Genomic DNA, 69,346 nt, shown 5'->3' with positions numbered 1-69,346 from the left:
TAATCATCATATCCATATGGACTTTGGTGTTCCTGTATCAGTTCACTCTGTCTTTGTTTACTAAATGTTGACTTTGTAATAGATATGACCATCACAGAGAGAGACTGGAGATGGGTTCTATCTCTCCTAACTTTACACCTCTATAATATATAGAAAGATACATTACAGTTATAGTGAAAAATGGGTACTTCTATGACACAGTTTATCTCAGATGACCACTCCAAGATGAGATGAATCACTTGAACTCTTTTAGGATTGTTTTATACTATTGAGCAGAGTATCATCTCATCCCCTTCTAGCAATTCAAAACTTTACAAATCTGAGCTGAGCAGCAAGGCCCCTTAATAGTCAGTGGGGAAAGATAGGCATCTTCAAAGAGTGATCATCTCATCCTGAAATAAACATCTAAGACAGGAGCAGTGAATCACCTATGGAAGTAACTATCTCCCTGCACTCAGTTTAGAAAGAGCTTAGATAGTTATATTTGGCAAAACACCTAATTTTCAGATATCAAAAGCCATCTTTTGGTATAGAGTATAAAATGAGCAATCAGAGAGAACCTGAGCCTCAGTCAAACAGAGAAGGGAAAATCCACTCAAAAGGTCCTTTTGTGTTTTTTTTTTCCTGAGCTTTTGAAAAGGAGAAAGGAAAAAAAGAAACACAAAATATTCTTTTCCTCACAAAATATACCAGAGCTCTAGATAGGCAGTGAAATATTAAATACACCTTTGTATTTATGAACTTTTTCCAAATACCCAATAACTTTTCCAAACATCAATGACAGATATCAATGACACCATTTCCGTAAGTGTCATGATGTAACACGGCAGGCCCTGAAACAAAGACATCACATAATTTTACAGCTTCAGCATGGCAGCCTGGAGGGGGAACACTTTCTGATAATTGCACATGATGGTTAGAACAAAAAGCAAATTATCCCACCACTAATATCAAAGCTTAGCAGGTCTTTTAAGGGCTTTTCTCTAAAACTAAGGGACACTGAAAGCAGAAATAAAGATGAAGAAACAATTATTTTATATAAGCAGTAAAAGAAAACAAGAACCACATTCTGTTGACAGGCTGAAAAGACTGATTTCTTCTTTTATTTTTTTTTTAACACTATACTGGGTACTAGTACACAGCACTGCTGAGCAATCCACAGTAGCAATGTTCATAAAGCGCTAGCTCCACTGACAGGCACACCACTCCTGCAGGTGCTGTCAGCTTCCTCTAAAACCTCTCAGTCCCAGAAATACAAATGGAGCAGAAGCTTCGACACACCACGGTTTCCACAAAAGGTTCGGTAACTTGTTCTACTTTTCACACGAGAATCTGAGGCTGATGACAAAGAATCTATGAGATAACAAGGGCTCTTATACCTTGAAAATAGATATTATAATTCAAATGTATGTCTCTTGTTTGACTGATATAAACTAATATATTATTAGTATATCTCAGTGCCTGGAGAAATATCAATAGGTGGATGAAAACCAGCTGCCTTGAGTATAAACCTGGGAAAAGAGGTCTGATGGTGATATAAAGAGCAGTACTACTTCCAGTACTTTGTGACCCCCCCCCCCCATTCCCCCGGTCTCAGCATCAGTCACGGACATGTACATGTACTTCCCTATAAGCAAGGCAGTGGGAAATTCCAAACTCATGCTGTTCCTCACTACTACACAATCTATAGAGACGATGAAGATCTTTCTTTTTCTTCTGAGGGTCATCAAGGCAATTCAGCTAGTCACATACAAGAAATCTATGACACAGTGATTCATTTCGCAACTCTGCTTTTGCCTTATGCGTCTGCAAGTTATTGAATCTACAGCTACTGTGTAGCCGCTGTGTGAACAGCCCATTCAACCTGCTATAATCAGCTTAATAAATGATGAAGCTAAGCATCAATATACCACCTCCATGCAGACAGCTCTCCTACACTCCTGTCTCTTCCTGCCTCAAACCTTAAGTAGTAAGTCTAATTTAAGACCCAAGAATGCTGGAAACTAAAGGATTTAGACTGTTTATCATCTGCCCAGATAATCTGCAGAAACACTGCCAGCAGATAAATGCTAGACTGTGAGGATTCAGAATTCTCAGTAATAAACCAAGCCTCAGTTTTCTAATGCTTAGATAAAAATGCAAAATACTAAAACTTTCTGCAGAATGAAAAAAAAGGAGAGTGAAAGAACTTATACACTAAAATGGAAAGATTAAAATGGAAGAGAGAATGTACCATTTGTGTAAATTAGTAACACCTCCCTCCATTCAAGAGGCCAGGCTCACTTCCATCAACACAAAAATTGGCCGCTATTTTAAACCTCCACTTTTATTAATTACTAGCATAACTACTATTATTCTAATAGTGCAGCAGTATGCTAAGAGTCATCCTCAGGAACATAAAGATATCTGTCTTGATATGCTTATGCTGACTGATTACATTCTTTTATTTAATTTAGCAGAGTTATGTGAGCAGAGTATTTTAGCCTGAAGATAAGCAACTATGAAGAATATGAGAGCAGAGGAAAACCACCAAAAGACTGTTTTTTTTCTCTGAGTACAATCATATTTTCCTTAATGCATTCCATATTTTTATGTAAAGTTTTTTTTAGAAGACATTTATCTCAAAAACACACATTTTTCCATCCAGATTTTGGTTGTTGGATTTATTGCAGGTAGTATTCCAGATATAGTGGTTGGAGAGTTATGAGCAGGTGTACTAGCTCATTTCCCTCTCTGTAAACCAACATGGTGAGCATGAAGATCTTCTCTGCCCAAATGACAGCCTACAGATTGACTTTTGCAGCCAGTTGCTGTCAACTGCTACAACAAGGTGTGCTTTCACAAGCACCAACATTAGCTTACAGTTTTACCTTCATTTTTTAATTAATGCTTTGTTTCATTCAAAAAAAAAAAAAGAAAGAAAGAAAAAAGAAAGAAAGAAAGAAAGAAAAAGCTTTCCTGTGATCTTCCCTTGGCTGATTTTCTCAGTTTTTCACATCATCTCTGTTTCTGCACAATACGTAATACATGGAAATACAGAAAGAATTGCCTGAACCAAATTAACTGCATCCAAAAACAACTCCCACTCCAACATGACAAGGCAGTGAGAAAACCATATATTGACTCAGCAGGAAACGTAAGAGACACAGATGGAAGTGAATTAGAGACACAAAGGGATTATTTACAGTAAACTTCTGCTTTTATCTGGGACAAATATGTAAAAGGATGGGCTGTAGACCATTTTAATTTCAAACTGAAAATGTAAAATGAAGAATTATGTTTCATCATGCATGGATTTGAAAAGAAAAGTATAATGTTAGTTAAAGCAGGTACTAACAAATAATATATTGTAATTAAAAGTGAGGATAATGTATGAACCTAAGAACACAAGAATTGACATCCTGGGTACCAGACGAGGTTCATTTAACCTTCTAATCTTTTTTCAGCAGTGGCCATTAACAACTGATTTAGGGAAAAGGGCAAGAAAGGGTAAGTATAGAGGGATCCTTTAGCCAGACTATCTTCTTTGTTCCCACAACCATCAGTTCAGGGGCATGCTGAGCCAGAGTGTGAGTCTAGACCACCGTTTCTAACAGCCATGCAGACCAACTTTCATCCACCTAATTCATTAAGAAGGCCCATTTTGGGTCTTCTTCTATTATGAGAAACTGCACGATGCCATTTTTTAGTCACCTGCTCTACAAAAAGATATTCAGAGAGCATGAAAATTAAGGATTGGAAATGCCATAAACATCTTCCTCTTTTCACCACTGGATACAAATGAATTAGTAAAGTTCAGAAGTTTCCCCATATACAGACATACTCTTTCTTCTTTTTTGATGTTTTATCATTTTTCAGTGAGGAGATTCTAAAACTTACAGAAGAACAGAAAGAAGAGAAAAAAATGAAAGAAAAAGAGAACCTAACGAAAACAAAACTAACGCTAGATGTCACATTCTAAGACCAAAAAAAATAAAGGAAAACATAGTGGTGGAAATTTTTTTTAAAAAAAAAAAAAAGGAGAAGAAGAAGTGGAAAAGCCTAAACCATTCAGTCTAACTCATGCTGGGTTTGCAAGCTCATTCCAGCTGGAAAACCTAGCTAGATTATATTCCAAAAAATGCAATTTTATCATTTATCTGTCTAAAGTTTGTCTACTGTATTTGCTATACAAGCCACGTGTTATTTGCTGCACAACTTCCTACGCAGGCAGATTCCCTCCTGGGGCGCTTAGCTCTCTTGCCTTAGCGCCCTGCTTTGTTTGGAGGCTGTTTGCGGACAGCAGAACGCACAGCGAGAAGCGTCCTGCTTGTCCGCCTCTAAGTCTCGGCAGATAGAAACGCAAGTGAGGGACGTGATCTCGGTTTGTTCCGGGCATGGGAAGCAGCACGCTGCGTGCCCAGAAGACATCCCGCTGTATCCTGCCCGCCACGGGGCTGCTTCTGAGCACGGAGGCACACCTACAAGCAAGCTGAGATGGGCTTTGCCTAAGAGTGAGGGAAGTGGAGAGCGGAACAAGGCATGTGCTGCACATCTTCCCTCGCAGGCAGATTCCCTCCTGGGGTGCTTAGTTCTCTCGCCTTAGCGCCCTGCTTTGTTTGGAGGCTGTTTGCGGACAGCAGCACGCACAGCGCGAAGCTGTGCGCTGATCGGCTCCAAGTCTCGGCAGATAGAAGCGCAAGCGAGGCACCTGCTCGCAGTTTGTTCCGGGCATGGGAAGCAGCACGCTGCGTGCCCAGAAGACATCCCGCTGTATCCTGCTGCCACGGGGCTGCTTCTGAGCACAGAGGCACGCCTACAAGCCAGCTGAGATGGGCTTTGCCTAAGAGTGAGGGAAGTGGCGAGCGGAACAAGGCATGTGCTGCACAGCTTCCCTCGCAGGCAGATTCCCTCCTGGGCTCTTAGTTCTCTCGCCTTAGCGCCCTGCTTTGTTTGGAGGCTGTTTGCAGACAGCAGCATGTACAGCGGGAAGCGTCCTGCTTGTCCGCCTCTAAGTCTCGGCAGATAGAAGCGCAAGTGAGGGACGTGCTCGCAGTTTGTTCCGGGCATGGGAAGCAGCATGCTGCGTGCCCAGAATACATCCCACTGTATCCTGCCTGCCACGGGGCTGCTTCTGAGCACGGAAGCACACCTACAAGCCAGTTGAGATGGGCTTTGCCTAAGACTGAGGGAAGTGGCGAGCGGAACAAAGCATGTGCTGCACATCTTCCCTCGCAGGCAGATTCCCTCCTGGGGCACTTAGTTCTCTCGCCTTAGCGCCCTGCTTTGTTTGGAGGCTTTTTGCAGACAGCAGCACGCACAGCGGGAAGGTGCGCGCTGGCCAGCTCCAAGTCTCGGCAGATAGAAGCTCAAGCGGGGCACCTGATCACAGTTTGTTCCGGGCAAGGGAAGCAGCACGGTGCATGCCCAGAAGACATCCCACTGTATCCTGCCTGCCACGGGGCTGCTTCTGAGCACGGAGTCACGCCTACAAGCCAGCTGAGATGGGCTTTGCCTAAGAGTGAGGGAAGTGGCGAGCGGAACAAGGCATGTGCTGCACAGCTTCCCTCGCAGGCAGATTCCCTCCTGGGGCGCTTAGTTCTCTCACCTTAGCGCCCTGCTTTGTTTGGAGGCTGTTTGCGGACAGCAGCATGTACAGCGGGAAGCGTCCTGCTTGTCCGCCTCTAAGTCTTGGCAGATAGAAGCGCAAGTGAGGGACGTGCTCGCAGTTTGTTCCGGGCATGGGAAGCAGCATGCTGCGTGCCCAGAATACATCCCGCTGTATCCTGCCTGCCACGGGGCTGCTTCTGAGCACGGAGGCACGCCTACAAGCCAGCTGAGATGGGCTTTGCCTAAGAGTCAGACAAGTGGCGAGCGGAACAGAGCATGTGCTGCACATCTTCCCTCACAGGCAGATTCCCTCCTGGGGCACTTAGTTCTCTCGCCTTAGCGCCCTGCTTTGTTTGGAGGCTGTTTGCAGACAGCAGCACGCACAGCGGGAAACTGTGCGCTGGCCAGCTCAAAGTCTCGGCAGATAGAAGCTCAAGCGGGGCACCTGATCGCAGTTTGTTCCGGGCAAGGGAAGCAACACGGTGCATGCCCAGAAGACATCCCGCTGTATCCTGCCTGCCACGGGGCTGCTTCTGAGCACGGAAGCACGCCTACAAGCAAGTTGAGATGGGCTTTGCCTAAGAGTGAGGGAAGTGGCGAGCGGAACAAGGCATGTGCTGCACATCTTCCCTCGCAGGCAGATTCCCTCCTGGGGCGCTTACTTCTCTCGCCTTAGCGCCCTCCTTTGTGTGGAGGATGTTTGCGGACAGCAGCGCACACAGCGGGCAGCTGTGCGCTGGCCAGCTCCAAGTCTCGGCAGATAGAAACGCAAGTGTGGGACGTGCTCTTGGCTTGTTCCAGGCATGGGAAGCAGCATGCTGCGTGCCCAGAAGACATCCCGCTGTATCCTGCCTGCCACGGGGCTGCTTCTGAGCACGGAGGCACGCCTACAAGCCAGCTAAGATGGGCTTTGCCTAAGAGTGAGGGAAGTGGCGAGCGGAACAAGGCATGTGCTGAACATGCCTCGCAGGCAGATTCCCTCCTGGGGCACTTAGTTTTCTCGCCTTAGCACACTGCTTTGTTTGGAGGCTGTTTGCAGACAGCAGCACACACAGCGGGAAGCTTCCTCCTTGTCCGCCTCTAAGTCTTGGCAGATAGAAGCGCAAGCGAGGGACATGCTCGCTGTTTGCTCTGGGAAAGGGAAGCAGCATGCTGCGTACTCAGAAGACATCCCGCTGTATCCTGCCTGCCACAGGGCTGCTTCTGAGCACGGAAGCACACCTACAAGCAAGCTGAGATGGGCTTTGCCTAAGACTGAGGGAAGTGGCGAGCGGAACAAGGCATGTGCTGCACAGCTTCCCTCGCAGGCAGATTCCCTCCTGGGGTGCTTAGTTCTCTTGCCTTAGCGCCCTGCTTTGTTTGGAGGCTGGTTGCGGACAGCAGCACACACAGCGGGAAGGTGCGCGCTGATCGGCTCCAAGTCTCGGCAGATAGAAGCGCAAGCGAGGCACCGGCTCGCAGTTTGTCCCGGGCATGGGAGGCATCATGCTGCGTGCCCAGAACACATCTCGCACAGTCCTGCCTGCCTCGGGGCTGCTTCTGAGCACGGAGACATGCCTACAAGCCAGCTGAGATGGGCTTTGCCTAAGAGTCAGGGAAGTGGCGAGCGGAACAAGGCATGTGCTGCACAGCTTCCCTGGCAGGCAGATTCCCTCCTGGGGTGCTTAGTTCTCTTGCCTTAGCGCCCTGCTTTGTTTGGAGGCTGGTTGCGGACAGCAGCACACACAGTGGGAAGGTGCGCGCTGATCGGCTCCAAGTCTCGGCAGATAGAAGCGCAAGCGAGGCACCGGCTCGCAGTTTGTCCCGGGCATGGGAAGCAGCATGCTGCGTGCCCAGAACACATCTCGCTCTGTCCTGCCTGCCACGGGGCTGTTTCCTAGCTTGTAGGCACGCCTACAAGCAAGTTGAGATGGGCTTTGCCTAAGAGTCAGGGAAGTGGCGAGCGGAACAAGGCATGTGCTGCACAGCTTCCCTGGCAGGCAGATTCCCTCCTGGGCTCTTAGTTCTCTTGCCTTAGCGCCCTGCTGTGTTTGGAGGCTGTTTGCGGACAGCAGCACACACAGCGGGAAGGTGCGCGCTGATCGGCTCCAAGTCTCGGCAGATAGAAGCGCAAGCGAGGCACCGGCTCGCAGTTTGTCCCGGGCATGGGAAGCAGCATGCTGCGTGCCCAGAACACATCTCGCACTGTCCTGTCTGCCTCGGGGCTGCTTCTGAGCACGGAGACATGCCTACAAGCCAGCTGAGATGGGCTTTGCCTAAGAGTGAGGGAAGTGGCGAGCGGAACAAGGCATGTGCTGCACAGCTTCCCTGGCAGGCAGATTCCCTGCTGGGGTGCTTAGTTCTCTTGCCTTAGCGCCCTGCTTTGTTTGGAGGCTGTTTGCGGACAGCAGCACACACAGCGGGAAGGTGCGCGCTGATCGGCTCCAAGTCTCGGCAGATAGAAGCGCAAGCGAGGCACCGGCTCGCAGTTTGTCCTGGGCATGGGAAGCAGCATGCTGCGTGCCCAGAACACATCTCGCTCTGTCCTGCCTGCCACGGGGCTGTTTCCTAGCTTGTAGGCACGCCTACAAGCCAGCTGAGATGGGCTTTGCCTAAGAGTCAGGGAAGTGGCGAGCGGAACAAGGCATGTGCTGCACAGCTTCCCTGGCAGGCAGATTCCCTCCTGGGCTCTTAGTTCTCTTGCCTTGGCGCCCTGCTTTGTTTGGAGGCTGGTTGCGGATCGCAGCACACACAGCGGGAAGGTGCACGCTGATCGGCTCCAAGTCTCGGCAGATAGAAGCGCAAGCGAGGCGCCGGCTCGCAGTTTGTCCCGGGCATGGGAAGCAGCATGCTGCGTGCCCAGAACACATCTCGCTCTGTCCTGCCTGCGTCGGGGCTGTTTCCTAGCTTGTAGGCACGCCTACAAGCAAGTTGAGATGGGCTTTGCCTAAGAGTGAGGGAAGTGGCGAGCGGAACAAGGCATGTGCTGCACAGCTTCCCTGGCAGGCAGATTCCCTGCTGGGGTGCTTAGTTCTCTTGCCTTAGCGCCCTGCTTTGTTTGGAGGCTGGTTGCGGATCGCAGCACACACAGCGGGAAGGTGCGCGCTGATCGGCTCCAAGTCTCGGCAGATAGAAGCGCAAGCGAGGCACCGGCTCGCAGTTTGTCCCGGGCATGGGAGGCATCATGCTGCGTGCCCAGAACACATCTCGCACAGTCCTGCCTGCCTCGGGGCTGCTTCTGAGCACGGAGACATGCCTACAAGCCAGCTGAGATGGGCTTTGCCTAAGAGTCAGGGAAGTGGCGAGCGGAACAAGGCATGTGCTGCACAGCTTCCCTGGCAGGCAGATTCCCTCCTGGGGTGCTTAGTTCTCTTGCCTTGGCGCCCTGCTTTGTTTGGAGGCTGGTTGCGGACAGCAGCACACACAGCGGGAAGGTGCGCGCTGATCGGCTCCAAGTCTCGGCAGATAGAAGCGCAAGCGAGGCACCGGCTCGCAGTTTGTCCCGGGCATGGGAAGCAGCATGCTGCGTGCCCAGAACACATCTCGCTCTGTCCTGCCTGCCACGGGGCTGTTTCCTAGCTTGTAGGCACGCCTACAAGCAAGTTGAGATGGGCTTTGCCTAAGAGTCAGGGAAGTGGCGAGCGGAACAAGGCATGTGCTGCACAGCTTCCCTGGCAGGCAGATTCCCTCCTGGGCTCTTAGTTCTCTTGCCTTAGCGCCCTGCTGTGTTTGGAGGCTGTTTGCGGACAGCAGCACACACAGCGGGAAGGTGCGCGCTGATCGGCTCCAAGTCTCGGCAGATAGAAGCGCAAGCGAGGCACCGGCTCGCAGTTTGTCCCGGGCATGGGAAGCAGCATGCTGCGTGCCCAGAACACATCTCGCACTGTCCTGTCTGCCTCGGGGCTGCTTCTGAGCACGGAGACATGCCTACAAGCCAGCTGAGATGGGCTTTGCCTAAGAGTGAGGGAAGTGGCGAGCGGAACAAGGCATGTGCTGCACAGCTTCCCTGGCAGGCAGATTCCCTGCTGGGGTGCTTAGTTCTCTTGCCTTAGCGCCCTGCTTTGTTTGGAGGCTGTTTGCGGACAGCAGCACACACAGCGGGAAGGTGCGCGCTGATCGGCTCCAAGTCTCGGCAGATAGAAGCGCAAGCGAGGCACCGGCTCGCAGTTTGTCCTGGGCATGGGAAGCAGCATGCTGCGTGCCCAGAACACATCTCGCTCTGTCCTGCCTGCCACGGGGCTGTTTCCTAGCTTGTAGGCACGCCTACAAGCCAGCTGAGATGGGCTTTGCCTAAGAGTCAGGGAAGTGGCGAGCGGAACAAGGCATGTGCTGCACAGCTTCCCTGGCAGGCAGATTCCCTCCTGGGCTCTTACTTCTCTTGCCTTGGCGCCCTGCTTTGTTTGGAGGCTGGTTGCGGATCGCAGCACACACAGCGGGAAGGTGCACGCTGATCGGCTCCAAGTCTCGGCAGATAGAAGCGCAAGCGAGGCGCCGGCTCGCAGTTTGTCCCGGGCATGGGAAGCAGCATGCTGCGTGCCCAGAACACATCTCGCTCTGTCCTGCCTGCGTCGGGGCTGTTTCCTAGCTTGTAGGCACGCCTACAAGCAAGTTGAGATGGGCTTTGCCTAAGAGTGAGGGAAGTGGCGAGCGGAACAAGGCATGTGCTGCACAGCTTCCCTGGCAGGCAGATTCCCTGCTGGGGTGCTTAGTTCTCTTGCCTTAGCGCCCTGCTTTGTTTGGAGGCTGGTTGCGGATCGCAGCACACACAGCGGGAAGGTGCGCGCTGATCGGCTCCAAGTCTCGGCAGATAGAAGCGCAAGCGAGGCACCGGCTCGCAGTTTGTCCCGGGCATGGGAAGCAGCATGCTGCGTGCCCAGAACACATCTCGCACTGTCCTGTCTGCCTCGGGGCTGCTTCTGAGCACGGAGACATGCCTACAAGCCAGCTGAGATGGGCTTTGCCTAAGAGTCAGGGAAGTGGCGAGCGGAACAAGGCATGTGCTGCACAGCTTCCCTGGCAGGCAGATTCCCTCCTGGGGTGCTTAGTTCTCTTGCCTTAGCGCCCTGCTTTGTTTGGAGGCTGTTTGCGGACAGCAGCACACACAGCGGGAAGGTGCGCGCTGATCGGCTCCAAGTCTCGGCAGATAGAAGCGCAAGCGAGGCACCGGCTCGCAGTTTGTCCCGGGCATGGGAAGCAGCATGCTGCGTGCCCAGAACACATCTCGCACTGTCCTGTCTGCCTCGGGGCTGCTTCTGAGCACGGAGGCATGCCTACAAGCCAGCTGAGATGGGCTTTGCCTAAGAGTGAGGGAAGTGGCGAGCGGAACAAGGCATGTGCTGCACAGCTTCCCTGGCAGGCAGATTCCCTGCTGGGGTGCTTAGTTCTCTTGCCTTAGCGCCCTGCTTTGTTTGGAGGCTCTTTGCGGACAGCAGCACACACAGCGGGAAGGTGCGCGCTGATCGGCTCCAAGTCTCGGCAGATAGAAGCGCAAGCGAGGCACCGGCTCGCAGTTTGTCCCGGGCATGGGAAGCAGCATGCTGCGTGCCCAGAACACATCTCGCACTGTCCTGTCTGCCTCGGGGCTGCTTCTGAGCACGGAGGCATGCCTACAAGCCAGCTGAGATGGGCTTTGCCTAAGAGTGAGGGAAGTGGCGAGCGGAACAAGGCATGTGCTGCACAGCTTCCCTGGCAGGCAGATTCCCTGCTGGGGTGCTTAGTTCTCTTGCCTTAGCGCCCTGCTTTGTTTGGAGGCTGTTTGCGGACAGCAGCACACACAGCGGGAAGGTGCCCGCTGATCGGCTCCAAGTCTCGGCAGATAGAAGCGCAAGCGAGGCACCGGCTCGCAGTTTGTCCCGGGCATGGGAAGCAGCATGCTGCGTGCCCAGAACACATCTCGCTCTGTCCTGCCTGCCTCGGGGCTGTTTCCTAGCTTGTAGGCACGCCTACAAGCCAGCTGAGATGGGCTTTGCCTAAGAGTGAGGGAAGTGGCGAGCGGAACAAGGCATGTGCTGCACAGCTTCCCTGGCAGGCAGATTCCCTCCTGGGGTGCTTAGTTCTCTTGCCTTAGCGCCCTGCTTTGTTTGGAGGCTGGTTGCGGATCGCAGCACACACAGCGGGAAGGTGCACGCTGATCGGCTCCAAGTCTCGGCAGATAGAAGCGCAAGCGAGGCACCGGCTCGCAGTTTGTCCTGGGCATGGGAAGCAGCATGCTGCGTGCCCAGAACACATCTCGCACTGTCCTGTCTGCCTCGGGGCTGCTTCTGAGCACGGAGACATGCCTACAAGCCAGCTGAGATGGGCTTTGCCTAAGAGTCAGGGAAGTGGCGAGCGGAACAAGGCATGTGCTGCACAGCTTCCCTGGCAGGCAGATTCCCTGCTGGGGTGCTTAGTTCTCTTGCCTTAGCGCCCTGCTTTGTTTGGAGGCTGGTTGCGGATCGCAGCACACACAGCGGGAAGGTGCACGCTGATCGGCTCCAAGTCTCGGCAGATAGAAGCGCAAGCGAGGCACCGGCTCGCAGTTTGTCCTGGGCATGGGAAGCAGCATGCTGCATGCCCAGAACATATCTCGCACTGTCCTGTCTGCCTCGGGGCTGCTTCTGAGCACGGAGACATGCCTACAAGCCAGCTGAGATGGGCTTTGCCTAAGAGTGAGGGAAGTGGCGAGCGGAACAAGGCATGTGCTGCACAGCTTCCCTGGCAGGCAGATTCCCTCCTGGGGTGCTTAGTTCTCTTGCCTTAGCGCCCTGCTTTGTTTGGAGGCTGGTTGCGGACAGCAGCACACACAGCGGGAAGGTGCGCGCTGATCGGCTCCAAGTCTCGGCAGATAGAAGCGCAAGCGAGGCACCGGCTCGCAGTTTGTCCCGGGCATGGGAAGCAGCATGCTGCGTGCCCAGAACACATCTCGCACTGTCCTGTCTGCCTCGGGGCTGCTTCTGAGCACGGAGACATGCCTACAAGCCAGCTGAGATGGGCTTTGCCTAAGAGTCAGGGAAGTGGCGAGCGGAACAAGGCATGTGCTGCACAGCTTCCCTGGCAGGCAGATTCCCTGCTGGGGTGCTTAGTTCTCTTGCCTTAGCGCCCTGCTTTGTTTGGAGGCTGGTTGCGGACAGCAGCACACACAGCGGGAAGGTGCGCGCTGATCGGCTCCAAGTCTCGGCAGATAGTAGCGCAAGCGAGGCACCGGCTCGCAGTTTGTCCCGGGCATGGGAAGCAGCATGCTGCGTGCCCAGAACACATCTCGCACTGTCCTGTCTGCCTCGGGGCTGCTTCTGAGCACGGAGACATGCCTACAAGCCAGCTGAGATGGGCTTTGCCTAAGAGTGAGGGAAGTGGCGAGCGGAACAAGGCATGTGCTGCACAGCTTCCCTGGCAGGCAGATTCCCTTCCGGGGTGCTTAGTTCTCTTGCCTTGGCGCCCTGCTTTGTTTGGAGGCTGGTTGCGGATCGCAGCACACACAGCGGGAAGGTGCGCGCTGATCGGCTCCAAGTCTCGGCAGATAGAAGCGCAAGCGAGGCACCGGCTCGCAGTTTGTCCCGGGCATGGGAAGCAGCATGCTGCGTGCCCAGAACACATCTCGCTCTGTCCTGCCTGCCACGGGGCTGTTTCCTAGCTTGTAGGCACGCCTACAAGCCAGCTGAGATGGGCTTTGCCTAAGAGTGAGGGAAGTGGCGAGCGGAACAAGGCATGTGCTGCACAGCTTCCCTGGCAGGCAGATTCCCTGCTGGGGTGCTTAGTTCTCTTGCCTTAGCGCCCTGCTTTGTTTGGAGGCTGTTTGCGGACAGCAGCACACACAGCGGGAAGGTGCACGCTGATCGGCTCCAAGTCTCGGCAGATAGAAGCGCAAGCGAGGCACCGGCTCGCAGTTTGTCCTGGGCATGGGAAGCAGCATGCTGCGTGCCCAGAACACATCTCGCTCTGTCCTGCCTGCCACGGGGCTGTTTCCTAGCTTGTAGGCACGCCTACAAGCCAGCTGAGATGGGCTTTGCCTAAGAGTCAGGGAAGTGGCGAGCGGAACAAGACATGTGCTGCACAGCTTCCCTGGCAGGCAGATTCCCTCCTGGGCTCTTAGTTCTCTTGCCTTGGCGCCCTGCTTTGTTTGGAGGCTGGTTGCGGACAGCAGCACACACAGCGGGAAGGTGCGCGCTGATCGGCTCCAAGTCTCGGCAGATAGTAGCGCAAGCGAGGCACCGGCTCGCAGTTTGTCCCGGGCATGGGAAGCAGCATGCTGCGTGCCCAGAACACATCTCGCACTGTCCTGTCTGCCTCGGGGCTGCTTCTGAGCACGGAGACATGCCTACAAGCCAGCTGAGATGGGCTTTGCCTAAGAGTGAGGGAAGTGGCGAGCGGAACAAGGCATGTGCTGCACAGCTTCCCTGGCAGGCATATTCCCTGCTGGGGTGCTTAGTTCTCTTGCCTTAGCGCCCTGCTTTGTTTGGAGGCTGGTTGCGGACAGCAGCACACACAGCGGGAAGGTGCACGCTGATCGGCTCCAAGTCTCGGCAGATAGAAGCGCAAGCGAGGCACCGGCTCGCAGTTTGTCCCGGGCATGGGAAGCAGCATGCTGCGTGCCCAGAACACATCTCGCTCTGTCCTGCCTGCCTCGGGGCTGTTTCCTAGCTTGTAGGCACGCCTACAAGCCAGCTGAGATGGGCTTTGCCTAAGAGTGAGGGAAGTGGCGAGCGGAACAAGGCATGTGCTGCACAGCTTCCCTGGCAGGCAGATTCCCTCCTGGGGTGCTTAGTTCTCTTGCCTTAGCGCCCTGCTTTGTTTGGAGGCTGGTTGCGGATCGCAGCACACACAGCGGGAAGGTGCACGCTGATCGGCTCCAAGTCTCGGCAGATAGTAGCGCAAGCGAGGCACCGGCTCGCAGTTTGTCCTGGGCATGGGAAGCAGCATGCTGCGTGCCCAGAACACATCTCGCTCTGTCCTGCCTGCCGCGGGGCTGTTTCCTAGCTTGTAGGCACGCCTACAAGCAAGTTGAGATGGGCTTTGCCTAAGAGTCAGGGAAGTGGCGAGCGGAACAAGGCATGTGCTGCACAGCTTCCCTGGCAGGCAGATTCCCTCCTGGGCTCTTAGTTCTCTTGCCTTGGCGCCCTGCTTTGTTTGGAGGCTGGTTGTGGATCGCAGCACACACAGCGGGAAGGTGCACGCTGATCGGCTCCAAGTCTCGGCAGATAGAAGCGCAAGCGAGGCACCGGCTCGCAGTTTGTCCCGGGCATGGGAAGCAGCATGCTGCGTGCCCAGAACACATCTCGCACTGTCCTGTCTGCCTCGGGGCTGCTTCTGAGCACGGAGACATGCCTACAAGCCAGCTGAGATGGGCTTTGCCTAAGAGTCAGGGAAGTGGCGAGCGGAACAAGGCATGTGCTGCACAGCTTCCCTGGCAGGCAGATTCCCTGCTGGGGTGCTTAGTTCTCTTGCCTTGGCGCCCTGCTTTGTTTGGAGGCTGGTTGCGGATCGCAGCACACACAGCGGGAAGGTGCGCGCTGATCGGCTCCAAGTCTCGGCAGATAGAAGCGCAAGCGAGGCACCGGCTCGCAGTTTGTCCCGGGCATGGGAAGCAGCATGCTGCGTGCCCAGAACACATCTCGCTCTGTCCTGCCTGCCACGGGGCTGTTTCCTAGCTTGTAGGCACGCCTACAAGCCAGCTGAGATGGGCTTTGCCTAAGAGTGAGGGAAGTGGCGAGCGGAACAAGGCATGTGCTGCACAGCTTCCCTGGCAGGCAGATTCCCTGCTGGGGTGCTTAGTTCTCTTGCCTTAGCGCCCTGCTTTGTTTGGAGGCTGTTTGCGGACAGCAGCACACACAGCGGGAAGGTGCACGCTGATCGGCTCCAAGTCTCGGCAGATAGAAGCGCAAGCGAGGCACCGGCTCGCAGTTTGTCCTGGGCATGGGAAGCAGCATGCTGCGTGCCCAGAACACATCTCGCTCTGTCCTGCCTGCCACGGGGCTGTTTCCTAGCTTGTAGGCACGCCTACAAGCCAGCTGAGATGGGCTTTGCCTAAGAGTCAGGGAAGTGGCGAGCGGAACAAGGCATGTGCTGCACAGCTTCCCTGGCAGGCAGATTCCCTCCTGGGCTCTTAGTTCTCTTGCCTTGGCGCCCTGCTTTGTTTGGAGGCTGGTTGCGGACAGCAGCACACACAGCGGGAAGGTGCACGCTGATCGGCTCCAAGTCTCGGCAGATAGTAGCGCAAGCGAGGCACCGGCTCGCAGTTTGTCCCGGGCATGGGAAGCAGCATGCTGCGTGCCCAGAACACATCTCGCACTGTCCTGTCTGCCTCGGGGCTGCTTCTGAGCACGGAGACATGCCTACAAGCCAGCTGAGATGGGCTTTGCCTAAGAGTGAGGGAAGTGGCGAGCGGAACAAGGCATGTGCTGCACAGCTTCCCTGGCAGGCATATTCCCTGCTGGGGTGCTTAGTTCTCTTGCCTTAGCGCCCTGCTTTGTTTGGAGGCTCTTTGCGGACAGCAGCACACACAGCGGGAAGGTGCACGCTGATCGGCTCCAAGTCTCGGCAGATAGAAGCGCAAGCGAGGCACCGGCTCGCAGTTTGTCCCGGGCATGGGAAGCAGCATGCTGCGTGCCCAGAACACATCTCGCTCTGTCCTGCCTGCCTCGGGGCTGTTTCCTAGCTTGTAGGCACGCCTACAAGCCAGCTGAGATGGGCTTTGCCTAAGAGTGAGGGAAGTGGCGAGCGGAACAAGGCATGTGCTGCACAGCTTCCCTGGCAGGCAGATTCCCTCCTGGGGTGCTTAGTTCTCTTGCCTTAGCGCCCTGCTTTGTTTGGAGGCTGGTTGCGGATCGCAGCACACACAGCGGGAAGGTGCACGCTGATCGGCTCCAAGTCTCGGCAGATAGTAGCGCAAGCGAGGCACCGGCTCGCAGTTTGTCCTGGGCATGGGAAGCAGCATGCTGCGTGCCCAGAACACATCTCGCTCTGTCCTGCCTGCCGCGGGGCTGTTTCCTAGCTTGTAGGCACGCCTACAAGCAAGTTGAGATGGGCTTTGCCTAAGAGTCAGGGAAGTGGCGAGCGGAACAAGGCATGTGCTGCACAGCTTCCCTGGCAGGCAGATTCCCTCCTGGGCTCTTAGTTCTCTTGCCTTGGCGCCCTGCTTTGTTTGGAGGCTGGTTGTGGATCGCAGCACACACAGCGGGAAGGTGCACGCTGATCGGCTCCAAGTCTCAGCAGATAGAAGCGCAAGCGAGGCACCGGCTCGCAGTTTGTCCCGGGCATGGGAAGCAGCATGCTGCGTGCCCAGAACACATCTCGCACTGTCCTGTCTGCCTCGGGGCTGCTTCTGAGCACGGAGACATGCCTACAAGCCAGCTGAGATGGGCTTTGCCTAAGAGTCAGGGAAGTGGCGAGCGGAACAAGGCATGTGCTGCACAGCTTCCCTGGCAGGCAGATTCCCTCCTGGGGTGCTTAGTTCTCTTGCCTTAGCGCCCTGCTTTGTTTGGAGGCTGGTTGCGGACAGCAGCACACACAGCGGGAAGGTGCGCGCTGATCGGCTCCAAGTCTCGGCAGAAAGAAGCGCAAGCGAGGCACCGGCTCGCAGTTTGTCCCGGGCATGGGAAGCAGCATGCTGCGTGCCCAGAACACATCTCGCTCTGTCCTGCCTGCCTCGGGGCTGCTTCTGAGCACGGAGACATGCCTACAAGCCAGCTGAGATGGGCTTTGCCTAAGAGTGAGGGAAGTGGCGAGCGGAACAAGGCATGTGCTGCAGAGCTTCCCTGGCAGGCAGATTCCCTGCTGGGGTGCTTAGTTCTCTTGCCTTAGCGCCCTGCTTTGTTTGGAGGCTGGTTGCGGATCGCAGCACACACAGCGGGAAGGTGCGCAATGATCGGCTCCAAGTCTCGGCAGAAAGAAGCGCAAGCGAGGCACCGGCTCGCAGTTTGTCCCGGGCATGGGAAGCAGCATGCTGCGTGCCCAGAACACATCTCGCACTGTCCTGTCTGCCTCGTGGCTGCTTCTGAGCACGGAGACATGCCTACAAGCCAGCTGAGATGGGCTTTGCCTAAGAGTGAGGGAAGTGGCGAGCGGAACAAGGCATGTGCTGCACAGCTTCCCTGGCAGGCAGATTCCCTGCTGGGGTGCTTAGTTCTCTTGCCTTAGCGCCCTGCTTTGTTTGGAGGCTGTTTGCGGACAGCAGCACACACAGCGGGAAGGTGCACGCTGATCGGCTCCAAGTCTCGGCAGATAGAAGCGCAAGCGAGGCACCGGCTCGCAGTTTGTCCTGGGCATGGGAAGCAGCATGCTGCGTGCCCAGAACACATCTCGCTCTGTCCTGCCTGCCACGGGGCTGTTTCCTAGCTTGTAGGCACGCCTACAAGCCAGCTGAGATGGGCTTTGCCTAAGAGTCAGGGAAGTGGCGAGCGGAACAAGGCATGTGCTGCACAGCTTCCCTGGCAGGCAGATTCCCTCCTGGGCTCTTAGTTCTCTTGCCTTGGCGCCCTGCTTTGTTTGGAGGCTGGTTGCGGACAGCAGCACACACAGCGGGAAGGTGCGCGCTGATCGGCTCCAAGTCTCGGCAGATAGTAGCGCAAGCGAGGCACCGGCTCGCAGTTTGTCCCGGGCATGGGAAGCAGCATGCTGCGTGCCCAGAACACATCTCGCACTGTCCTGTCTGCCTCGGGGCTGCTTCTGAGCACGGAGACATGCCTACAAGCCAGCTGAGATGGGCTTTGCCTAAGAGTGAGGGAAGTGGCGAGCGGAACAAGGCATGTGCTGCACAGCTTCCCTGGCAGGCAGATTCCCTGCTGGGGTGCTTAGTTCTCTTGCCTTAGCGCCCTGCTTTGTTTGGAGGCTGTTTGCGGACAGCAGCACACACAGCGGGAAGGTGCACGCTGATCGGCTCCAAGTCTCGGCAGATAGAAGCGCAAGCGAGGCACCGGCTCGCAGTTTGTCCCGGGCATGGGAAGCAGCATGCTGCGTGCCCAGAACACATCTCGCTCTGTCCTGCCTGCCTCGGGGCTGTTTCCTAGCTTGTAGGCACGCCTACAAGCCAGCTGAGATGGGCTTTGCCTAAGAGTGAGGGAAGTGGCGAGCGGAACAAGGCATGTGCTGCACAGCTTCCCTGGCAGGCAGATTCCCTCCTGGGGTGCTTAGTTCTCTTGCCTTAGCGCCCTGCTTTGTTTGGAGGCTGGTTGCGGATCGCAGCACACACAGCGGGAAGGTGCACGCTGATCGGCTCCAAGTCTCGGCAGATAGTAGCGCAAGCGAGGCACCGGCTCGCAGTTTGTCCTGGGCATGGGAAGCAGCATGCTGCGTGCCCAGAACACATCTCGCTCTGTCCTGCCTGACACGGGGCTGTTTCCTAGCTTGTAGGCACGCCTACAAGCAAGTTGAGATGGGCTTTGCCTAAGAGTCAGGGAAGTGGCGAGCGGAACAAGGCATGTGCTGCACAGCTTCCCTGGCAGGCAGATTCCCTCCTGGGCTCTTAGTTCTCTTGCCTTGGCGCCCTGCTTTGTTTGGAGGCTGGTTGTGGATCGCAGCACACACAGCAGGAAGGTGCACGCTGATCGGCTCCAAGTCTCGGCAGATAGAAGCGCAAGCGAGGCACCGGCTCGCAGTTTGTCCCGGGCATGGGAAGCAGCATGCTGCGTGCCCAGAACACATCTCGCACTGTCCTGTCTGCCTCGGGGCTGCTTCTGAGCACGGAGACATGCCTACAAGCCAGCTGAGATGGGCTTTGCCTAAGAGTGAGGGAAGTGGCGAGCGGAACAAGGCATGTGCTGCACATCTTCCCTCGCAGGCAGATTCCCTCCTGGGGCGCTTAGTTCTCTTGCCTTAGCGCCCTGCTTTGTTTGGAGGCTGGTTGCGGATCGCAGCACACACAGCGGGAAGGTGCACACTGATCGGCTCCAAGTCTCGGCAGATAGAAGCGCAAGCGAGGCACCGGCTCGCAGTTTGTCCTGGGCATGGGAAGCAGCATGCTGCATGCCCAGAACATATCTCGCACTGTCCTGTCTGCCTCGGGGCTGCTTCTGAGCACGGAGACATGCCTACAAGCCAGCTGAGATGGGCTTTGCCTAAGAGTCAGGGAAGTGGCGAGCGGAACAAGGCATGTGCTGCACAGCTTCCCTGGCAGGCAGATTCCCTGCTGGGGTGCTTAGTTCTCTTGCCTTAGCGCCCTGCTTTGTTTGGAGGCTGTTTGCGGACAGCAGCACACACAGCGGGAAGGTGCGCGCTGATCGGCTCCAAGTCTCGGCAGATAGAAGCGCAAGCGAGGCACCGGCTCGCAGTTTGTCCCGGGCATGGGAAGCAGCATGCTGCGTGCCCAGAACACATCTCGCACTGTCCTGTCTGCCTCGTGGCTGCTTCTGAGCACGGAGACATGCCTACAAGCCAGCTGAGATGGGCTTTGCCTAAGAGTGAGGGAAGTGGCGAGCGGAACAAGGCATGTGCTGCACAGCTTCCCTGGCAGGCAGATTCCCTGCTGGGGTGCTTAGTTCTCTTGCCTTGGCTCCCTGCTTTGTTTGGAGGCTGGTTGCGGACAGCAGCACACACAGCGGGAAGGTGCACACTGATCGGCTCCAAGTCTCGGCAGATAGAAGCGCAAGCGAGGCACCGGCTCGCAGTTTGTCCTGGGCATGGGAAGCAGCATGCTGCATGCCCAGAACATATCTCGCACTGTCCTGTCTGCCTCGGGGCTGCTTCTGAGCACGGAGACATGCCTACAAGCCAGCTGAGATGGGCTTTGCCTAAGAGTCAGGGAAGTGGCGAGCGGAACAAGGCATGTGCTGCACAGCTTCCCTGGCAGGCAGATTCCCTGCTGGGGTGCTTAGTTCTCTTGCCTTAGCGCCCTGCTTTGTTTGGAGGCTGTTTGCGGACAGCAGCACACACAGCGGGAAGGTGCGCGCTGATCGGCTCCAAGTCTCGGCAGATAGAAGCGCAAGCGAGGCACCGGCTCGCAGTTTGTCCCGGGCATGGGAAGCAGCATGCTGCGTGCCCAGAACACATCTCGCTCTGTCCTGCCTGCCACGGGGCTGTTTCCTAGCTTGTAGGCACGCCTACAAGCCAGCTGAGATGGGCTTTGCCTAAGAGTCAGGGAAGTGGCGAGCGGAACAAGGCATGTGCTGCACATCTTCCCTCGCAGGCAGATTCCCTCCTGGGGCGCTCAGTTCTCTTGCCTTAGCGCCCTGCTTTGTTTGGAGGCTGGTTGCGGATCGCAGCACACACAGCGGGAAGGTGCACACTGATCGGCTCCAAGTCTCGGCAGATAGAAGCGCAAGCGAGGCACCGGCTCGCAGTTTGTCCTGGGCATGGGAAGCAGCATGCTGCATGCCCAGAACATATCTCGCACTGTCCTGTCTGCCTCGGGGCTGCTTCTGAGCACGGAGACATGCCTACAAGCCAGCTGAGATGGGCTTTGCCTAAGAGTGAGGGAAGTGGCGAGCGGAACAAGGCATGTGCTGCACAGCTTCCCTGGCAGGCAGATTCCCTCCTGGGGTGCTTAGTTCTCTTCCTTAGCGCCCTGCTTTGTTTGGAGGCTGGTTGCGGACAGCAGCACACACAGCGGGAAGGTGCGCGCTGATCGGCTCCAAGTCTCGGCAGATAGAAGCGCAAGCGAGGCACCGGCTCGCAGTTTGTCCCGGGCATGGGAAGCAGCATGCTGCATGCCCAGAACACATCTCGCACTGTCCTGTCTGCCTCGGGGCTGCTTCTGAGCACGGAGACATGCCTACAAGCCAGCTGAGATGGGCTTTGCCTAAGAGTGAGGGAAGTGGCGAGCGGAACAAGGCATGTGCTGCACAGCTTCCCTGGCAGGCAGATTCCCTCCTGGGGTGCTTAGTTCTCTTGCCTTAGCGCCCTGCTTTGTTTGGAGGCTGGTTGCGGACAGCAGCACACACAGCGGGAAGGTGCGCGCTGATCGGCTCCAAGTCTCGGCAGATAGTAGCGCAAGCGAGGCACCGGCTCGCAGTTTGTCCCGGGCATGGGAAGCAGCATGCTGCGTGCCCAGAACACATCTCGCACTGTCCTGTCTGCCTTGGGGCTGCTTCTGAGCACGGAGACATGCCTACAAGCCAGCTGAGATGGGCTTTGCCTAAGAGTGAGGGAAGTGGCGAGCGGAACAAGGCATGTGCTGCACAGCTTCCCTGGCAGGCAGATTCCCTGCTGGGGTGCTTAGTTCTCTTGCCTTGGCGCCCTGCTTTGTTTGGAGGCTGGTTGCGGATCGCAGCACACACAGCGGGAAGGTGCGCGCTGATCGGCTCCAAGTCTCGGCAGATAGAAGCGCAAGCGAGGCACCGGCTCGCAGTTTGTCCCGGGCATGGGAAGCAGCATGCTGCGTGCCCAGAACACATCTCGCTCTGTCCTGCCTGCCTCGTGGCTGCTTCTGAGCACGGAGACATGCCTACAAGCCAGCTGAGATGGGCTTTGCCTAAGAGTGAGGGAAGTGGCGAGCGGAACAAGGCATGTGCTGCACATCTTCCCTCGCAGGCAGATTCCCTCCTGGGGCGCTTAGTTCTCTTGCCTTAGCGCCCTGCTTTGTTTGGAGGCTGGTTGCGGATCGCAGCACACACAGCGGGAAGGTGCACGCTGATCGGCTCCAAGTCTCGGCAGATAGAAGCGCAAGCGAGGCACCGGCTCGCAGTTTGTCCCGGGCATGGGAAGCAGCATGCTGCGTGCCCAGAACACATCTCGCACTGTCCTGCCTGCCTCGTGGCTGCTTCTGAGCACGGAGACATGCCTACAAGCCAGCTGAGATGGGCTTTGCCTAAGAGTGAGGGAAGTGGCGAGCGGAACAAGGCATGTGCTGCACATCTTCCCTCGCAGGCAGATTCCCTCCTGGGGCGCTTAGTTCTCTTGCCTTAGCGCCCTGCTTTGTTTGGAGGCTGGTTGCGGATCGCAGCACACACAGCGGGAAGGTGCACACTGATCGGCTCCAAGTCTCGGCAGATAGAAGCGCAAGCGAGGCACCGGCTCGCAGTTTGTCCCGGGCATGGGAAGCAGCATGCTGCATGCCCAGAACATATCTCGCACTGTCCTGTCTGCCTTGGGGCTGCTTCTGAGCACGGAGACATGCCTACAAGCCAGCTGAGATGGGCTTTGCCTAAGAGTGAGGGAAGTGGCGAGCGGAACAAGGCATGTGCTGCACAGCTTCCCTGGCAGGCAGATTCCCTGCTGGGGTGCTTAGTTCTCTTGCCTTAGCGCCCTGCTTTGTTTGGAGGCTGTTTGCGGACAGCAGCACACACAGCGGGAAGGTGCACGCTGATCAGCTCCAAGTCTCGGCAGATAGAAGCGCAAGCGAGGCACCGGCTCGCAGTTTGTCCCGGGCATGGGAAGCAGCATGCTGCGTGCCCAGAACACATCTCGCTCTGTCCTGCCTGCCACGGGGCTGTTTCCTAGCTTGTAGGCACGCCTACAAGCCAGCTGAGATGGGCTTTGCCTAAGAGTGAGGGAAGTGGCGAGCGGAACAAGGCATGTACTGCATAGCTTCCCTGGCAGGCAGATTCCCTGCTGGGGTGCTTAGTTCTCTTGCCTTAGCGCCCTGCTTTGTTTGGAGGCTGTTTGCGGACAGCAGCACACACAGCGGGAAGGTGCACGCTGATCGGCTCCAAGTCTCGGCAGATAGAAGCGCAAGCGAGGCACCGGCTCGCAGTTTGTCCTGGGCATGGGAAGCAGCATGCTGCGTGCCCAGAACACATCTCGCTCTGTCCTGCCTGCCACGGGGCTGTTTCCTAGCTTGTAGGCACGCCTACAAGCCAGCTGAGATGGGCTTTGCCTAAGAGTCAGGGAAGTGGCGAGCGGAACAAGGCATGTGCTGCACAGCTTCCCTGGCAGGCAGATTCCCTCCTGGGCTCTTAGTTCTCTTGCCTTGGCGCCCTGCTTTGTTTGGAGGCTGGTTGCGGACAGCAGCACACACAGCGGGAAGGTGCGCGCTGATCGGCTCCAAGTCTCGGCAGATAGTAGCGCAAGCGAGGCACCGGCTCGCAGTTTGTCCCGGGCATGGGAAGCAGCATGCTGCGTGCCCAGAACACATCTCGCACTGTCCTGTCTGCCTCGGGGCTGCTTCTGAGCACGGAGACATGCCTACAAGCCAGCTGAGATGGGCTTTGCCTAAGAGTGAGGGAAGTGGCGAGCGGAACAAGGCATGTGCTGCACATCTTCCCTCGCAGGCAGATTCCCTCCTGGGGCGCTTAGTTCTCTTGCCTTGGCGCCCTGCTTTGTTTGGAGGCTGGTTGCGGATCGCAGCACACACAGCGGGAAGGTGCGCGCTGATCGGCTCCAAGTCTCGGCAGATAGAAGCGCAAGCGAGGCACCGGCTCGCAGTTTGTCCCGGGCATGGGAAGCAGCATGCTGCGTGCCCAGAACACATCTCGCTCTGTCCTGCCTGCCACGGGGCTGTTTCCTAGCTTGTAGGCACGCCTACAAGCCAGCTGAGATGGGCTTTGCCTAAGAGTGAGGGAAGTGGCGAGCGGAACAAGGCATGTGCTGCACAGCTTCCCTGGCAGGCAGATTCCCTCCTGGGCTCTTAGTTCTCTTGCCTTGGCGCCCTGCTTTGTTTGGAGGCTGGTTGTGGATCGCAGCACACACAGCGGGAAGGTGCACGCTGATCAGCTCCAAGTCTCGGCAGATAGAAGCGCAAGCGAGGCACCGGCTCGCAGTTTGTCCCGGGCATGGGAAGCAGCATGCTGCGTGCCCAGAACACATCTCGCACTGTCCTGTCTGCCTCGGGGCTGCTTCTGAGCACGGAGACATGCCTACAAGCCAGCTGAGATGGGCTTTGCCTAAGAGTCAGGGAAGTGGCGAGCGGAACAAGGCATGTGCTGCACAGCTTCCCTGGCAGGCAGATTCCCTGCTGGGGTGCTTAGTTCTCTTGCCTTAGCGCCCTGCTTTGTTTGGAGGCTGTTTGCGGACAGCAGCACACACAGCGGGAAGGTGCACGCTGATCGGCTCCAAGTCTCGGCAGATAGAAGCGCAAGCGAGGCACCGGCTCGCAGTTTGTCCTGGGCATGGGAAGCAGCATGCTGCGTGCCCAGAACACATCTCGCTCTGTCCTGCCTGCCACGGGGCTGTTTCCTAGCTTGTAGGCACGCCTACAAGCCAGCTGAGATGGGCTTTGCCTAAGAGTCAGGGAAGTGGCGAGCGGAACAAGGCATGTGCTGCACAGCTTCCCTGGCAGGCAGATTCCCTCCTGGGCTCTTAGTTCTCTTGCCTTGGCGCCCTGCTTTGTTTGGAGGCTGGTTGCGGACAGCAGCACACACAGCGGGAAGGTGCGCGCTGATCGGCTCCAAGTCTCGGCAGATAGAAGCGCAAGCGAGGCACCGGCTCGCAGTTTGTCCCGGGCATGGGAAGCAGCATGCTGCGTGCCCAGAACACATCTCGCACTGTCCTGTCTGCCTCGGGGCTGCTTCTGAGCACGGAGACATGCCTACAAGCCAGCTGAGATGGGCTTTGCCTAAGAGTCAGGGAAGTGGCGAGCGGAACAAGGCATGTGCTGCACAGCTTCCCTGGCAGGCAGATTCCCTGCTGGGGTGCTTAGTTCTCTTGCCTTAGCGCCCTGCTTTGTTTGGAGGCTGGTTGCGGATCGCAGCACACACAGCGGGAAGGTGCGCGCTGATCGGCTCCAAGTCTCGGCAGAAAGAAGCGCAAGCGAGGCACCGGCTCGCAGTTTGTCCCGGGCATGGGAAGCAGCATGCTGCGTGCCCAGAACACATCTCCCTCTGTCCTGCCTGCCTCGGGGCTGCTTCTGAGCACGGAGGCACGCCTACAAGCCAGCTGAGATGGGCTTTGCCTAAGAGTGAGGGAAGTGGCGAGCGGAACAAGGCATGTGCTGCACAGCTTCCCTGGCAGGCAGATTCCCTCCTGGGGTGCTTAGTTCTCTTGCCTTAGCGCCCTGCTTTGTTTGGAGGCTGGTTGCGGATCGCAGCACACACAGCGGGAAGGTGCGCGCTGATCGGCTCCAAGTCTCGGCAGAAAGAAGCGCAAGCGAGGCACCGGCTCGCAGTTTGTCCCGGGCATGGGAAGCAGCATGCTGCGTGCCCAGAACACATCTCCCTCTGTCCTGCCTGCCTCGGGGCTGCTTCTGAGCACGGAGACATGCCTACAAGCCAGCTGAGATGGGCTTTGCCTAAGAGTGAGGGAAGTGGCGAGCGGAACAAGGCATGTGCTGCACAGCTTCCCTGGCAGGCAGATTCCCTCCTGGGGTGCTTAGTTCTCTTGCCTTAGCGCCCTGCTTTGTTTGGAGGCTGGTTGCGGATCGCAGCACACACAGCGGGAAGGTGTGCGCTGATCGGCTCCAAGTCTCGGCAGAAAGAAGCGCAAGCGAGGCACCGGCTCGCAGTTTGTCCCGGGCATGGGAAGCAGCATGCTGCGTGCCCAGAACACATCTCGCACTGTCCTGTCTGCCTCGGGGCTGCTTCTGAGCACGGAGACATGCCTACAAGCCAGCTGAGATGGGCTTTGCCTAAGAGTGAGGGAAGTGGCGAGCGGAACAAGGCATGTGCTGCACAGCTTCCCTGGCAGGCAGATTCCCTGCTGGGGTGCTTAGTTCTCTTGCCTTAGCGCCCTGCTTTGTTTGGAGGCTGTTTGCGGACAGCAGCACACACAGCGGGAAGGTGCACGCTGATCGGCTCCAAGTCTCGGCAGATAGAAGCGCAAGCGAGGCACCGGCTCGCAGTTTGTCCTGGGCATGGGAAGCAGCATACTGCGTGCCCAGAACACATCTCGCTCTGTCCTGCCTGCCACGGGGCTGTTTCCTAGCTTGTAGGCACGCCTACAAGCCAGCTGAGATGGGCTTTGCCTAAGAGTCAGGGAAGTGGCGAGCGGAACAAGGCATGTGCTGCACAGCTTCCCTGGCAGGCAGATTCCCTCCTGGGCTCTTAGTTCTCTTGCCTTGGCGCCCTGCTTTGTTTGGAGGCTGGTTGCGGACAGCAGCACACACAGCGGGAAGGTGCGCGCTGATCGGCTCCAAGTCTCGGCAGATAGTAGCGCAAGCGAGGCACCGGCTCGCAGTTTGTCCCGGGCATGGGAAGCAGCATGCTGCGTGCCCAGAACACATCTCGCACTGTCCTGTCTGCCTCGGGGCTGCTTCTGAGCACGGAGACATGCCTACAAGCCAGCTGAGATGGGCTTTGCCTAAGAGTGAGGGAAGTGGCGAGCGGAACAAGGCATGTGCTGCACAGCTTCCCTGGCAGGCATATTCCCTGCTGGGGTGCTTAGTTCTCTTGCCTTAGCGCCCTGCTTTGTTTGGAGGCTCTTTGCGGACAGCAGCACACACAGCGGGAAGGTGCACGCTGATCGGCTCCAAGTCTCGGCAGATAGAAGCGCAAGCGAGGCACCGGCTCGCAGTTTGTCCCGGGCATGGGAAGCAGCATGCTGCGTGCCCAGAACACATCTCGCTCTGTCCTGCCTGTCTCGGGGCTGTTTCCTAGCTTGTAGGCACGCCTACAAGCCAGCTGAGATGGGCTTTGCCTAAGAGTGAGGGAAGTGGCGAGCGGAACAAGGCATGTGCTGCACAGCTTCCCTGGCAGGCAGATTCCCTGCTGGGGTGCTTAGTTCTCTTGCCTTAGCGCCCTGCTTTGTTTGGAGGCTGGTTGCGGATCGCAGCACACACAGCGGGAAGGTGCACGCTGATCGGCTCCAAGTCTCGGCAGATAGTAGCGCAAGCGAGGCACCGGCTCGCAGTTTGTCCTGGGCATGGGAAGCAGCATGCTGCGTGCCCAGAACACATCTCGCTCTGTCCTGCCTGCCACGGGGCTGTTTCCTAGCTTGTAGGCACGCCTACAAGCAAGTTGAGATGGGCTTTGCCTAAGAGTCAGGGAAGTGGCGAGCGGAACAAGGCATGTGCTGCACAGCTTCCCTGGCAGGCAGATTCCCTCCTGGGCTCTTAGTTCTCTTGCCTTGGCGCCCTGCTTTGTTTGGAGGCTGGTTGTGGATCGCAGCACACACAGCGGGAAGGTGCACGCTGATCGGCTCCAAGTCTCGGCAGATAGAAGCGCAAGCGAGGCACCGGCTCGCAGTTTGTCCCGGGCATGGGAAGCAGCATGCTGCGTGCCCAGAACACATCTCGCACTGTCCTGTCTGCCTCGGGGCTGCTTCTGAGCACGGAGACATGCCTACAAGCCAGCTGAGATGGGCTTTGCCTAAGAGTCAGGGAAGTGGCGAGCGGAACAAGGCATGTGCTGCACATCTTCCCTCGCAGGCAGATTCCCTCCTGGGGCGCTTAGTTCTCTTGCCTTAGCGCCCTGCTTTGTTTGGAGGCTGGTTGCGGATCGCAGCACACACAGCGGGAAGGTGCACACTGATCGGCTCCAAGTCTCGGCAGATAGAAGCGCAAGCGAGGCACCGGCTCGCAGTTTGTCCTGGGCATGGGAAGCAGCATGCTGCATGCCCAGAACATATCTCGCACTGTCCTGTCTGCCTCGGGGCTGCTTCTGAGCACGGAGACATGCCTACAAGCCAGCTGAGATGGGCTTTGCCTAAGAGTCAGGGAAGTGGCGAGCGGAACAAGGCATGTGCTGCACAGCTTCCCTGGCAGGCAGATTCCCTGCTGGGGTGCTTAGTTCTCTTGCCTTAGCGCCCTGCTTTGTTTGGAGGCTGTTTGCGGACAGCAGCACACACAGCGGGAAGGTGCGCGCTGATCGGCTCCAAGTCTCGGCAGATAGAAGCGCAAGCGAGGCACCGGCTCGCAGTTTGTCCCGGGCATGGGAAGCAGCATGCTGCGTGCCCAGAACACATCTCGCACTGTCCTGTCTGCCTCGTGGCTGCTTCTGAGCACGGAGACATGCCTACAAGCCAGCTGAGATGGGCTTTGCCTAAGAGTGAGGGAAGTGGCGAGCGGAACAAGGCATGTGCTGCACAGCTTCCCTGGCAGGCAGATTCCCTGCTGGGGTGCTTAGTTCTCTTGCCTTGGCGCCCTGCTTTGTTTGGAGGCTGGTTGCGGACAGCAGCACACACAGCGGGAAGGTGCGCGCTGATCGGCTCCAAGTCTCGGCAGATAGTAGCGCAAGCGAGGCACCGGCTCGCAGTTTGTCCCGGGCATGGGAAGCAGCATGCTGCATGCCCAGAACACATCTCGCACTGTCCTGTCTGCCTCGGGGCTGCTTCTGAGCACGGAGACATGCCTACAAGCCAGCTGAGATGGGCTTTGCCTAAGAGTGAGGGAAGTGGCGAGCGGAACAAGGCATGTGCTGCACAGCTTCCCTGGCAGGCAGATTCCCTGCTGGGGTGCTTAGTTCTCTTGCCTTGGCGCCCTGCTTTGTTTGGAGGCTGGTTGCGGATCGCAGCACACACAGCGGGAAGGTGCGCGCTGATCGGCTCCAAGTCTCGGCAGATAGAAGCGCAAGCGAGGCACCGGCTCGCAGTTTGTCCCGGGCATGGGAAGCAGCATGCTGCGTGCCCAGAACACATCTCGCACTGTCCTGTCTGCCTCGGGGCTGCTTCTGAGCACGGAGACATGCCTACAAGCCAGCTGAGATGGGCTTTGCCTAAGAGTGAGGGAAGTGGCGAGCGGAACAAGGCATGTGCTGCACAGCTTCCCTGGCAGGCAGATTCCCTGCTGGGGTGCTTAGTTCTCTTGCCTTAGCGCCCTGCTTTGTTTGGAGGCTGTTTGCGGACAGCAGCACACACAGCGGGAAGGTGCACGCTGATCGGCTCCAAGTCTCGGCAGATAGAAGCGCAAGCGAGGCACCGGCTCGCAGTTTGTCCCGGGCATGGGAAGCAGCATGCTGCGTGCCCAGAACACATCTCGCTCTGTCCTGCCTGCCACGGGGCTGTTTCCTAGCTTGTAGGCACGCCTACAAGCCAGCTGAGATGGGCTTTGCCTAAGAGTGAGGGAAGTGGCGAGCGGAACAAGGCATGTGCTGCACAGCTTCCCTGGCAGGCAGATTCCCTCCTGGGCTCTTAGTTCTCTTGCCTTGGCGCCCTGCTTTGTTTGGAGGCTGGTTGCGGACAGCAGCACACACAGCGGGAAGGTGCGCGCTGATCGGCTCCAAGTCTCGGCAGATAGTAGCGCAAGCGAGGCACCGGCTCGCAGTTTGTCCCGGGCATGGGAAGCAGCATGCTGCGTGCCCAGAACACATCTCGCACTGTCCTGTCTGCCTCGGGGCTGCTTCTGAGCACGGAGACATGCCTACAAGCCAGCTGAGATGGGCTTTGCCTAAGAGTGAGGGAAGTGGCGAGCGGAACAAGGCATGTGCTGCACAGCTTCCCTGGCAGGCAGATTCCCTGCTGGGGTGCTTAGTTCTCTTGCCTTAGCGCCCTGCTTTGTTTGGAGGCTGGTTGCGGATCGCAGCACACACAGCGGGAAGGTGCGCGCTGATCGGCTCCAAGTCTCGGCAGAAAGAAGCGCAAGCGAGGCACCGGCTCGCAGTTTGTCCCGGGCATGGGAAGCAGCATGCTGCGTGCCCAGAACACATCTCGCACTGTCCTGTCTGCCTCGGGGCTGCTTCTGAGCACGGAGACATGCCTACAAGCCAGCTGAGATGGGCTTTGCCTAAGAGTCAGGGAAGTGGCGAGCGGAACAAGGCATGTGCTGCACAGCTTCCCTGGCAGGCAGATTCCCTGCTGGGGTGCTTAGTTCTCTTGCCTTAGCGCCCTGCTTTGTTTGGAGGCTGGTTGCGGATCGCAGCACACACAGCGGGAAGGTGCGCGCTGATCGGCTCCAAGTCTCGGCAGAAAGAAGCGCAAGCGAGGCACCGGCTCGCAGTTTGTCCCGGGCATGGGAAGCAGCATGCTGCGTGCCCAGAACACATCTCCCTCTGTCCTGCCTGCCTCGGGGCTGCTTCTGAGCACGGAGACATGCCTACAAGCCAGCTGAGATGGGCTTTGCCTAAGAGTGAGGGAAGTGGCGAGCGGAACAAGGCATGTGCTGCACAGCTTCCCTGGCAGGCAGATTCCCTGCTGGGGTGCTTAGTTCTCTTGCCTTAGCGCCCTGCTTTGTTTGGAGGCTGGTTGCGGATCGCAGCACACACACCGGTAAGGTGCGCAATGATCGGCTCCAAGTCTCGGAAGAAAGAAGCGCAAGCGAGGCACCGGCTCGCAGTTTGTCCCGGGCATGGGAAGCAGCATGCTGCGTGCCCAGAACACATCTCGCACTGTCCTGTCTGCCTCGGGGCTGCTTCTGAGCACGGAGACATGCCTACAAGCCAGCTGAGATGGGCTTTGCCTAAGAGTGAGGGAAGTGGCGAGCGGAACAAGGCATGTGCTGCACAGCTTCCCTGGCAGGCAGATTCCCTGCTGGGGTGCTTAGTTCTCTTGCCTTAGCGCCCTGCTTTGTTTGGAGGCTGTTTGCGGACAGCAGCACACACAGCGGGAAGGTGCACGCTGATCGGCTCCAAGTCTCGGCAGATAGAAGCGCAAGCGAGGCACCGGCTCGCAGTTTGTCCTGGGCATGGGAAGCAGCATGCTGCGTGCCCAGAACACATCTCGCTCTGTCCTGCCTGCCACGGGGCTGTTTCCTAGCTTGTAGGCACGCCTACAAGCCAGCTGAGATGGGCTTTGCCTAAGAGTGAGGGAAGTGGCGAGCGGAACAAGGCATGTGCTGCACAGCTTCCCTGGCAGGCAGATTCCCTCCTGGGCTCTTAGTTCTCTTGCCTTGGCGCCCTGCTTTGTTTGGAGGCTGGTTGCGGACAGCAGCACACACAGCGGGAAGGTGCGCGCTGATCGGCTCCAAGTCTCGGCAGATAGTAGCGCAAGCGAGGCACCGGCTCGCAGTTTGTCCTGGGCATGGGAAGCAGCATGCTGCGTGCCCAGAACACATCTCGCACTGTCCTGTCTGCCTCGTGGCTGCTTCTGAGCACGGAGACATGCCTACAAGCCAGCTGAGATGGGCTTTGCCTAAGAGTGAGGGAAGTGGCGAGCGGAACAAGGCATGTGCTGCACAGCTTCCCTGGCAGGCATATTCCCTGCTGGGGTGCTTAGTTCTCTTGCCTTAGCGCCCTGCTTTGTTTGGAGGCTCTTTGCGGACAGCAGCACACACAGCGGGAAGGTGCACGCTGATCGGCTCCAAGTCTCGGCAGATAGAAGCGCAAGCGAGGCACCGGCTCGCAGTTTGTCCCGGGCATGGGAAGCAGCATGCTGCGTGCCCAGAACACATCTCGCTCTGTCCTGCCTGCCTCGGGGCTGTTTCCTAGCTTGTAGGCACGCCTACAAGCCAGCTGAGATGGGCTTTGCCTAAGAGTGAGGGAAGTGGCGAGCGGAACAAGGCATGTGCTGCACAGCTTCCCTGGCAGGCAGATTCCCTGCTGGGGTGCTTAGTTCTCTTGCCTTAGCGCCCTGCTTTGTTTGGAGGCTGGTTGCGGATCGCAGCACACACAGCGGGAAGGTGCACGCTGATCGGCTCCAAGTCTCGGCAGATAGTAGCGCAAGCGAGGCACCGGCTCGCAGTTTGTCCTGGGCATGGGAAGCAGCATGCTGCGTGCCCAGAACACATCTCGCTCTGTCCTGCCTGCCACGGGGCTGTTTCCTAGCTTGTAGGCACGCCTACAAGCCAGCTGAGATGGGCTTTGCCTAAGAGTGAGGGAAGTGGCGAGCGGAACAAGGCATGTGCTGCACAGCTTCCCTGGCAGGCAGATTCCCTCCTGGGCTCTTAGTTCTCTTGCCTTGGCGCCCTGCTTTGTTTGGAGGCTGGTTGTGGATCGCAGCACACACAGCGGGAAGGTGCACGCTGATCGGCTCCAAGTCTCGGCAGATAGAAGCGCAAGCGAGGCACCGGCTCGCAGTTTGTCCCGGGCATGGGAAGCAGCATGCTGCGTGCCCAGAACACATCTCGCACTGTCCTGTCTGCCTCGGGGCTGCTTCTGAGCACGGAGACATGCCTACAAGCCAGCTGAGATGGGCTTTGCCTAAGAGTCAGGGAAGTGGCGAGCGGAACAAGGCATGTGCTGCACATCTTCCCTCGCAGGCAGATTCCCTCCTGGGGCGCTTAGTTCTCTTGCCTTAGCGCCCTGCTTTGTTTGGAGGCTGGTTGCGGATCGCAGCACACACAGCGGGAAGGTGCACACTGATCGGCTCCAAGTCTCGGCAGATAGAAGCGCAAGCGAGGCACCGGCTCGCAGTTTGTCCTGGGCATGGGAAGCAGCATGCTGCATGCCCAGAACATATCTCGCACTGTCCTGTCTGCCTCGGGGCTGCTTCTGAGCACGGAGACATGCCTACAAGCCAGCTGAGATGGGCTTTGCCTAAGAGTGAGGGAAGTGGCGAGCGGAACAAGGCATGTGCTGCACAGCTTCCCTGGCAGGCAGATTCCCTGCTGGGGTGCTTAGTTCTCTTGCCTTGGCGCCCTGCTTTGTTTGGAGGCTGGTTGCGGACAGCAGCACACACAGCGGGAAGGTGCGCGCTGATCGGCTCCAAGTCTCGGCAGATAGTAGCGCAAGCGAGGCACCGGCTCGCAGTTTGTCCCGGGCATGGGAAGCAGCATGCTGCATGCCCAGAACACATCTCGCACTGTCCTGTCTGCCTCGGGGCTGCTTCTGAGCACGGAGACATGCCTACAAGCCAGCTGAGATGGGCTTTGCCTAAGAGTCAGGGAAGTGGCGAGCGGAACAAGGCATGTGCTGCACAGCTTCCCTGGCAGGCAGATTCCCTGCTGGGGTGCTTAGTTCTCTTGCCTTGGCGCCCTGCTTTGTTTGGAGGCTGGTTGCGGATCGCAGCACACACAGCGGGAAGGTGCGCGCTGATCGGCTCCAAGTCTCGGCAGATAGAAGCGCAAGCGAGGCACCGGCTCGCAGTTTGTCCCGGGCATGGGAAGCAGCATGCTGCGTGCCCAGAACACATCTCGCTCTGTCCTGCCTGCCACGGGGCTGTTTCCTAGCTTGTAGGCACGCCTACAAGCCAGCTGAGATGGGCTTTGCCTAAGAGTGAGGGAAGTGGCGAGCGGAACAAGGCATGTGCTGCACAGCTTCCCTGGCAGGCAGATTCCCTGCTGGGGTGCTTAGTTCTCTTGCCTTAGCGCCCTGCTTTGTTTGGAGGCTGGTTGCGGATCGCAGCACACACAGCGGGAAGGTGCGCGCTGATCGGCTCCAAGTCTCGGCAGATAGAAGCGCAAGCGAGGCACCGGCTCGCAGTTTGTCCCGGGCATGGGAAGCAGCATGCTGCGTGCCCAGAACACATCTCGCACTGTCCTGTCTGCCTCGGGGCTGCTTCTGAGCACGGAGACATGCCTACAAGCCAGCTGAGATGGGCTTTGCCTAAGAGTGAGGGAAGTGGCGAGCGGAACAAGGCATGTGCTGCACAGCTTCCCTGGCAGGCAGATTCCCTGCTGGGGTGCTTAGTTCTCTTGCCTTAGCGCCCTGCTTTGTTTGGAGGCTGTTTGCGGACAGCAGCACACACAGCGGGAAGGTGCACGCTGATCGGCTCCAAGTCTCGGCAGATAGAAGCGCAAGCGAGGCACCGGCTCGCAGTTTGTCCTGGGCATGGGAAGCAGCATGCTGCGTGCCCAGAACACATCTCGCTCTGTCCTGCCTGCCACGGGGCTGTTTCCTAGCTTGTAGGCACGCCTACAAGCCAGCTGAGATGGGCTTTGCCTAAGAGTCAGGGAAGTGGCGAGCGGAACAAGGCATGTGCTGCACAGCTTCCCTGGCAGGCAGATTCCCTCCTGGGCTCTTAGTTCTCTTGCCTTGGCGCCCTGCTTTGTTTGGAGGCTGGTTGCGGACAGCAGCACACACAGCGGGAAGGTGCGCGCTGATCGGCTCCAAGTCTCGGCAGATAGTAGCGCAAGCGAGGCACCGGCTCGCAGTTTGTCCCGGGCATGGGAAGCAGCATGCTGCGTGCCCAGAACACATCTCGCACTGTCCTGTCTGCCTCGGGGCTGCTTCTGAGCACGGAGACATGCCTACAAGCCAGCTGAGATGGGCTTTGCCTAAGAGTCAGGGAAGTGGCGAGCGGAACAAGGCATGTGCTGCACAGCTTCCCTGGCAGGCAGATTCCCTGCTGGGGTGCTTAGTTCTCTTGCCTTGGCGCCCTGCTTTGTTTGGAGGCTGGTTGCGGACAGCAGCACACACAGCGGGAAGGTGCGCGCTGATCGGCTCCAAGTCTCGGCAGATAGTAGCGCAAGCGAGGCACCGGCTCGCAGTTTGTCCCGGGCATGGGAAGCAGCATGCTGCGTGCCCAGAACACATCTCGCTCTGTCCTGCCTGCCTCGGGGCTGTTTCCTAGCTTGTAGGCACGCCTACAAGCGAGTTGAGATGGGCTTTGCCTAAGAGTGAGGGAAGTGGCGAGCGGAACAAGGCATGTGCTGCACAGCTTCCCTGGCAGGCAGATTCCCTCCTGGGCTCTTAGTTCTCTTGCCTTGGCGCCCTGCTTTGTTTGGAGGCTGGTTGTGGATCGCAGCACACACAGCGGGAAGGTGCGCGCTGATCGGCTCCAAGTCTCGGCAGATAGAAGCGCAAGCGAGGCACCGGCTCGCAGTTTGTCCCGGGCATGGGAAGCAGCATGCTGCGTGCCCAGAACACATCTCGCTCTGTCCTGCCTGCCACGGGACTGTTTCCTAGCTTGTAGGCACGCCTACAAGCCAGCTGAGATGGGCTTTGCCTAAGAGTGAGGGAAGTGGCGAGCGGAACAAGGCATGTGCTGCACAGCTTCCCTGGCAGGCATATTCCCTCCTGGGCTCTTAGTTCTCTTGCCTTGGCGCCCTGCTTTGTTTGGAGGCTGGTTGCGGATCGCAGCACACACAGCGGGAAGGTGCACGCTGATCGGCTCCAAGTCTCGGCAGATAGAAGCGCAAGCGAGGCACCGGCTCGCAGTTTGTCCCGGGCATGGGAAGCAGCATGCTGCGTGCCCAGAACACATCTCGCACTGTCCTGTCTGCCTCGGGGCTGCTTCTGAGCACGGAGACATGCCTACAAGCCAGCTGAGATGGGCTTTGCCTAAGAGTCAGGGAAGTGGCGAGCGGAACAAGGCATGTGCTGCACAGCTTCCCTGGCAGGCAGATTCCCTGCTGGGGTGCTTAGTTCTCTTGCCTTAGCGCCCTGCTTTGTTTGGAGGCTGTTTGCGGACAGCAGCACACACAGCGGGAAGGTGCGCGCTGATCGGCTCCAAGTCTCGGCAGATAGAAGCGCAAGCGAGGCACCGGCTCGCAGTTTGTCCCGGGCATGGGAAGCAGCATGCTGCGTGCCCAGAACACATCTCGCTCTGTCCTGCCTGCCTCGGGGCTGTTTCCTAGCTTGTAGGCACGCCTACAAGCCAGCTGAGATGGGCTTTGCCTAAGAGTGAGGGAAGTGGCGAGCGGAACAAGGCATGTGCTGCACAGCTTCCCTGGCAGGCAGATTCCCTCCTGGGGTGCTTAGTTCTCTTGCCTTGGCACCCTGCTTTGTTTGGAGGCTGGTTGTGGATCGCAGCACACACAGCGGGAAGGTGCACGCTGATCGGCTCCAAGTCTCGGCAGATAGAAGCGCAAGCGAGGCACCGGCTCGCAGTTTGTCCTGGGCATGGGAAGCAGCATGCTGCGTGCCCAGAACACATCTCGCTCTGTCCTGCCTGCCACGGGGCTGTTTCCTAGCTTGTAGGCACGCCTACAAGCAAGTTGAGATGGGCTTTGCCTAAGAGTCAGGGAAGTGGCGAGCGGAACAAGGCATGTGCTGCACAGCTTCCCTGGCAGGCAGATTCCCTGCTGGGGTGCTTAGTTCTCTTGCCTTAGCGCCCTGCTTTGTTTGGAGGCTGGTTGCGGATCGCAGCACACACAGCGGGAAGGTGCGCGCTGATCGGCTCCAAGTCTCGGCAGATAGAAGCGCAAGCGAGGCACCGGCTCGCAGTTTGTCCCGGGCATGGGAAGCAGCATGCTGCGTGCCCAGAACACATCTCGCACTGTCCTGTCTGCCTCGGGGCTGCTTCTGAGCACGGAGGCATGCCTACAAGCCAGCTGAGATGGGCTTTGCCTAAGAGTGAGGGAAGTGGCGAGCGGAACAAGGCATGTGCTGCACAGCTTCCCTGGCAGGCAGATTCCCTCCTGGGGTGCTTAGTTGTCTTGCCTTAGCGCCCTGCTTTGTTTGGAGGCTGGTTGCGGATCGCAGCACACACAGCGGGAAGGTGCGCGCTGATCGGCTCCAAGTCTCGGCAGATAGAAGCGCAAGCGAGGCACCGGCTCGCAGTTTGTCCCGGGCATGGGAAGCAGCATGCTGCGTGCCCAGAACACATCTCGCACTGTCCTGTCTGCCTCGGGGCTGCTTCTGAGCACGGAGACATGCCTACAAGCCAGCTGAGATGGGCTTTGCCTAAGAGTGAGGGAAGTGGCGAGCGGAACAAGGAACGTGCTGCACAGCTTCCCTGGCAGGCAGATTCCCTGCTGGGCTCTTAGTTCTCTTGCCTTGGCGCCCTGCTTTGTTTGGAGGCTGGTTGCGGATCGCAGCACACACAGCGGGAAGGTGCACGCTGATCGGCTCCAAGTCTCGGCAGATAGAAGCGCAAGCGAGGCACCGGCTCGCAGTTTGTCCCGGGCATGGGAAGCAGCATGCTGCGTGCCCAGAACACATCTCGCACTGTCCTGTCTGCCTCGGGGCTGCTTCTGAGCACGGAGACATGCCTACAAGCCAGCTGAGATGGGCTTTGCCTAAGAGTCAGGGAAGTGGCGAGCGGAACAAGGCATGTGCTGCACAGCTTCCCTGGCAGGCAGATTCCCTCCTGGGGTGCTTAGTTCTCTTGCCTTAGCGCCCTGCTTTGTTTGGAGGCTGGTTGCGGACAGCAGCACACACAGCGGGAAGGTGCGCGCTGATCGGCTCCAAGTCTCGGCAGATAGAAGCGCAAGCGAGGCACCGGCTCGCAGTTTGTCCTGGGCATGGGAAGCATCATGCTGCGTGCCCAGAACACATCTCGCTCTGTCCTGCCTGCCTCGGGGCTGTTTCCTAGCTTGTAGGCACGCCTACAAGCAAGTTGAGATGGGCTTTGCCTAAGCGTCAGGGAAGTGGCGAGCGGAACAAGGCATGTGCTGCACAGCTTCCCTGGCAGGCAGATTCCCTCCTGGGGTGCTTAGTTCTCTTGCCTTAGCGCCCTGCTTTGTTTGGAGGCTGGTTGCGGATCGCAGCACACACAGCGGGAAGGTGCGCGCTGATCGGCTCCAAGTCTCGGCAGATAGAAGCGCAAGCGAGGCACCGGCTCGCAGTTTGTCCTGGGCATGGGAAGCAGCATGCTGCGTGCCCAGAACACATCTCGCTCTGTCCTGCCTGCCTCGGGGCTGTTTCCTAGCTTGTAGGCACGCCTACAAGCAAGTTGAGATGGGCTTTGCCTAAGCGTCAGGGAAGTGGCGAGCGGAACAAGGCATGTGCTGCACAGCTTCCCTGGCAGGCAGATTCCCTGCTGGGGTGCTTAGTTCTCTTGCCTTAGCGCCCTGCTTTGTTTGGAGGCTGGTTGCGGATCGCAGCACACACAGCGGGAAGGTGTGCGCTGATCGGCTCCAAGTCTCGGCAGATAGAAGCGCAAGCGAGGCACCGGCTCGCAGTTTGTCCTGGGCATGGGAAGCAGCATGCTGCGTGCCCAGAACACATCTCGCTCTGTCCTGCCTGCCACGGGGCTGTTTCCTAGCTTCTAGGCACGCCTACAAGCCAGCTGAGATGGGCTTTGCCTAAGAGTGAGGGAAGTGGCGAGCGGAACAAGGCATGTGCTGCACAGCTTCCCTGGCAGGCAGATTCCCTGCTGGGGTGCTTAGTTCTCTTGCCTTAGCGCCCTGCTTTGTTTGGAGGCTGGTTGCGGATCGCAGCACACACAGCGGGAAGGTGCGCGCTGATCGGCTCCAAGTCTCGGCAGATAGAAGCGCAAGCGAGGCACCGGCTCGCAGTTTGTCCCGGGCATGGGAAGCAGCATGCTGCGTGCCCAGAACACATCTCGCACTGTTCTGCCTGCCTTGGGGCTGCTTCTGAGCACGGAGGCATGCCTACAAGCCAGCTGAGATGGGCTTTGCCTAAGAGTGAGGGAAGTGGCGAGCGGAACAAGGCATGTGCTGCACAGCTTCCCTGGCAGGCAGATTCCCTGCTGGGGTGCTTAGTTCTCTTGCCTTAGCGCCCTGCTTTGTTTGGAGGCTGGTTGCGGATCGCAGCACACACAGCGGGAAGGTGCGCGCTGATCGGCTCCAAGTCTCGGCAGATAGAAGCGCAAGCGAGGCACCGGCTCGCAGTTTGTCCTGGGCATGGGAAGCAGCATGCTGCGTGCCCAGAACACATCTCGCTCTGTCCTGCCTGCCTAGGGGCTGTTTCCTAGCTTGTAGGCACGCCTACAAGCAAGTTGAGATGGGCTTTGCCTAAGAGTCAGGGAAGTGGCGAGCGGAACAAGGCATGTGCTGCACAGCTTCCCTGGCAGGCAGATTCCCTCCTGGGGTGCTTAGTTCTCTTGCCTTAGCGCCCTGCTTTGTTTGGAGGCTGGTTGCGGACAGCAGCACACACAGCGGGAAGGTGCGCGCTGATCGGCTCCAAGTCTCGGCAGATAGAAGCGCAAGCGAGGCACCGGCTCGCAGTTTGTCCCGGGCATGGGAAGCAGCATGCTGCGTGCCCAGAACACATCTCGCACTGTCCTGTCTGCCTCGGGGCTGCTTCTGAGCACGGAGACATGCCTACAAGCCAGCTGAGATGGGCTTTGCCTAAGAGTGAGGGAAGTGGCGAGCGGAACAAGGCATGTGCTGCACAGCTTCCCTGGCAGGCAGATTCCCTGCTGGGGTGCTTAGTTCTCTTGCCTTAGCGCCCTGCTTTGTTTGGAGGCTGTTTGCGGACAGCAGCACACACAGCGGGAAGGTGCACGCTGATCGGCTCCAAGTCTCGGCAGATAGAAGCGCAAGCGAGGCACCGGCTCGCAGTTTGTCCTGGGCATGGGAAGCAGCATGCTGCGTGCCCAGAACACATCTCGCTCTGTCCTGCCTGCCACGGGGCTGTTTCCTAGCTTGTAGGCACGCCTACAAGCAAGTTGAGATGGGCTTTGCCTAAGAGTCAGGGAAGTGGCGAGCGGAACAAGGCATGTGCTGCACAGCTTCCCTGGCAGGCAGATTCCCTCCTGGGCTCTTAGTTCTCTTGCCTTGGCGCCCTGCTTTGTTTGGAGGCTGGTTGCGGATCGCAGCACACACAGCGGGAAGGTGCGCGCTGATCGGCTCCAAGTCTCGGCAGATAGAAGCGCAAGCGAGGCACCGGCTCGCAGTTTGTCCCGGGCATGGGAAGCAGCATGCTGCATGCCCAGAGTACTTCTCGCACTGTCCTGCCTGCCACGGGGCTGCTTCTGAGCACAGAGGCACGCCTAAAAGCCAGCTGAGATGGGCTTTGCCTAAGAGTGAGGGAAGTGGCGAGCGGAACAAGGCATGTGCTGCACAGCTTCCCTGGCAGGCAGATTCCCTGCTGGGGTGCTTAGTTCTCTTGCCTTAGCGCCCTGCTTTGTTTGGAGGCTGGTTGCGGATCGCAGCACACACAGCGGGAAGGTGCGCGCTGATCGGCTCCAAGTCTCGGCAGATAGAAGCGCAAGCGAGGCACCGGCTCGCAGTTTGTCCCGGGCATGGGAAGCAGCATGCTGCGTGCCCAGAACACATCTCCCTCTGTCCTGTCTGCCTCGGGGCTGTTTCCTAGCTTATAGGCACGCCTACAAGCAAGTTGAGATGGGCTTTGCCTAAGCGTCAGGGAAGTGGCGAGCGGAACAAGGCATGTGCTGCACAGCTTCCCTGGCAGGCAGATTCCCTCCTGGGGTGCTTAGTTCTCTTGCCTTAGCGCCCTGCTTTGTTTGGAGGCTGGTTGCGGATCGCAGCACACACAGCGGGAAGGTGCGCGCTGATCGGCTCCAAGTCTCGGCAGATAGAAGCGCAAGCGAGGCACCGGCTCGCAGTTTGTCCCGGGCATGGGAAGCAGCATGCTGCGTGCCCAGAACACATCTCGCTCTGTCCTGTCTGCCTCGGGGCTGCTTCTGAGCACGGAGACATGCCTACAAGCCAGCTGAGATGGGCTTTGCCTAAGAGTGAGGGAAGTGGCGAGCGGAACAAGGCATGTGCTGCACAGCTTCCCTGGCAGGCAGATTCCCTGCTGGGGTGCTTAGTTCTCTTGCCTTAGCGCCCTGCTTTGTTTGGAGGCTGGTTGCGGACAGCAGCACACACAGCGGGAAGGTGCGCGCTGATCGGCTCCAAGTCTCGGCAGATAGAAGCGCAAGCGAGGCACCGGCTCGCAGTTTGTCCCGGGCATGGGAAGCAGCATGCTGCGTGCCCAGAACACATCTCCCTCTGTCCTGCCTGCCACGGGGCTGCTTCTGAACACGGAGGCACGCCTACAAGCCAGCTGAGATGGGCTTTGCCTAAGAGTGAGGGAAGTGGCGAGCGGAACAAGGCATGTGCTGCACAGCTTCCCTGGCAGGCAGATTCCCTGCTGGGGTGCTTAGTTCTCTTGCCTTAGCGCCCTGCTTTGTTTGGAGGCTGGTTGCGGACAGCAGCACACACAGCGGGAAGGTGCGCGCTGATCGGCTCCAAGTCTCGGCAGATAGAAGCGCAAGCGAGGCACCGGCTCGCAGTTTGTCCCGGGCATGGGAAGCAGCATGCTGCGTGCCCAGAACACATCTCCCTCTGTCCTGCCTGCCTCGGGGCTGCTTCTGAGCACGGAGACATGCCTACAAGCCAGCTGAGATGGGCTTTGCCTAAGAGTGAGGGAAGTGGCGAGCGGAACAAGGCATGTGCTGCACAGCTTCCCTGGCAGGCAGATTCCCTCCTGGGGTGCTTAGTTCTCTTGCCTTAGCGCCCTGCTTTGTTTGGAGGCTGGTTGCGGATCGCAGCACACACAGCGGGAAGGTGCGCGCTGATCGGCTCCAAGTCTCGGCAGATAGAAGCGCAAGCGAGGCACCGGCTCGCAGTTTGTCCTGGGCATGGGAAGCAGCATGCTGCGTGCCCAGAACACATCTCGCTCTGTCCTGCCTGCCTCGGGGCTGTTTCCTAGCTTGTAGGCACGCCTACAAGCAAGTTGAGATGGGCTTTGCCTAAGCGTCAGGGAAGTGGCGAGCGGAACAAGGCATGTGCTGCACAGCTTCCCTGGCAGGCAGATTCCCTCCTGGGCTCTTAGTTCTCTTGCCTTAGCGCCCTGCTTTGTTTGGAGGCTGGTTGCGGATCGCAGCACACACAGCGGGAAGGTGCGCGCTGATCGGCTCCAAGTCTCGGCAGATAGAAGCGCAAGCGAGGCACCGGCTCGCAGTTTGTCCCGGGCATGGGAAGCAGCATGCTGCGTGCCCAGAACACATCTCGCACTGTCCTGTCTGCCTCGGGGCTGCTTCTGAGCACGGAGACATGCCTACAAGCCAGCTGAGATGGGCTTTGCCTAAGAGTGAGGGAAGTGGCGAGCGGAACAAGGCATGTGCTGCACAGCTTCCCTGGCAGGCAGATTCCCTGCTGGGGTGCTTAGTTCTCTTGCCTTAGCGCCCTGCTTTGTTTGGAGGCTGGTTGCGGATCGCAGCACACACAGCGGGAAGGTGCGCGCTGATCGGCTCCAAGTCTCGGCAGATAGAAGCGCAAGCGAGGCACCGGCTCGCAGTTTGTCCCGGGCATGGGAAGCAGCATGCTGCGTGCCCAGAACACATCTCGCACTGTCCTGTCTGCCTCGGGGCTGCTTCTGAGCACGGAGACATGCCTACAAGCCAGCTGAGATGGGCTTTGCCTAAGAGTGAGGGAAGTGGCGAGCGGAACAAGGCATGTGCTGCACAGCTTCCCTGGCAGGCAGATTCCCTCCTGGGCTCTTAGTTCTCTTGCCTTAGCGCCCTGCTTTGTTTGGAGGCTGGTTGCGGATCGCAGCACACACAGCGGGAAGGTGCGCGCTGATCGGCTCCAAGTCTCGGCAGATAGAAGCGCAAGCGAGGCACCGGCTCGCAGTTTGTCCCGGGCATGGGAAGCAGCATGCTGCGTGCCCAGAACACATCTCGCACTGTCCTGTCTGCCTCGGGGCTGCTTCTGAGCACGGAGACATGCCTACAAGCCAGCTGAGATGGGCTTTGCCTAAGAGTCAGGGAAGTGGCGAGCGGAACAAGGCATGTGCTGCACAGCTTCCCTGGCAGGCAGATTCCCTGCTAGGGTGCTTAGTTCTCTTGCCTTAGCGCCCTGCTTTGTTTGGAGGCTGGTTGCGGATCGCAGCACACACAGCGGGAAGGTGCGCGCTGATCGGCTCCAAGTCTCGGCAGATAGAAGCGCAAGCGAGGCACCGGCTCGCAGTTTGTCCTGGGCATGGGAAGCAGCATGCTGCGTGCCCAGAACACATCTCGCTCTGTCCTGCCTGCCTCGGGGCTGTTTCCTAGCTTGTAGGCACGCCTACAAGCAAGTTGAGATGGGCTTTGCCTAAGCGTCAGGGAAGTGGCGAGCGGAACAAGGCATGTGCTGCACAGCTTCCCTGGCAGGCAGATTCCCTCCTGGGCTCTTAGTTCTCTTGCCTTAGCGCCCTGCTTTGTTTGGAGGCTGGTTGCGGATCGCAGCACACACAGCGGGAAGGTGCGCGCTGATCGGCTCCAAGTCTCGGCAGATAGAAGCGCAAGCGAGGCACCGGCTCGCAGTTTGTCCCGGGCATGGGAAGCAGCATGCTGCGTGCCCAGAACACATCTCGCACTGTCCTGTCTGCCTCGGGGCTGCTTCTGAGCACGGAGACATGCCTACAAGCCAGCTGAGATGGGCTTTGCCTAAGAGTCAGGGAAGTGGCGAGCGGAACAAGGCATGTGCTGCACAGCTTCCCTGGCAGGCAGATTCCCTGCTGGGGTGCTTAGTTCTCTTGCCTTAGCGCCCTGCTTTGTTTGGAGGCTGGTTGCGGATCGCAGCACACACAGCGGGAAGGTGCGCGCTGATCGGCTCCAAGTCTCGGCAGATAGAAGCGCAAGCGAGGCACCGGCTCGCAGTTTGTCCCGGGCATGGGAAGCAGCATGCTGCGTGCCCAGAACACATCTCGCACTGTCCTGTCTGCCTCGGGGCTGCTTCTGAGCACGGAGACATGCCTACAAGCCAGCTGAGATGGGCTTTGCCTAAGAGTCAGGGAAGTGGCGAGCGGAACAAGGCATGTGCTGCACAGCTTCCCTGGCAGGCAGATTCCCTGCTGGGGTGCTTAGTTCTCTTGCCTTAGCGCCCTGCTTTGTTTGGAGGCTGGTTGCGGATCGCAGCACACACAGCGGGAAGGTGCGCGCTGATCGGCTCCAAGTCTCGGCAGATAGAAGCGCAAGCGAGGCACCGGCTCGCAGTTTGTCCCGGGCATGGGAAGCAGCATGCTGCGTGCCCAGAACACATCTCGCACTGTCCTGTCTGCCTCGGGGCTGCTTCTGAGCACGGAGACATGCCTACAAGCCAGCTGAGATGGGCTTTGCCTAAGAGTCAGGGAAGTGGCGAGCGGAACAAGGCATGTGCTGCACAGCTTCCCTGGCAGGCAGATTCCCTGCTGGGGTGCTTAGTTCTCTTGCCTTAGCGCCCTGCTTTGTTTGGAGGCTGGTTGCGGATCGCAGCACACACAGCGGGAAGGTGCGCGCTGATCGGCTCCAAGTCTCGGCAGATAGAAGCGCAAGCGAGGCACCGGCTCGCAGTTTGTCCCGGGCATGGGAAGCAGCATGCTGCGTGCCCAGAACACATCTCGCACTGTCCTGTCTGCCTCGGGGCTGCTTCTGAGCACGGAGACATGCCTACAAGCCAGCTGAGATGGGCTTTGCCTAAGAGTGAGGGAAGTGGCGAGCGGAACAAGGCATGTGCTGCACAGCTTCCCTGGCAGGCAGATTCCCTCCTGGGCTCTTAGTTCTCTTGCCTTAGCGCCCTGCTTTGTTTGGAGGCTGGTTGCGGATCGCAGCACACACAGCGGGAAGGTGCGCGCTGATCGGCTCCAAGTCTCGGCAGATAGAAGCGCAAGCGAGGCACCGGCTCGCAGTTTGTCCCGGGCATGGGAAGCAGCATGCTGCGTGCCCAGAACACATCTCGCACTGTCCTGTCTGCCTCGGGGCTGCTTCTGAGCACGGAGACATGCCTACAAGCCAGCTGAGATGGGCTTTGCCTAAGAGTCAGGGAAGTGGCGAGCGGAACAAGGCATGTGCTGCACAGCTTCCCTGGCAGGCAGATTCCCTGCTGGGGTGCTTAGTTCTCTTGCCTTAGCGCCCTGCTTTGTTTGGAGGCTGGTTGCGGATCGCAGCACACACAGCGGGAAGGTGCGCGCTGATCGGCTCCAAGTCTCGGCAGATAGAAGCGCAAGCGAGGCACCGGCTCGCAGTTTGTCCTGGGCATGGGAAGCAGCATGCTGCGTGCCCAGAACACATCTCGCTCTGTCCTGCCTGCCTCGGGGCTGTTTCCTAGCTTGTAGGCACGCCTACAAGCAAGTTGAGATGGGCTTTGCCTAAGCGTCAGGGAAGTGGCGAGCGGAACAAGGCATGTGCTGCACAGCTTCCCTGGCAGGCAGATTCCCTCCTGGGCTCTTAGTTCTCTTGCCTTAGCGCCCTGCTTTGTTTGGAGGCTGGTTGCGGATCGCAGCACACACAGCGGGAAGGTGCGCGCTGATCGGCTCCAAGTCTCGGCAGATAGAAGCGCAAGCGAGGCACCGGCTCGCAGTTTGTCCCGGGCATGGGAAGCAGCATGCTGCGTGCCCAGAACACATCTCGCACTGTCCTGTCTGCCTCGGGGCTGCTTCTGAGCACGGAGACATGCCTACAAGCCAGCTGAGATGGGCTTTTCCTAAGAGTCAGGGAAGTGGCGAGCGGAACAAGGCATGTGCTGCACAGCTTCCCTGGCAGGCAGATTCCCTGCTGGGGTGCTTAGTTCTCTTGCCTTAGCGCCCTGCTTTGTTTGGAGGCTGGTTGCGGATCGCAGCACACACAGCGGGAAGGTGCGCGCTGATCGGCTCCAAGTCTCGGCAGATAGAAGCGCAAGCGAGGCACCGGCTCGCAGTTTGTCCCGGGCATGGGAAGCAGCATGCTGCGTGCCCAGAACACATCTCGCACTGTCCTGTCTGCCTCGGGGCTGCTTCTGAGCACGGAGACATGCCTACAAGCCAGCTGAGATGGGCTTTGCCTAAGAGTCAGGGAAGTGGCGAGCGGAACAAGGCATGTGCTGCACAGCTTCCCTGGCAGGCAGATTCCCTGCTGGGGTGCTTAGTTCTCTTGCCTTAGCGCCCTGCTTTGTTTGGAGGCTGGTTGCGGATCGCAGCACACACAGCGGGAAGGTGCGCGCTGATCGGCTCCAAGTCTCGGCAGATAGAAGCGCAAGCGAGGCACCGGCTCGCAGTTTGTCCCGGGCATGGGAAGCAGCATGCTGCGTGCCCAGAACACATCTCGCACTGTCCTGTCTGCCTCGGGGCTGCTTCTGAGCACGGAGACATGCCTACAAGCCAGCTGAGATGGGCTTTGCCTAAGAGTGAGGGAAGTGGCGAGCGGAACAAGGCATGTGCTGCACAGCTTCCCTGGCAGGCAGATTCCCTCCTGGGCTCTTAGTTCTCTTGCCTTAGCGCCCTGCTTTGTTTGGAGGCTGGTTGCGGACAGCAGCACACACAGCGGGAAGGTGCGCGCTGATCGGCTCCAAGTCTCGGCAGATAGAAGCGCAAGCGAGGCACCGGCTCGCAGTTTGTCCCGGGCATGGGAAGCAGCATGCTGCGTGCCCAGAACACATCTCGCTCTGTCCTGCCTGCCACGGGGCTGTTTCCTAGCTTGTAGGCACGCCTACAAGCAAGTTGAGATGGGCTTTGCCTAAGAGTCAGGGAAGTGGCGAGCGGAACAAGGCATGTGCTGCACAGCTTCCCTGGCAGGCAGATTCCCTCCTGGGGTGCTTAGTTCTCTTGCCTTGGCGCCCTGCTTTGTTTGGAGGCTGGTTGCGGATCGCAGCACACACAGCGGGAAGGTGCACGCTGATCAGCTCCAAGTCTCGGCAGATAGAAGCGCAAGCGAGGCACCGGCTCGCAGTTTGTCCCGGGCATGGGAAGCAGCATGCTGCGTGCCCAGAACACATCTCGCACTGTTCTGCCTGCCTTGGGGCTGCTTCTGAGCACGGAGGCATGCCTACAAGCCAGCTGAGATGGGCTTTGCCTAAGAGTGAGGGAAGTGGCGAGCGGAACAAGGCATGTGCTGCACAGCTTCCCTGGCAGGCAGATTCCCTCCTGGGCTCTTAGTTCTCTTGCCTTGGCGCCCTGCTTTGTTTGGAGGCTGGTTGCGGATCGCAGCACACACAGCGGGAAGGTGCACGCTGATCGGCTCCAAGTCTCGGCAGATAGAAGCGCAAGCGAGGCACAGGCTCGCAGTTTGTCCCGGGCATGGGAAGCAGCATGCTGCGTGCCCAGAACACATCTCGCTCTGTCCTGCCTGCCACGGGGCTGTTTCCTAGCTTGTAGGCACTCCTACAAGCCAGCTGAGATGGGCTTTGCCTAAGAGTGAGGGAAGTGGCGAGCGGAACAAGGCATGTGCTGCACAGCTTCCCTGGCAGGCAGATTCCCTCCTGGGGTGCTTAGTTCTCTTGCCTTAGCGCCCTGCTTTGTTTGGAGGCTGGTTGCGGATCGCAGCACACACAGCGGGAAGGTGCGCGCTGATCGGCTCCAAGTCTCGGCAGATAGAAGCGCAAGCGAGGCACCGGCTCGCAGTTTGTCCCGGGCATGGGAAGCAGCATGCTGCGTGCCCAGAACACATCTCGCTCTGTCCTGCCTGCCACGGGGCTGTTTCCTAGCTTGTAGGCACGCCTACAAGCAAGTTGAGATGGGCTTTGCCTAAGCGTCAGGGAAGTGGCGAGCGGAACAAGGCATGTGCTGCACAGCTTCCCTGGCAGGCAGATTCCCTCCTGGGGTGCTTAGTTCTCTTGCCTTAGCGCCCTGCTTTGTTTGGAGGCTGGTTGCGGATCGCAGCACACACAGCGGGAAGGTGCGCGCTGATCGGCTCCAAGTCTCGGCAGATAGAAGCGCAAGCGAGGCACCGGCTCGCAGTTTGTCCCGGGCATGGGAAGCAGCATGCTGCGTGCCCAGAACACATCTCGCTCTGTCCTGTCTGCCTCGGGGCTGCTTCTGAGCACGGAGACATGCCTACAAGCCAGCTGAGATGGGCTTTGCCTAAGAGTGAGGGAAGTGGCGAGCGGAACAAGGCATGTGCTGCACAGCTTCCCTGGCAGGCAGATTCCCTGCTGGGGTGCTTAGTTCTCTTGCCTTAGCGCCCTGCTTTGTTTGGAGGCTGGTTGCGGATCGCAGCACACACAGCGGGAAGGTGCGCGCTGATCGGCTCCAAGTCTCGGCAGATAGAAGCGCAAGCGAGGCACCGGCTCGCAGTTTGTCCCGGGCATGGGAAGCAGCATGCTGCGTGCCCAGAACACATCTCGCACTGTCCTGTCTGCCTCGGGGCTGCTTCTGAGCACGGAGACATGCCTACAAGCCAGCTGAGATGGGCTTTGCCTAAGAGTCAGGGAAGTGGCGAGCGGAACAAGGCATGTGCTGCACAGCTTCCCTGGCAGGCAGATTCCCTGCTGGGGTGCTTAGTTCTCTTGCCTTGGCGCCCTGCTTTGTTTGGAGGCTGGTTGCGGATCGCAGCACACACAGCGGGAAGGTGCACGCTGATCGGCTCCAAGTCTCGGCAGATAGAAGCGCAAGCGAGGCACAGGCTCGCAGTTTGTCCCGGGCATGGGAAGCAGCATGCTGCGTGCCCAGAACACATCTCGCTCTGTCCTGCCTGCCACGGGGCTGTTTCCTAGCTTGTAGGCACTCCTACAAGCCAGCTGAGATGGGCTTTGCCTAAGAGTGAGGGAAGTGGCGAGCGGAACAAGGCATGTGCTGCACAGCTTCCCTGGCAGGCAGATTCCCTGCTGGGGTGCTTAGTTCTCTTGCCTTAGCGCCCTGCTTTGTTTGGAGGCTGGTTGCGGATCGCAGCACACACAGCGGGAAGGTGCGCGCTGATCGGCTCCAAGTCTCGGCAGATAGAAGCGCAAGCGAGGCACCGGCTCGCAGTTTGTCCCGGGCATGGGAAGCAGCATGCTGCGTGCCCAGAACACATCTCGCACTGTCCTGTCTGCCTCGGGGCTGCTTCTGAGCACGGAGACATGCCTACAAGCCAGCTGAGATGGGCTTTGCCTAAGAGTGAGGGAAGTGGCGAGCGGAACAAGGCATGTGCTGCACAGCTTCCCTGGCAGGCAGATTCCCTCCTGGGCTCTTAGTTCTCTTGCCTTGGCGCCCTGCTTTGTTTGGAGGCTGGTTGCGGATCGCAGCACACACAGCGGGAAGGTGCACGCTGATCGGCTCCAAGTCTCGGCAGATAGAAGCGCAAGCGAGGCACAGGCTCGCAGTTTGTCCCGGGCATGGGAAGCAGCATGCTGCGTGCCCAGAACACATCTCGCTCTGTCCTGCCTGCCACGGGGCTGTTTCCTAGCTTGTAGGCACTCCTACAAGCCAGCTGAGATGGGCTTTGCCTAAGAGTGAGGGAAGTGGCGAGCGGAACAAGGCATGTGCTGCACAGCTTCCCTGGCAGGCAGATTCCCTGCTGGGGTGCTTAGTTCTCTTGCCTTAGCGCCCTGCTTTGTTTGGAGGCTGGTTGCGGATCGCAGCACACACAGCGGGAAGGTGCGCGCTGATCGGCTCCAAGTCTCGGCAGATAGAAGCGCAAGCGAGGCACCGGCTCGCAGTTTGTCCCGGGCATGGGAAGCAGCATGCTGCGTGCCCAGAACACATCTCGCACTGTCCTGTCTGCCTCGGGGCTGCTTCTGAGCACGGAGACATGCCTACAAGCCAGCTGAGATGGGCTTTGCCTAAGAGTGAGGGAAGTGGCGAGCGGAACAAGGCATGTGCTGCACAGCTTCCCTGGCAGGCAGATTCCCTCCTGGGCTCTTAGTTCTCTTGCCTTAGCGCCCTGCTTTGTTTGGAGGCTGGTTGCGGATCGCAGCACACACAGCGGGAAGGTGCGCGCTGATCGGCTCCAAGTCTCGGCAGATAGAAGCGCAAGCGAGGCACCGGCTCGCAGTTTGTCCCGGGCATGGGAAGCAGCATGCTGCATGCCCAGAACACATCTCGCACTGTCCTGTCTGCCTCGGGGCTGCTTCTGAGCACGGAGACATGCCTACAAGCCAGCTGAGATGGGCTTTGCCTAAGAGTCAGGGAAGTGGCGAGCGGAACAAGGCATGTGCTGCACAGCTTCCCTGGCAGGCAGATTCCCTGCTGGGGTGCTTAGTTCTCTTGCCTTAGCGCCCTGCTTTGTTTGGAGGCTGGTTGCGGATCGCAGCACACACAGCGGGAAGGTGCGCGCTGATCGGCTCCAAGTCTCGGCAGATAGAAGCGCAAGCGAGGCACCGGCTCGCAGTTTGTCCCGGGCATGGGAAGCAGCATGCTGCATGCCCAGAACACATCTCGCACTGTCCTGTCTGCCTCGGGGCTGCTTCTGAGCACGGAGACATGCCTACAAGCCAGCTGAGATGGGCTTTGCCTAAGAGTCAGGGAAGTGGCGAGCGGAACAAGGCATGTGCTGCACAGCTTCCCTGGCAGGCAGATTCCCTCCTGGGCTCTTAGTTCTCTTGCCTTAGCGCCCTGCTTTGTTTGGAGGCTGGTTGCGGACAGCAGCACACACAGCGGGAAGGTGCGCGCTGATCGGCTCCAAGTCTCGGCAGATAGAAGCGCAAGCGAGGCACCGGCTCGCAGTTTGTCCTGGGCATGGGAAGCAGCATGCTGCGTGCCCAGAACACATCTCGCTCTGTCCTGCCTGCCTCGGGGCTGTTTCCTAGCTTGTAGGCACGCCTACAAGCAAGTTGAGATGGGCTTTGCCTAAGTGTCAGGGAAGTGGCGAGCGGAACAAGGCATGTGCTGCACAGCTTCCCTGGCAGGCAGATTCCCTCCTGGGCTCTTAGTTCTCTTGCCTTGGCGCCCTGCTTTGTTTGGAGGCTGGTTGCGGATCGCAGCACACACAGCGGGAAGGTGCGCGCTGATCGGCTCCAAGTCTCGGCAGATAGAAGCGCAAGCGAGGCACCGGCTCGCAGTTTGTCCCGGGCATGGGAAGCAGCATGCTGCGTGCCCAGAACACATCTCGCACTGTCCTGTCTGCCTCGGGGCTGCTTCTGAGCACGGAGACATGCCTACAAGCCAGCTGAGATGGGCTTTGCCTAAGAGTCAGGGAAGTGGCGAGCGGAACAAGGCATGTGCTGCACAGCTTCCCTGGCAGGCAGATTCCCTCCTGGGGTGCTTAGTTCTCTTGCCTTGGTGCCCTGCTTTGTTTGGAGGCTGGTTGCGGATCGCAGCACACACAGCGGGAAGGTGCACGCTGATCGGCTCCAAGTCTCGGCAGATAGAAGCGCAAGCGAGGCACCGGCTCGCAGTTTGTCCCGGGCATGGGAAGCAGCATGCTGCGTGCCCAGAACACATCTCGCACTGTTCTGTCTGCCTTGGGGCTGCTTCTGAGCATGGAGACATGCCTACAAGCCAGCTGAGATGGGCTTTGCCTAAGAGTGAGGGAAGTGGCGAGCGGAACAAGGCATGTGCTGCACAGCTTCCCTGGCAGGCAGATTCCCTCCTGGGCTCTTAGTTCTCTTGCCTTGGCGCCCTGCTTTGTTTGGAGGCTGGTTGCGGATCGCAGCACACACAGCGGGAAGGTGCACGCTGATCGGCTCCAAGTCTCGGCAGATAGAAGCGCAAGCGAGGCACCGGCTCGCAGTTTGTCCCGGGCATGGGAAGCAGCATGCTGCGTGCCCAGAACACATCTCGCTCTGTCCTGCCTGCCTCGGGGCTGTTTCCTAGCTTGTAGGCACGCCTACAAGCAAGTTGAGATGGGCTTTGCCTAAGCGTCAGGGAAGTGGCGAGCGGAACAAGGCATGTGCTGCACAGCTTCCCTGGCAGGCAGATTCCCTGCTGGGGTGCTTAGTTCTCTTGCCTTAGCGCCCTGCTTTGTTTGGAGGCTGGTTGCGGATCGCAGCACACACAGCGGGAAGGTGCACGCTGATCGGCTCCAAGTCTCGGCAGATAGAAGCGCAAGCGAGGCACCGGCTCGCAGTTTGTCCCGGGCATGGGAAGCAGCATGCTGCGTGCCCAGAACACATCTCGCTCTGTCCTGCCTGCCTCGGGGCTGTTTCCTAGCTTGTAGGCACGCCTACAAGCCAGCTGAGATGGGCTTTGCCTAAGCGTCAGGGAAGTGGCGAGCGGAACAAGGCATGTGCTGCACAGCTTCCCTGGCAGGCAGATTCCCTGCTGGGGTGCTTAGTTCTCTTGCCTTAGCGCCCTGCTTTGTTTGGAGGCTGGTTGCGGATCGCAGCACACACAGCGGGAAGGTGCGCGCTGATCGGCTCCAAGTCTCGGCAGATAGAAGCGCAAGCGAGGCACCGGCTCGCAGTTTGTCCTGGGCATGGGAAGCAGCATGCTGCGTGCCCAGAACACATCTCGCTCTGTCCTGCCTGCCTCGGGGCTGTTTCCTAGCTTGTAGGCACGCCTACAAGCAAGTTGAGATGGGCTTTGCCTAAGAGTCAGGGAAGTGGCGAGCGGAACAAGGCATGTGCTGCACAGCTTCCCTGGCAAGCAGATTCCCTCCTGGGGTGCTTAGTTCTCTTGCCTTGGCGCCCTGCTTTGTTTGGAGGCTGGTTGCGGATCGCAGCACACACAGCGGGAAGGTGCGCGCTGATCGGCTCCAAGTCTCGGCAGATAGAAGCGCAAGCGAGGCACCGGCTCGCAGTTTGTCCCGGGCATGGGAAGCAGCATGCTGCGTGCCCAGAACACATCTCGCACTGTCCTGTCTGCCTCGGGGCTGCTTCTGAGCACGGAGACATGCCTACAAGCCAGCTGAGATGGGCTTTGCCTAAGAGTCAGGGAAGTGGCGAGCGGAACAAGGCATGTGCTGCACAGCTTCCCTGGCAGGCAGATTCCCTGCTGGGGTGCTTAGTTCTCTTGCCTTAGCGCCCTGCTTTGTTTGGAGGCTGTTTGCGGACAGCAGCACACACAGCGGGAAGGTGCACGCTGATCAGCTCCAAGTCTCGGCAGATAGAAGCGCAAGCGAGGCACCGGCTCGCAGTTTGTCCTGGGCATGGGAAGCAGCATGCTGCGTGCCCAGAACACATCTCGCTCTGTCCTGCCTGCCACGGGGCTGTTTCCTAGCTTGTAGGCACGCCTACAAGCAAGTTGAGATGGGCTTTGCCTAAGCGTCAGGGAAGTGGCGAGCGGAACAAGGCATGTGCTGCACAGCTTCCCTGGTAGGCAGATTCCCTCCTGGGCTCTTAGTTCTCTTGCCTTGGCGCCCTGCTTTGTTTGGAGGCTGGTTGCGGATCGCAGCACACACAGCGGGAAGGTGCACGCTGATCGGCTCCAAGTCTCGGCAGATAGAAGCGCAAGCGAGGCACAGGCTCGCAGTTTGTCCCGGGCATGGGAAGCAGCATGCTGCGTGCCCAGAACACATCTCGCTCTGTCCTGCCTGCCACGGGGCTGTTTCCTAGCTTGTAGGCACTCCTACAAGCCAGCTGAGATGGGCTTTGCCTAAGAGTGAGGGAAGTGGCGAGCGGAACAAGGCATGTGCTGCACAGCTTCCCTGGCAGGCAGATTCCCTGCTGGGGTGCTTAGTTCTCTTGCCTTAGCGCCCTGCTTTGTTTGGAGGCTGGTTGCGGATCGCAGCACACACAGCGGGAAGGTGCGCGCTGATCGGCTCCAAGTCTCGGCAGATAGAAGCGCAAGCGAGGCACCGGCTCGCAGTTTGTCCCGGGCATGGGAAGCAGCATGCTGCGTGCCCAGAACACATCTCGCACTGTCCTGTCTGCCTCGGGGCTGCTTCTGAGCACAGAGACATGCCTACAAGCCAGCTGAGATGGGCTTTGCCTAAGAGTGAGGGAAGTGGCGAGCGGAACAAGGCATGTGCTGCACAGCTTCCCTGGCAGGCAGATTCCCTCCTGGGGTGCTTAGTTCTCTTGCCTTGGCGCCCTGCTTTGTTTGGAGGCTGGTTGCGGATCGCAGCACACACAGCGGGAAGGTGCGCGCTGATCGGCTCCAAGTCTCGGCAGATAGAAGCGCAAGCGAGGCACCGGCTCGCAGTTTGTCCTGGGCATGGGAAGCAGCATGCTGCGTGCCCAGAACACATCTCGCTCTGTCCTGCCTGCCTCGGGGCTGTTTCCTAGCTTGTAGGCACGCCTACAAGCAAGTTGAGATGGGCTTTGCCTAAGCGTCAGGGAAGTGGCGAGCGGAACAAGGCATGTGCTGCACAGCTTCCCTGGCAGGCAGATTCCCTCCTGGGCTCTTAGTTCTCTTGCCTTAGCGCCCTGCTTTGTTTGGAGGCTGGTTGCGGATCGCAGCACACACAGCGGGAAGGTGCGCGCTGATCGGCTCCAAGTCTCGGCAGATAGAAGCGCAAGCGAGGCACCGGCTCGCAGTTTGTCCCGGGCATGGGAAGCAGCATGCTGCGTGCCCAGAACACATCTCGCACTGTCCTGTCTGCCTCGGGGCTGCTTCTGAGCACAGAGACATGCCTACAAGCCAGCTGAGATGGGCTTTGCCTAAGAGTCAGGGAAGTGGCGAGCGGAACAAGGCATGTGCTGCACAGCTTCCCTGGCAGGCAGATTCCCTCCTGGGCTCTTAGTTCTCTTGCCTTAGCGCCCTGCTTTGTTTGGAGGCTGGTTGCGGATCGCAGCACACACAGCGGGAAGGTGCGCGCTGATCGGCTCCAAGTCTCGGCAGATAGAAGCGCAAGCGAGGCACCGGCTCGCAGTTTGTCCTGGGCATGGGAAGCAGCATGCTGCGTGCCCAGAACACATCTCGCACTGTCCTGTCTGCCTCGGGGCTGCTTCTGAGCACGGAGACATGCCTACAAGCCAGCTGAGATGGGCTTTGCCTAAGAGTCAGGGAAGTGGCGAGCGGAACAAGGCATGTGCTGCACAGCTTCCCTGGCAGGCAGATTCCCTGCTGGGGTGCTTAGTTCTCTTGCCTTAGCGCCCTGCTTTGTTTGGAGGCTGGTTGCGGATCGCAGCACACACAGCGGGAAGGTGCGCGCTGATCGGCTCCAAGTCTCGGCAGATAGAAGCGCAAGCGAGGCACCGGCTCGCAGTTTGTCCTGGGCATGGGAAGCAGCATGCTGCGTGCCCAGAACACATCTCGCTCTGTCCTGCCTGCCTCGGGGCTGTTTCCTAGCTTGTAGGCACGCCTACAAGCAAGTTGAGATGGGCTTTGCCTAAGTGTCAGGGAAGTGGCGAGCGGAACAAGGCATGTGCTGCACAGCTTCCCTGGCAGGCAGATTCCCTCCTGGGCTCTTAGTTCTCTTGCCTTGGCGCCCTGCTTTGTTTGGAGGCTGGTTGCGGATCGCAGCACACACAGCGGGAAGGTGCGCGCTGATCGGCTCCAAGTCTCGGCAGATAGAAGCGCAAGCGAGGCACCGGCTCGCAGTTTGTCCCGGGCATGGGAAGCAGCATGCTGCGTGCCCAGAACACATCTCGCACTGTCCTGTCTGCCTCGGGGCTGCTTCTGAGCACGGAGACATGCCTACAAGCCAGCTGAGATGGGCTTTGCCTAAGAGTCAGGGAAGTGGCGAGCGGAACAAGGCATGTGCTGCACAGCTTCCCTGGCAGGCAGATTCCCTCCTGGGGTGCTTAGTTCTCTTGCCTTGGCGCCCTGCTTTGTTTGGAGGCTGGTTGCGGATCGCAGCACACACAGCGGGAAGGTGCACGCTGATCGGCTCCAAGTCTCGGCAGATAGAAGCGCAAGCGAGGCACCGGCTCGCAGTTTGTCCCGGGCATGGGAAGCAGCATGCTGCGTGCCCAGAACACATCTCGCACTGTTCTGTCTGCCACGGGGCTGCTTCTGAGCACGGAGACATGCCTACAAGCCAGCTGAGATGGGCTTTGCCTAAGAGTGAGGGAAGTGGCGAGCGGAACAAGGCATGTGCTGCACAGCTTCCCTGGCAGGCAGATTCCCTCCTGGGCTCTTAGTTCTCTTGCCTTGGCGCCCTGCTTTGTTTGGAGGCTGGTTGCGGATCGCAGCACACACAGCGGGAAGGTGCACGCTGATCGGCTCCAAGTCTCGGCAGATAGAAGCGCAAGCGAGGCACCGGCTCGCAGTTTGTCCCGGGCATGGGAAGCAGCATGCTGCGTGCCCAGAACACATCTCGCTCTGTCCTGCCTGCCTCGGGGCTGTTTCCTAGCTTGTAGGCACGCCTACAAGCCAGCTGAGATGGGCTTTGCCTAAGCGTCAGGGAAGTGGCGAGCGGAACAAGGCATGTGCTGCACAGCTTCCCTGGCAGGCAGATTCCCTGCTGGGGTGCTTAGTTCTCTTGCCTTAGCGCCCTGCTTTGTTTGGAGGCTGGTTGCGGATCGCAGCACACACAGCGGGAAGGTGCACGCTGATCGGCTCCAAGTCTCGGCAGATAGAAGCGCAAGCGAGGCACCGGCTCGCAGTTTGTCCCGGGCATGGGAAGCAGCATGCTGCGTGCCCAGAACACATCTCGCTCTGTCCTGCCTGCCTCGGGGCTGTTTCCTAGCTTGTAGGCACGCCTACAAGCCAGCTGAGATGGGCTTTGCCTAAGCGTCAGGGAAGTGGCGAGCGGAACAAGGCATGTGCTGCACAGCTTCCCTGGCAGGCAGATTCCCTGCTGGGGTGCTTAGTTCTCTTGCCTTAGCGCCCTGCTTTGTTTGGAGGCTGGTTGCGGATCGCAGCACACACAGCGGGAAGGTGCGCGCTGATCGGTTCCAAGTCTCGGCAGATAGAAGCGCAAGCGAGGCACCGGCTCGCAGTTTGTCCTGGGCATGGGAAGCAGCATGCTGCGTGCCCAGAACACATCTCGCTCTGTCCTGCCTGCCTCGGGGCTGTTTCCTAGCTTGTAGGCACGCCTACAAGGAAGTTGAGATGGGCTTTGCCTAAGAGTCAGGGAAGTGGCGAGCGGAACAAGGCATGTGCTGCACAGCTTCCCTGGCAAGCAGATTCCCTCCTGGGGTGCTTAGTTCTCTTGCCTTGGCGCCCTGCTTTGTTTGGAGGCTGGTTGCGGATCGCAGCACACACAGCGGGAAGGTGCGCGCTGATCGGCTCCAAGTCTCGGCAGATAGAAGCGCAAGCGAGGCACCGGCTCGCAGTTTGTCCCGGGCATGGGAAGCAGCATGCTGCGTGCCCAGAACACATCTCGCACTGTCCTGTCTGCCTCGGGGCTGCTTCTGAGCACGGAGACATGCCTACAAGCCAGCTGAGATGGGCTTTGCCTAAGAGTGAGGGAAGTGGCGAGCGGAACAAGGCATGTGCTGCACAGCTTCCCTGGCAGGCAGATTCCCTGCTGGGGTGCTTAGTTCTCTTGCCTTAGCGCCCTGCTTTGTTTGGAGGCTGTTTGCGGACAGCAGCACACACAGCGGGAAGGTGCACGCTGATCAGCTCCAAGTCTCGGCAGATAGAAGCGCAAGCGAGGCACCGGCTCGCAGTTTGTCCTGGGCATGGGAAGCAGCATGCTGCGTGCCCAGAACACATCTCGCTCTGTCCTGCCTGCCACGGGGCTGTTTCCTAGCTTGTAGGCACGCCTACAAGCAAGTTGAGATGGGCTTTGCCTAAGCGTCAGGGAAGTGGCGAGCGGAACAAGGCATGTGCTGCACAGCTTCCCTGGTAGGCAGATTCCCTCCTGGGCTCTTAGTTCTCTTGCCTTAGCGCCCTGCTTTGTTTGGAGGCTGGTTGCGGATCGCAGCACACACAGCGGGAAGGTGCACGCTGATCGGCTCCAAGTCTCGGCAGATAGAAGCGCAAGCGAGGCACAGGCTCGCAGTTTGTCCCGGGCATGGGAAGCAGCATGCTGCGTGCCCAGAACACATCTCGCTCTGTCCTGCCTGCCACGGGGCTGTTTCCTAGCTTGTAGGCACTCCTACAAGCCAGCTGAGATGGGCTTTGCCTAAGAGTGAGGGAAGTGGCGAGCGGAACAAGGCATGTGCTGCACAGCTTCCCTGGCAGGCAGATTCCCTGCTGGGGTGCTTAGTTCTCTTGCCTTAGCGCCCTGCTTTGTTTGGAGGCTGGTTGCGGATCGCAGCACACACAGCGGGAAGGTGCGCGCTGATCGGCTCCAAGTCTCGGCAGATAGAAGCGCAAGCGAGGCACCGGCTCGCAGTTTGTCCCGGGCATGGGAAGCAGCATGCTGCGTGCCCAGAACACATCTCGCACTGTCCTGTCTGCCTCGGGGCTGCTTCTGAGCACAGAGACATGCCTACAAGCCAGCTGAGATGGGCTTTGCCTAAGAGTGAGGGAAGTGGCGAGCGGAACAAGGCATGTGCTGCACAGCTTCCCTGGCAGGCAGATTCCCTCCTGGGGTGCTTAGTTCTCTTGCCTTGGCGCCCTGCTTTGTTTGGAGGCTGGTTGCGGATCGCAGCACACACAGCGGGAAGGTGCGCGCTGATCGGCTCCAAGTCTCGGCAGATAGAAGCGCAAGCGAGGCACCGGCTCGCAGTTTGTCCTGGGCATGGGAAGCAGCATGCTGCGTGCCCAGAACACATCTCGCTCTGTCCTGCCTGCCTCGGGGCTGTTTCCTAGCTTGTAGGCACGCCTACAAGCAAGTTGAGATGGGCTTTGCCTAAGCGTCAGGGAAGTGGCGAGCGGAACAAGGCATGTGCTGCACAGCTTCCCTGGCAGGCAGATTCCCTCCTGGGCTCTTAGTTCTCTTGCCTTAGCGCCCTGCTTTGTTTGGAGGCTGGTTGCGGATCGCAGCACACACAGCGGGAAGGTGCGCGCTGATCGGCTCCAAGTCTCGGCAGATAGAAGCGCAAGCGAGGCACCGGCTCGCAGTTTGTCCCGGGCATGGGAAGCAGCATGCTGCGTGCCCAGAACACATCTCGCACTGTCCTGTCTGCCTCGGGGCTGCTTCTGAGCACGGAGACATGCCTACAAGCCAGCTGAGATGGGCTTTGCCTAAGAGTCAGGGAAGTGGCGAGCGGAACAAGGCATGTGCTGCACAGCTTCCCTGGCAGGCAGATTCCCTGCTGGGGTGCTTATTTCTCTTGCCTTAGCGCCCTGCTTTGTTTGGAGGCTGGTTGCGGATCGCAGCACACACAGCGGGAAGGTGCGCGCTGATCGGCTCCAAGTCTCGGCAGATAGAAGCGCAAGCGAGGCACCGGCTCGCAGTTTGTCCCGGGCATGGGAAGCAGCATGCTGCGTGCCCAGAACACATCTCGCACTGTCCTGTCTGCCTCGGGGCTGCTTCTGAGCACAGAGACATGCCTACAAGCCAGCTGAGATGGGCTTTGCCTAAGAGTGAGGGAAGTGGCGAGCGGAACAAGGCATGTGCTGCACAGCTTCCCTGGCAGGCAGATTCCCTGCTGGGGTGCTTAGTTCTCTTGCCTTGGCGCCCTGCTTTGTTTGGAGGCTGGTTGCGGATCGCAGCACACACAGCGGGAAGGTGCGCGCTGATCGGCTCCAAGTCTCGGCAGATAGAAGCGCAAGCGAGGCACCGGCTCGCAGTTTGTCCTGGGCATGGGAAGCAGCATGCTGCGTGCCCAGAACACATCTCGCTCTGTCCTGCCTGCCACGGGGCTGTTTCCTAGCTTGTAGGCACGCCTACAAGCAAGTTGAGATGGGCTTTGCCTAAGCGTCAGGGAAGTGGCGAGCGGAACAAGGCATGTGCTGCACAGCTTCCCTGGCAGGCAGATTCCCTGCTGGGGTGCTTAGTTCTCTTGCCTTAGCGCCCTGCTTTGTTTGGAGTTTGGTTGCGGATCGCAGCACACACAGCGGGAAGGTGCACGCTGATCGGCTCCAAGTCTCGGCAGATAGAAGCGCAAGCGAGGCACCGGCTCGCAGTTTGTCCTGGGCATGGGAAGCAGCATGCTGCATGCCCAGAGTACTTCTCGCACTGTCCTGTCTGCCACGGGGCTGCTTCTGAGCACGGAGGCACGCCTACAAGCCAGCTGAGATGGGCTTTGCCTAAGAGTGAGGGAAGTGGCGAGCGGAACAAGGCATGTGCTGCACAGCTTCCCTGGCAGGCAGATTCCCTGCTGGGGTGCTTAGTTCTCTTGCCTTAGCGCCCTGCTTTGTTTGGAGGCTGGTTGCGGATCGCAGCACACACAGCGGGAAGGTGCGCGCTGATCGGCTCCAAGTCTCGGCAGATAGAAGCGCAAGCGAGGCACCGGCTCGCAGTTTGTCCCGGGCATGGGAAGCAGCATGCTGCGTGCCCAGAACACATCTCCCTCTGTCCTGCCTGCCTCGGGGCTGTTTCCTAGCTTGTAGGCACGCCTACAAGCAAGTTGAGATGGGCTTTGCCTAAGCGTCAGGGAAGTGGCGAGCGGAATAAGGCATGTGCTGCACAGCTTCCCTGGCAGGCAGATTCCCTGCTGGGGTGCTTAGTTCTCTTGCCTTAGCGCCCTGCTTTGTTTGGAGGCTGGTTGCGGATCGCAGCACACACAGCGGGAAGGTGCGCGCTGATCGGCTCCAAGTCTCGGCAGATAGAAGCGCAAGCGAGGCACCGGCTCGCAGTTTGTCCCGGGCATGGGAAGCAGCATGCTGCGTGCCCAGAACACATCTCCCTCTGTCCTGCCTGCCTCGGGGCTGTTTCCTAGCTTGTAGGCACGCCTACAAGCCAGCTGAGATGGGCTTTGCCTAAGCGTCAGGGAAGTGGCGAGCGGAACAAGGCATGTGCTGCACAGCTTCCCTGGCAGGCAGATTCCCTGCTGGGGTGCTTAGTTCTCTTGCCTTAGCGCCCTGCTTTGTTTGGAGGCTGGTTGCGGATCGCAGCACACACAGCGGGAAGGTGCGCGCTGATCGGCTCCAAGTCTCGGCAGATAGAAGCGCAAGCGAGGCACCGGCTCGCAGTTTGTCCCGGGCATGGGAAGCAGCATGCTGCGTGCCCAGAACACATCTCCCTCTGTCCTGCCTGCCTCGGGGCTGCTTCTGAACACGGAGGCACGCCTACAAGCCAGCTGAGATGGGCTTTGCCTAAGAGTGAGGGAAGTGGCGAGCGGAACAAGGCATGTGCTGCACAGCTTCCCTGGCAGGCAGATTCCCTCCTGGGCTCTTAGTTCTCTTGCCTTAGTGCCCTGCTTTGTTTGGAGGCTGGTTGCGGATCGCAGCACACACAGCGGGAAGGTGCGCGCTGATCGGCTCCAAGTCTCGGCAGATAGAAGCGCAAGCGAGGCACCGGCTCGCAGTTTGTCCCGGGCATGGGAAGCAGCATGCTGCATGCCCAGAGTACTTCTCGCACTGTCCTGCCTGCCACGGGGCTGCTTCTGAGCACAGAGGCACGCCTACAAGCCAGCTGAGATGGGCTTTGCCTAAGAGTGAGGGAAGTGGCGAGCGGAACAAGGCATGTGCTGCACAGCTTCCCTGGCAGGCAGATTCCCTGCTGGGGTGCTTAGTTCTCTTGCCTTAGCGCCCTGCTTTGTTTGGAGGCTGTTTGCGGACAGCAGCACACACAGCGGGAAGGTGCACGCTGATCGGCTCCAAGTCTCGGCAGATAGAAGCGCAAGCGAGGCACCGGCTCGCAGTTTGTCCCAGGCATGGGAAGCAGCATGCTGCGTGCCCAGAACACATCTCCCTCTGTCCTGTCTGCCTCGGGGCTGCTTCTGAGCACAGAGGCACGCCTACAAGCCAGCTGAGATGGGCTTTGCCTAAGAGTCAGGGAAGTGGCGAGCGGAACAAGGCATGTGCTGCACAGCTTCCCTGGCAGGCAGATTCCCTGCTGGGGTGCTTAGTTCTCTTGCCTTATCGCCCTGCTTTGTTTGGAGGCTGGTTGCGGATCGCAGCACACACAGCGGGAAGGTGCGCGCTGATCGGCTTCAAGTCTCGGCAGATAGAAGTGCAAGCGAGGCACCGGCTCGCAGTTTGTCCCGGGCATGGGAAGCAGCATGCTGCGTGCCCAGAGTACTTCTCGCACTGTCCTGCCTGCCACGGGGCTGCTTCTGAGCACAGAGGCACGCCTACAAGCCAGCTGAGATGGGCTTTGCCTAAGAGTGAGGGAAGTGGCGAGCGGAACAAGGCATGTGCTGCACAGCTTCCCTGGCAGGCAGATTCCCTGCTGGGGTGCTTAGTTCTCTTGCCTTAGCGCCCTGCTTTGTTTGGAGGCTGGTTGCGGATCGCAGCACACACAGCGGGAAGGTGCGCGCTGATCGGCTCCAAGTCTCGGCAGATAGAAGCGCAAGCGAGGCACCGGCTCGCAGTTTGTCCCGGGCATGGGAAGCAGCATGCTGCATGCCCAGAACACATCTCGCACTGTCCTGTCTGCCTCGGGGCTGCTTCTGAGCACGGAGACATGCCTACAAGCCAGCTGAGATGGGCTTTGCCTAAGAGTGAGGGAAGTGGCGAGCGGAACAAGGCATGTGCTGCACAGCTTCCCTGGCAAGCAGATTCCCTCCTGGGGTGCTTAGTTCTCTTGCCTTAGCGCCCTGCTTTGTTTGGAGGCTGGTTGCGGATCGCAGCACACACAGCGGGAAGGTGCGCGCTGATCGGCTCCAAGTCTCGGCAGATAGAAGCGCAAGCGAGGCACCGGCTCGCAGTTTGTCCTGGGCATGGGAAGCAGCATGCTGCGTGCCCAGAACACATCTCCCTCTGTCCTGCCTGCCTCGGGGCTGTTTCCTAGCTTGTAGGCACGCCTACAAGCAAGTTGAGATGGGCTTTGCCTAAGCGTCAGGGAAGTGGCGAGCGGAACAAGGCATGTGCTGCACAGCTTCCCTGGCAGGCAGATTCCCTCCTGGGGTGCTTAGTTCTCTTGCCTTAGCGCCCTGCTTTGTTTGGAGGCTTGTTGCGGATCGCAGCACACACAGCGGGAAGGTGCGCGCTGATCGGCTCCAAGTCTCGGCAGATAGAAGTGCAAGCGAGGCACCGGCTCGCAGTTTGTCCCAGGCATGGGAAGCAGCATGCTGCGTGCCCAGAACACATCTCGCACTGTCCTGTCTGCCTCGGGGCTGCTTCTGAGCACAGAGGCACGCCTACAAGCCAGCTGAGATGGGCTTTGCCTAAGAGTCAGGGAAGTGGCGAGCGGAACAAGGCATGTGCTGCACAGCTTCCCTGGCAGGCAGATTCCCTGCTGGGGTGCTTATTTCTCTTGCCTTAGCGCCCTGCTTTGTTTGGAGGCTGGTTGCGGATCGCAGCACACACAGCGGGAAGGTGCGCGCTGATCGGCTCCAAGTCTCGGCAGATAGAAGCGCAAGCGAGGCACCGGCTCGCAGTTTGTCCCGGGCATGGGAAGCAGCATGCTGCGTGCCCAGAACACATCTCGCACTGTCCTGTCTGCCTCGGGGCTGCTTCTGAGCACAGAGGCACGCCTACAAGCCAGCTGAGATGGGCTTTGCCTAAGAGTGAGGGAAGTGGCGAGCGGAACAAGGCATGTGCTGCACAGCTTCCCTGGCAGGCAGATTCCCTGCTGGGGTGCTTAGTTCTCTTGCCTTAGCGCCCTGCTTTGTTTGGAGGCTGGTTGCGGAGCGCAGCACACACAGCGGGAAGGTGCGCGCTGATCGGCTCCAAGTCTCGGCAGATAGAAGCGCAAGCGAGGCACCGGCTCGCAGTTTGTCCCGGGCATGGGAAGCAGCATGCTGCGTGCCCAGAACACATCTCGCACTGTCCTGTCTGCCTCGGGGCTGCTTCTGAGCACGGAGACATGCCTACAAGCCAGCTGAGATGGGCTTTGCCTAAGAGTCAGGGAAGTGGCGAGCGGAACAAGGCATGTGCTGCACAGCTTCCCTGGCAGGCAGATTCCCTCCTGGGCTCTTAGTTCTCTTGCCTTGGCGCCCTGCTTTGTTTGGAGGCTGGTTGCGGATCGCAGCACACACAGCGGGAAGGTGCACGCTGATCGGCTCCAAGTCTCGGCAGATAGAAGCGCAAGCGAGGCACCGGCTCGCAGTTTGTCCCGGGCATGGGAAGCAGCATGCTGCGTGCCCAGAACACATCTCGCACTGTCCTGCCTGCCTCGGGGCTGTTTCCTAGCTTGTAGGCACGCCTACAAGCAAGTTGAGATGGGCTTTGCCTAAGCGTCAGGGAAGTGGCGAGCGGAACAAGGCATGTGCTGCACAGCTTCCCTGGCAGGCAGATTCCCTGCTGGGGTGCTTAGTTCTCTTGCCTTAGCGCCCTGCTTTGTTTGGAGGCTGGTTGCGGATCGCAGCACACACAGCGGGAAGGTGCGCGCTGATCGGCTCCAAGTCTCGGCAGATAAAAGCGCAAGCGAGGCACCGGCTCGCAGTTTGTCCCGGGCATGGGAAGCAGCATGCTGCGTGCCCAGAACACATCTCGCACTGTCCTGCCTGCCTCGGGGCTGCTTCTGAGCACGGAGACATGCCTACAAGCCAGCTGAGATGGGCTTTGCCTAAGAGTCAGGGAAGTGGCGAGCGGAACAAGGCATGTGCTGCACAGCTTCCCTGGCAGGCAGATTCCCTCCTGGGGTGCTTAGTTCTCTTGCCTTAGCGCCCTGCTTTGTTTGGAGGCTGGTTGCGGATCGCAGCACACACAGCGGGAAGGTGCGCGCTGATCGGCTCCAAGTCTCGGCAGATAGAAGCGCAAGCGAGGCACCGGCTCGCAGTTTGTCCCGGGCATGGGAAGCAGCATGCTGCGTGCCCAGAACACATCTCGCACTGTCCTGTCTGCCTCGGGGCTGCTTCTGAGCACGGAGACATGCCTACAAGCCAGCTGAGATGGGCTTTGCCTAAGAGTCAGGGAAGTGGCGAGCGGAACAAGGCATGTGCTGCACAGCTTCCCTGGCAAGCAGATTCCCTGCTGGGGTGCTTAGTTCTCTTGCCTTAGCGCCCTGCTTTGTTTGGAGGCTGGTTGCGGATCGCAGCACACACAGCGGGAAGGTGCGCGCTGATCGGCTCCAAGTCTCGGCAGATAGAAGCGCAAGCGAGGCACCGGCTCGCAGTTTGTCCTGGGCATGGGAAGCAGCATGCTGCGTGCCCAGAACACATCTCGCTCTGTCCTGCCTGCCTCGGGGCTGTTTCCTAGCTTGTAGGCACGCCTACAAGCAAGTTGAGATGGGCTTTGCCTAAGAGTCAGGGAAGTGGCGAGCGGAACAAGGCATGTGCTGCACAGCTTCCCTGGCAGGCAGATTCCCTGCTGGGGTGCTTAGTTCTCTTGCCTTAGCGCCCTGCTTTGTTTGGAGGCTGGTTGCGGACAGCAGCACACACAGCGGGAAGGTGCGCGCTGATCGGCTCCAAGTCTCGGCAGATAGAAGCGCAAGCGAGGCACCGGCTCGCAGTTTGTCCTGGGCATGGGAAGCAGCATGCTGCGTGCCCAGAACACATCTCGCACTGTCCTGTCTGCCTCGGGGCTGCTTCTGAGCACGGAGGCATGCCTACAAGCCAGCTGAGATGGGCTTTGCCTAAGAGTGAGGGAAGTGGCGAGCGGAACAAGGCATGTGCTGCACAGCTTCCCTGGCAGGCAGATTCCCTCCTGGGGTGCTTAGTTCTCTTGCCTTAGCGCCCTGCTTTGTTTGGAGGCTGGTTGCGGACAGCAGCACACACAGCGGGAAGGTGCGCGCTGATCGGCTCCAAGTCTCGGCAGATAGAAGCGCAAGCGAGGCACCGGCTCGCAGTTTGTCCCGGGCATGGGAAGCAGCATGCTGCGTGCCCAGAACACATCTCGCACTGTCCTGTCTGCCTCGGGGCTGCTTCTGAGCACGGAGACATGCCTACAAGCCAGCTGAGATGGGCTTTGCCTAAGAGTCAGGGAAGTGGCGAGCGGAACAAGGCATGTGCTGCACAGCTTCCCTGGCAGGCAGATTCCCTGCTGGGGTGCTTAGTTCTCTTGCCTTGGCGCCCTGCTTTGTTTGGAGGCTGGTTGCGGACAGCAGCACACACAGCGGGAAGGTGCGCGCTGATCGGCTCCAAGTCTCGGCAGATAGAAGCGCAAGCGAGGCACCGGCTCGCAGTTTGTCCTGGGCATGGGAAGCAGCATGCTGCGTGCCCAGAACACATCTCGCTCTGTCCTGCCTGCCTCGGGGCTGTTTCCTAGCTTGTAGGCACGCCTACAAGCAAGTTGAGATGGGCTTTGCCTAAGCGTCAGGGAAGTGGCGAGCGGAACAAGGCATGTGCTGCACAGCTTCCCTGGCAGGCAGATTCCCTCCTGGGGTGCTTAGTTCTCTTGCCTTAGCGCCCTGCTTTGTTTGGAGGCTGGTTGCGGATCGCAGCACACACAGCGGGAAGGTGCGCGCTGATCGGCTCCAAGTCTCGGCAGATAGAAGCGCAAGCGAGGCACCGGCTCGCAGTTTGTCCCGGGCATGGGAAGCAGCATGCTGCGTGCCCAGAACACATCTCGCTCTGTCCTGTCTGCCACGGGGCTTTTTCCTAGCTTGTAGGCACGCCTACAAGCCAGCTGAGATGGGCTTTGCCTAAGCGTCAGGGAAGTGGCGAGCGGAACAAGGCATGTGCTGCACAGCTTCCCTGGCAGGCAGATTCCCTCCTGGGGTGCTTAGTTCTCTTGCCTTAGTGCCCTGCTTTGTTTGGAGGCTGGTTGCGGACAGCAGCACACACAGCGGGAAGGTGCGCGCTGATCGGCTCCAAGTCTCGGCAGATAGAAGCGCAAGCGAGGCACCGGCTCGCAGTTTGTCCCGGGCATGGGAAGCAGCATGCTGCGTGCCCAGAACACATCTCGCACTGTCCTGTCTGCCTCGGGGCTGCTTCTGAGCACGGAGACATGCCTACAAGCCAGCTGAGATGGGCTTTGCCTAAGAGTCAGGGAAGTGGCGAGCGGAACAAGGCATGTGCTGCACAGCTTCCCTGGCAGGCAGATTCCCTGCTGGGGTGCTTAGTTCTCTTGCCTTAGCGCCCTGCTTTGTTTGGAGGCTGGTTGCGGATCGCAGCACACACAGCGGGAAGGTGCGCGCTGATCGGCTCCAAGTCTCGGCAGATAGAAGCGCAAGCGAGGCACCGGCTCGCAGTTTGTCCTGGGCATGGGAAGCAGCATGCTGCGTGCCCAGAACACATCTCGCTCTGTCCTGCCTGCCTCGGGGCTGTTTCCTAGCTTGTAGGCACGCCTACAAGCAAGTTGAGATGGGCTTTGCCTAAGAGTGAGGGAAGTGGCGAGCGGAACAAGGCATGTGCTGCACAGCTTCCCTGGCAGGCAGATTCCCTGCTGGGGTGCTTAGTTCTCTTGCCTTAGCACCCTGCTTTGTTTGGAGGCTGGTTGCGGATCGCAGCACACACAGCGGGAAGGTGCACGCTGATCGGCTCCAAGTCTCGGCAGATAGTAGCGCAAGCGAGGCACCGGCTCGCAGTTTGTCCCGGGCATGGGAAGCAGCATGCTGCGTGCCCAGAACACATCTCGCTCTGTCCTGTCTGCCTCGGGGCTGCTTCTGAGCACGGAGACATGCCTACAAGCCAGCTGAGATGGGCTTTGCCTAAGAGTCAGGGAAGTGGTGAGCGGAACAAGGCATGTGCTGCACAGCTTCCCTGGCAGGCAGATTCCCTGCTGGGGTGCTTAGTTCTCTTGCCTTAGCGCCCTGCTTTGTTTGGAGGCTGGTTGCGGATCGCAGCACACACAGCGGGAAGGTGCGCGCTGATCGGCTCCAAGTCTCGGCAGATAGAAGCGCAAGCGAGGCACCGGCTCGCAGTTTGTCCCGGGCATGGGAAGCAGCATGCTGCGTGCCCAGAACACATCTCGCACTGTCCTGTCTGCCTCGGGGCTGCTTCTGAGCACGGAGACATGCCTACAAGCCAGCTGAGATGGGCTTTGCCTAAGAGTGAGGGAAGTGGCGAGCGGAACAAGGCATGTGCTGCACAGCTTCCCTGGCAGGCAGATTCCCTGCTGGGGTGCTTAGTTCTCTTGCCTTAGCGCCCTGCTTTGTTTGGAGGCTGTTTGCGGACAGCAGCACACACAGCGGGAAGGTGCACGCTGATCGGCTCCAAGTCTCGGCAGATAGAAGCGCAAGCGAGGCACCGGCTCGCAGTTTGTCCTGGGCATGGGAAGCAGCATGCTGCGTGCCCAGAACACATCTCGCACTGTCCTGCCTGCCTCGGGGCTGTTTCCTAGCTTGTAGGCACGCCTACAAGCAAGTTGAGATGGGCTTTGCCTAAGCGTCAGGGAAGTGGCGAGCGGAACAAGGCATGTGCTGCACAGCTTCCCTGGCAGGCAGATTCCCTGCTGGGGTGCTTAGTTCTCTTGCCTTAGCGCCCTGCTTTGTTTGGAGGCTGGTTGCGGATCGCAGCACACACAGCGGGAAGGTGCGCGCTGATCGGCTCCAAGTCTCGGCAGATAAAAGCGCAAGCGAGGCACCGGCTCGCAGTTTGTCCCGGGCATGGGAAGCAGCATGCTGCGTGCCCAGAACACATCTCGCACTGTCCTGCCTGCCTCGGGGCTGCTTCTGAGCACGGAGACATGCCTACAAGCCAGCTGAGATGGGCTTTGCCTAAGAGTGAGGGAAGTGGCGAGCGGAACAAGGCATGTGCTGCACAGCTTCCCTGGCAGGCAGATTCCCTCCTGGGGTGCTTAGTTCTCTTGCCTTAGCGCCCTGCTTTGTTTGGAGGCTGGTTGCGGATCGCAGCACACACAGCGGGAAGGTGCGCGCTGATCGGCTCCAAGTCTCGGCAGATAGAAGCGCAAGCGAGGCACCGGCTCGCAGTTTGTCCCGGGCATGGGAAGCAGCATGCTGCGTGCCCAGAACACATCTCGCACTGTCCTGTCTGCCTCGGGGCTGCTTCTGAGCACGGAGACATGCCTACAAGCCAGCTGAGATGGGCTTTGCCTAAGAGTCAGGGAAGTGGCGAGCGGAACAAGGCATGTGCTGCACAGCTTCCCTGGCAAGCAGATTCCCTGCTGGGGTGCTTAGTTCTCTTGCCTTAGCGCCCTGCTTTGTTTGGAGGCTGGTTGCGGATCGCAGCACACACAGCGGGAAGGTGCGCGCTGATCGGCTCCAAGTCTCGGCAGATAGAAGCGCAAGCGAGGCACCGGCTCGCAGTTTGTCCTGGGCATGGGAAGCAGCATGCTGCGTGCCCAGAACACATCTCGCTCTGTCCTGCCTGCCTCGGGGCTGTTTCCTAGCTTGTAGGCACGCCTACAAGCAAGTTGAGATGGGCTTTGCCTAAGAGTCAGGGAAGTGGCGAGCGGAACAAGGCATGTGCTGCACAGCTTCCCTGGCAGGCAGATTCCCTGCTGGGGTGCTTAGTTCTCTTGCCTTAGCGCCCTGCTTTGTTTGGAGGCTGGTTGCGGACAGCAGCACACACAGCGGGAAGGTGCGCGCTGATCGGCTCCAAGTCTCGGCAGATAGAAGCGCAAGCGAGGCACCGGCTCGCAGTTTGTCCTGGGCATGGGAAGCAGCATGCTGCGTGCCCAGAACACATCTCGCACTGTCCTGTCTGCCTCGGGGCTGCTTCTGAGCACGGAGGCATGCCTACAAGCCAGCTGAGATGGGCTTTGCCTAAGAGTGAGGGAAGTGGCGAGCGGAACAAGGCATGTGCTGCACAGCTTCCCTGGCAGGCAGATTCCCTCCTGGGGTGCTTAGTTCTCTTGCCTTAGCGCCCTGCTTTGTTTGGAGGCTGGTTGCGGACAGCAGCACACACAGCGGGAAGGTGCGCGCTGATCGGCTCCAAGTCTCGGCAGATAGAAGCGCAAGCGAGGCACCGGCTCGCAGTTTGTCCCGGGCATGGGAAGCAGCATGCTGCGTGCCCAGAACACATCTCGCACTGTCCTGTCTGCCTCGGGGCTGCTTCTGAGCACGGAGACATGCCTACAAGCCAGCTGAGATGGGCTTTGCCTAAGAGTCAGGGAAGTGGCGAGCGGAACAAGGCATGTGCTGCACAGCTTCCCTGGCAGGCAGATTCCCTGCTGGGGTGCTTAGTTCTCTTGCCTTGGCGCCCTGCTTTGTTTGGAGGCTGGTTGCGGACAGCAGCACACACAGCGGGAAGGTGCGCGCTGATCGGCTCCAAGTCTCGGCAGATAGAAGCGCAAGCGAGGCACCGGCTCGCAGTTTGTCCTGGGCATGGGAAGCAGCATGCTGCGTGCCCAGAACACATCTCGCTCTGTCCTGCCTGCCTCGGGGCTGTTTCCTAGCTTGTAGGCACGCCTACAAGCAAGTTGAGATGGGCTTTGCCTAAGCGTCAGGGAAGTGGCGAGCGGAACAAGGCATGTGCTGCACAGCTTCCCTGGCA

The sequence above is a fragment of the Rhea pennata genome, chromosome 21, assembly GCF_028389875.1.
Source record: "Rhea pennata isolate bPtePen1 chromosome 21, bPtePen1.pri, whole genome shotgun sequence".
Classification (NCBI taxonomy): Eukaryota; Metazoa; Chordata; class Aves; order Rheiformes; family Rheidae; genus Rhea; species Rhea pennata.
This window is presented reverse-complemented; position numbering follows the sequence as displayed.